Raw genomic sequence first — 72089 nt, 5'->3', positions numbered from 1 at the left:
TTTTGGGACAAGAGTCAACACTGTAGAGTTAAGCTCCTTTAGCAGTTGTCCAGTGTGCACGAAGGAAGTAATAGCCTCATATATATCTTTTCCAATCATTTCCCAATTATCCCAAAAAAATCCTTTAGCCAATGCAAGTTACTTTTCTGCTACAAAAAAAAATGGTAATTGTCTAGTGCAGCAGCATAAGCAATCCTTGGTGTCAGTTCTTGTTGCTGCATATCAAAGTTTAAAGGATCCTTTCTGAGATTATCTTGACAACAATCCAAGAAATCCTTGGCTTTCATTGCTGCCATAGGTATGTCAGCAAAATGCTGCTGGTTTAGAGCCTTGAAAACCTGCTTTAGGTTCCTTAGCTTCGAAACAAACTGGTACATATTTGTACCATTGACCTGCTGAGACCACACTTCAGCAACAGCTTCTGCATATTTAGGATGAGTTACCCACATCCTAAAATATCTAAATGGCTTTTTGCTCCCCTAGTTCAAATTATCTACTATTAAATTAGCAGGGGAATGATCAAAGATACCTTCATTTTGGAAATGAACTTCTGCAGTAGGAAAATTGTCAAACCAACATTGATTTGCTAAAACTCTATCAATCTTGGAGTATATCCTATCTTCTCCTTGCTTGTTACTCCATGTAAAGAAGTTACACGTGAACTTAACATCTTCAAGCTGACAAGTTTCTACACAATCTTTGAAGTTTGAGGAAACCTTGAATCGAACCCGGTTGCCAATTCTCTCATCCTTATTGAGGATGTCATTAAAATTCCTAAGAACAAGCCATGAATCCTTGACAGCCAGCTCCCTTGAGTCCCTCCAAAGAGTCCTTCTTCCATCCTCAGTGTTAAATCCATAGATGAAGGTGACAAAAAATTTTGCTTTCTTATCTATGGTTTCAACAAAAAGGTGAATCAATTGACTTGAACACTTTAAAATATTGACAGAAAAACTATTAGGGTTCCAACTATTATCTACCTCCCTTATACCACACACAATTGGAAGTGAAGCACCACCCCGAAAATATTTGAACATATAAGGCTCCAAGATTTCGAGCCTTGACTCTCATCTCGAGGAGACCGACCAGCCCAATCTTTTGATTTCTAATCAATTGCTTGGCTAAATTTTGTTTCTATTGGTTGTCTATTCCTCGGACGTTTCAACTCATTATTTTATCCATTTGCAAGAGAGGGATCTCCCCCCCCCCCCCCTCCCGTGTTAACAACTTCATCCCCTTGTTCTTGCTTCTTTTCAGCTTGCTCAGTCTTCTCATTCCCATATTCATTTAGTTGCAGCACCTGAAATGAACTACTTGTGTTTGCTTCCATTTCAATCTCTTTATCCTTTGGCTTCCATCCTTTGACCACAGCCTGAAAACTATCAGCATCTACCTTGTTCTTCTTAGCTTCAATTTTCTTTTTTCAGGGTACCTTCACAACCCATTCCTATTTTCGTTCAACTTTCTTCCTACAAGCAGCAGCAAGGTGCCCCATTTCAGAACAATGGCTGCACACTATAGGCTTCTATTCGTAGGATACTGCCACAGTCGTGTTGTACCCCTTCTCATCTTCAAATTCAATTAAATCAGGGTACTCTTTCTGCAATGACACTTCTATAAGAACCCTAGGGAATCCAAGTTTGTCTCTTTTTTTGGTAGCTTCATCAACCATGATAGGTTTCCCTACTTGGCCAATAATCTTGATCAAGGATTTTTCCCCCCAATACTTCAATTCTAAGTCATCCAAATGTACCCGAATCGGGACAACCCGAATGTCTTTCTTCTTGAAATTAATCTCAGGATCCCACGATTTTATCACAACTGGTCTTTTGTTAAAGAAGATATATCCCCATTTTAGCACTTTATCTCTATCCTCTATAGAATTGAACCTAATCAGAAAAAATCCATATGACACCATTCCTACTCTTTCATCTTTGTCTTTCCACATCCTTCTAGAAAATCCTTCTAAAATTGACAAAGGAGGGTTTGCCCCCAACACATAGCACACAATAGATGATTTCCAAAATTCAATTTCCTCATGTGTGTCATCTACTGTAATCTTAACTTTGCTCGAAGAATTGGAATGAGAAAATGAATTCTCAAGACTCCTTTTCACATTGCCAGATCGTAGTATAGGGGGATTAGTAATGTTTCCATGAGAGATGTTTACAGAGCATCGTTCATTGGCTTCTAGGAATTGAACAAAATCTTTTCATATATTCTCCTACTGCCTTATCGATTGGAAGATGACCTAGGCGACAATGGATTAGGAAAGAAATCTTGAACATTTGGAAGTTAAATGCCCTGACGAACATCGCACTCCCCTAATTCCCCAATTTATTCTCCATCTGAAATGATTTAGTTTTCCTAACATCAGAGCTTGAATTAGGGCCTTTCTTCTTCTTCTTATTCGCAGAATTAAGCTTCCCCTGCCCCCTGGACCTTGTTTTTGCCATGGCTCCAGCTCGTGAGCTGCAAGGTTTTGAGAGATAGATAAATCTCAATCAGTAGACCAGGTATTGTGTATTCTATCAATAAATTAAGTTAATTTCTTCAAGCCCCTACTCAAAAGCATTAGAGCGCTTGTAAGAAAATACTTTGGTATCTTGCATGCTCAATTGGTGATGGAATCTCATTTACTCGTGCCTCTCAGTTAACTATCGAAGGCTTTAGCGACTCAGATTGGGCAAGCTCCCTTGATGATAAGAAATCTATAACAGGCTACTACATTTATTTTGGAAATAACTTGGTAAGCTGGAGCTCTCAAAAACAAAAATCAGTGGCTCGTTCTAGCATTGAAGCTGAATATAGAGCTCTAGCTCAGACATGTACAGAAGTAGTGTGGCTGCAATCTCTACTTTCTGAACTTGGAATTGAACACAAAGGACCACCTATGATATGGTGTGACAACTCAGATGCTCAGCAACTTACTTCTAATCCAATTTTTCATTCACAAACAAAGCACATGGAAATTGATGTTCACTTCATAAAAGATAGGGTTCTGAGTAAAGAAGTTGACGTTAGACACATACCAATAGAAGAGTAGAATGCTAACATCCTTACAAAGTCTCTTAGCATTTCACAATTTCTCTATCTCAAGAACAAGTTGCCAATTTTGTATTCTCCACAGTCCAGCTTAAGGGGCCTGTTGAAAATAAAGATGATTTACAGTTAGAAATTGTTGAGACGCACGATCAGCAATATAAAAGCTAGCAGTACAACGACTAGCAAATGATTTGCAATGATTTGCTCCCATAAAATTTGGTTATAATTTTTGCTGAATTATAGGGATTTTATATTAGGGGTGTTCGCGATGCGAGTGGTGTAGTTTTTGACTATTTTTTTAAATCAAACCCGCACATGCGGTTTTTCCAATTTCCCAAACCGCACTCGCACGGCAAAACTAAAAAACTGCGAAAATCGCACTGCAAAAAATGGTGCGGTGCAGTGCGATTTTTGTGGTTTGGACTATCACCAATAATTAAACTATTACAAATACAACAAAGCTTGAGTAACACTTGTCAAAAATACCATAAGGCTTAAAAATACATATGAAAAAAAAATGAAAATTACATGAAATATGAGATTTCATAAAAAAGTTAGAAAAATATGGCATTTATAGGTTTGCCACTCTTCTATGGTATTTTTTCACATTTAAGATTTTTTATGGTATTTGATATGCCATATTTTTATAAACTTATTATCCAATATCATATTTTATGTTTTTGTTTTTAGCTTAATTAGTTTTATTTTTTTTTTAATTTTATTTTACATTTACATTTTAGGGTTTCTTTCTATTTGGAAAATTTACACCAAATGCTACATTTTTTTTCCAAACATTACATTTTTAATTTGACAAGAACATTTTACTTTTATACTTTTCTTAATTTTTTTTTTCTTTTTTAGTGTTTTTTACTTATTGAAGCTTCAAAAAGTTTTCTTTTTGTCTTTTTTTATATATTTTTTAGTCAATTTTGGCTCTCTTTTTTCTTTTCAATTTTTAAGTCAGTTGCTACTTTTTTTTTTCTTTCTTTCTCTTATCTCTCTCTATTTTTTTTTTCTAATTTCTCTTTGTGTCTCTCTTTTTTTTTTTCTCAAACTAATTTTTTTCTCTTAATATATATAATAAGTGTACATTTTTATATTTTATTTTTTCTTTACAAAAATTAAACTTGTTTTTTATTTAAACTGCTATTTATTTTTTTTTTTTTGTTATAAACTAATTATTCCATTAAAAACAGCATAAAAAAAAACAATTTCATCAACATCATCCTGAACAAAAAAACAATATAAAAAATCATAATCTAAAAAGAATTCAAACTTTAAAAACTAGTTTCATCAACAAGATAATATAAAAAATTACAATCTAAAAACGATACTAACTTTAAAAACCAGTTTCATCAATATTAAAATAAACGAATTATTTTATTAAAAGAGGCAAAAAATATAATTTCATCAATAACATAATAAAAAATACAAAATGCCTAATAACTAAACTTTTACAAACGATACTAAATTTAAAAACCAGTTTTGAACATATAATTTTTATATCAATACCTAATAATCAAACTTTTAACTTCATTCTTTATTTTAGCATTTAATTTTTTATTTGCTTGCTCAAAAATTAGAGTTAATTTAAACATACTATGCAGCAAATATAACAAAGAGAATCATAAATTAAAATCAAAGAGAAAAAAAGAAACAAAGAAAATTAAAGAGACAAAAATGCAATAAAAACCATAAAAGATTAACAAAAAAAAATAGTGGAATGTGAGAAACTAGTTAGTAAAACAACCAAAATAAAAATCAGTTTCTTGAAATAAATTAATAAAAAATTGAATAAAACTCAATTATGAACAACAATAAAAAAAAAATCAGTTATAAAAACTAGTTACTTAAAAAAAACAGTTATGAAAATAATAAAATAATATGTGTGTCAGAAACTTATTAATTAAAATAAAATAAAAATTGTTGTTCAAATATCATACAATAATAAAACTGGTTTTATATATCATAAAAATGGAGCAACCCCATTACAGAACAGTTAAAACCTGTAAAATTTCGACATGTGAAATCAGTTTTGACGTTATAAAAAATTATAACAAAATACAAATGTTAATAATAAAGTTAATTGAAACCAATTTCATCAAACAATCAAATAAAAACACACACACACACACAAAATACTAATCACAAATATAATCAAAACAACACATAATGCATACTAATAATTTAATAACAAAATATAAGTATAAGTTTCGAACCTAAAAACAAAATAATAAAAAAGTAACTTGAAAAAACATTCTAATAACATAATGAAACTATTTTTTTTATTCTTTTAATGAAATTATTAGTTTCTTTCAATGTTGATCATGAAACTGATTTTTAAAGTTTATATTATTTTTAGATTATAATTTTTTATATTTTTTTTTTTTAGGATGATGTTGATGAAACTGGTTTTTTTTTCTATTGCTTTTAATGAAATAATTAGTTTTTAACAAAAAAAAACAAAAAAAAAATAGTAGTTTAAATAAAAAAAAAAAACAAGTTTAATTTCTGCAAAAAAAAATAATATCTATAGTTGAAATCATTTTTTATTTATTTTAGTATTTTATTTTTTTAAAAAAGAAAAAATAAATAAAAAGAAACACAACTTTAAAGTTTTTTATGGCATTCCTCATGACTTTTTCCCATATTTGTAAGTTTTTTTAAAAAATGTCATATTTAGTGTAATTAAGTTTTTATGTCATATATATCAAAACTTATCTTTATTTTCTCATATTTTTGTAAATAGCCCTAAATTAAGTTTCAATAATACAATAATTAGTGGGCTTTGGGTTGGACATTCACATATTGGACCTAATTAAATATAAAAATTTGTATTTTTATAATGTGCGGTTTGAACGCATATTAATTAACAATTTAAAATCTCAAACCGCACCGCACAATGCGGTTTAAGAAAAATTTAAACCGCGACCGCACCGCAAAAAATTTTAAACTGTATTTTTTTCTTTTTTGTAACGCAGTATAGTGTGAGCATTTTGAGCGGCTTGAATGGTTTGATGAAAAATATTATCTTTTTAATTTTTTTTTGCCCAACTCTTTCCTTGTATAAATAGTAGTGATATCAGCCTTATTTTTGTAATTATTGCAGAGCATTTAATACAATTAGTAAATACAGAGCATTTAAGTCCATCTTTTCTTCTTATTCTTCAAGTCTATTTTCCCCTTTTTATCTGGGTATTAGCTAGGGCAATTGTAAGTGTTTGGGCTTTCTTTTCTCATTAATTAGTGACTATAGAAGAATAGATCTTATCTTGGTACCATAAAACTCCCAAACAATCTTTTGTAAGATTCTTAATGGATATTTTCAAATCTTAGTGGGAGAGCATCCCTTATATATATATATTATACATCACTATATGTAAGTTTCCTCTCTTCACTTATTAGTTTGGAATCTCTTAAAGAATATTTTTAATTTATTTTTCACCAAAAACATTGAGGATAGCTGCAGTTCCACATTGTGTTGTTTTTTCTTAATGTCTGCCATATTGTGAAATCATTATAACAACATAGGAGGCAATAGTTAGTGGAAATGAAAGATCATTCTCTTCTTAATTTAGGGATAACACTTTTATAACTCTATATATCATCAATTAAGTAAAACCAGACAGGTCCTGACTATATATAATATAAATTTTGGTGCCCTTAATAAATAAATAAATATATTTAATTAAAAACAAATTAAATTTTTTTATATGCTACATATATAAAGACATAAAGGGAAAAAAATATATAGATAAATTTAAAATAATTTCAAAGTATTTTGATGGGATATTCCTTAATTAAATTTATATAATCAAGTCATCATAATTTTTTTAATAATAAATAACATAGCTAAATTATTAACAATCTTTATTGTGACATATATATTGATCGAATTAGATAAGATTTGATGGGCAAGTTTTGAAAAGCTTTGTTCAACTCATTCTATATATTACGTTATATTAATGATTTGTTGATAATTGAGGCTATCATTAAATAAATTCTCAGCCTTATTTTTTAGAGTGTTTATTGTTCTTAGTATTTAGTAGTCGTTTAAATTTTTTTTCTCAAAAAAAAATATTAATTAGAATTGTTAGGGAAATTTTATAAACAATCCATGCATTAGGGTTTCAGTCATTTCTTTTATATAATTCAGCACATCAATAACTCTTTAGTATGAGGTAGCATGTGTAAATCATGATATAAATTATTTGTTAAGATCTGAAAATCTGTCATAATTTATTAAATTTTGTAAGAATGGAGCAAAAATTTTCTTTAAATATCTATGTATCTCTATTTGTTGATTATTGAATTTCAAAATGCATACCTGGATTAATAATTTTTCCCTACAATATTGAACATGTGATTGTGGTTAGAGCTTGAAAAAGATTAATAAAGAGAGAAAAAATGATAAGAGAAGCATAGGAGGAGAGCTCGAGCGTTGTTTGAATAGACAAGAAGAAATTACAAAAAAAAAAATAATAATAAGTAGAATAAAAGAGAAGATGAAATGTTGCTAAATAAAAATTATATATATAATATATATTTTTTTTGAAGGCACTAATAAAAATTATATTAAATATTAAATAATATTTAGAATAATTAGTATTTTTGATCTCTGAACTTTCGATATTATTTGATCTTGCTCTCTAAAATATATCTCTTGTTAAAAATTCCTCCTAAAATATAACAGTTACATAATTATGTCCCTTCTATTAAGTTTTTTTTCTTTTACCGTTAAAAATTAACGTTTTTAGTCTTTGAATTTTGATCAATACAAAATTTATCCCTTTTATTGAAAAAAAAAATAAAAATTATAATACTCTATTAATTCTGAAATAATTAATAAAAAAATTTTAAAACTTAATAAAAATAGTAAATTAATTAAAAATATTAAGTTTATTTAAAAAAATCTAAATTATTCCTAAAAAAATATTTTCAAACTTTCTTAAATTTATAAACACATATCTTAAAAAATCAAACTAACAAAGTACAATGCATAATTTAAACTAACTAAAAAATTTTTGAAGAAAAAATCAAATTTAATTATATTTATAAATTCATATGTTAAAAAATGAAGAAAAATAATTAAAAAATGAAGAAAATAATTTACATAAATTATTATTTTTAATAATTTTTTTTACATGTTTATCAAAATAATAAGAAAATTAGATGTAAATAATAGTAAAACAACATTCAAATAATATTAAAATAACATAAAAAAAATAATGTACAAATAACAAAAAATCAACAATAAAATAACAAGATTGCAACATCAAAAGACGATTTTTAAAATATATATATAAATGACCATATTTTATGTAAATAAAATTTTAAAAATTGTAAAAATATTTAAAATTATGTACAACCGTATTTTTTAAATTTTTTTTGTTATTTTTGTATTTTTTAAAATAATTCTTATAAGAAAAATTATAGCAAATGACTCCAAATCCTAGGATTATGATAGTTAATGTCCTTATTTCAAAACTTGGAGAATGACTCTTTTAGACTATTTTTATTATTTATATTATTTTTTTCCACATGAAAAAAAAAATCAATAATTTTTTTTTCATATTTGTTTTAGAATTAGAAACAAATTACTTAAAGATTAAGGTATATTTATATTAGTTTTGCGAAAATCTTTTTTATTTGAAAGTTTTGTCGATTTTTTTAATTTTTTATGAGTTGTTGTGGTTTGTTGGTATTAATAGTGGTATATATAATTTTGTTAGCATGGTATACATATATTGAGTATTAATTTAGTATTGTTATAATTTTTTTGTGGTATATAATTTTATTATTACAGTATATTAACTTTCAGTGATACGATATATCAATACTATTGTATATATTTAATAATGGGATAATTACACAAGACATAATTTTTTGTAAAAAAATTATATTTTTATGTTTAAAGAATTTCTTTTTATATTTTTACGATTTTTCATAAGAATAACACAAAATCAACAAAAAAAACTACATAAAAGTAACAGAAAAATAACATCAAAACAACAACAAAAATTAACATACAGATAACAAAAAATCAACAATAAATTAACAACAGTATACTATATAAAGACCGTATTTTCTGTAAATAAAATCATAAAAATCGTAAAAATCTTTAAAATTCTGTACAACCATATTTTTGTAATTTTTGTTATTGTTTTATTGTATTTTTGAAATAAACTCTTTAATAATCTAATATATTTATTTATTTTTGTTAAAATATAATAATATGCAATACTAAAAAAATTATATAACTTAATTTAATTATTATATATTATTTTAAAAAAAATAATATGTAATAAATATATTTTTATAATTTTATTGGCTAATTTATTATATTTGGTAATTTTTTAAAAAAAAATGAATATTTATTAACTTAGATACCGTTTGGTAACACTTTTGTTTTTTAATCTTTTAGTCACAAAATAAAAGTAAAAAATTTGCTTTTAAAAATTTTGTTTTTGAAAAATAAAAATGCGTTTTGTAATCACTTTTATTTTTCAATTTAAACAGAAAACAAAATTGTGTTCTGTAAAGTTTATTTTTATTTATTTATTTATTTATATTTTATTTAAGTCGAGTTTACGTTCGGGGTCAAATTCAAGTTCGGGTCAGAAGCTAGATTCAGCAACAAGGCCATTGGGGAAATTTGGGTCCGGGACAGATCGGAGTTCAAAATATTGTTTCAAAATATTAAATGTGATTTTTTTTATTTTTAAAATTTTGATTCTCAATTTAAAAATTTAAAAGTGATAACAATTTTATAGAACATGTTTTTGAAAAATATTTTCAAAAAAGTTGATTAAAAAAATGTTACCAAAAACTTCCTTAATTTTTAAATTTAGTGTCATTTTCATCTACCTTCGTCTAAAATTTCAAATAAAAAAGAGTAAGCTTGCTACAAAACAGTGATTGGGCCAAATCAAAGGAAAAATTACATTCTGCCCCATCTTTTACAATTGTTTTTGCATTTTATAACAAAATAATTAATTACAAATATACATACTTATATTTTTTTTAAAAAAAAAAATGTTTCCAAAACATGTAAAAGATTTTTACAAACATATAAAAGTTGTTTACAAACAATTAATCTGTATTTTTATAAATAAAATTTGTACTTTTGTAGTATACCGTATTTTTTATTTTCTTAAAAAAGAAAAGTTTGGTATTATTGAAAACTATCCAATTTTAAAGGATCATTTACAAAAATATTGAAATTCGGGTTAACTTTTACAAAAATACTATCACACGAAAAAAAAAATCAAAAATACTGTGTTTTTATAAAACACCAGTAGAACACAAAACAAATTAACTCAAAACAACAGTAGAACAACTAAAAAAATACCAGTAGAACACCAGTAAAAACTTAACACAGTATACTGCAGCATGAAACTTATAAAAAAAACATAGTAAAAAAGTAAAAAAAAAATACCGCCTGACAATATTTTCATAAAAAAATGACAAAAGTTAGTATACTATATAAATTTCTCATTATAAATAGTATTTGAACTGGGGTAAGTTGAAAAATACCACTTTTATTAATCAATTAATTAAATTTAACTCTAATTTTATATTTAATTGAAACATACCTCTTTTTATATGTATTGTACCCAAAATACCCTGACATAAGAGTGTCACATTTAGAGTATCTTGAAGTGACAGGAGTAAAATTGGTACAATGTTTAAAAAAATAGGCAAAAATGATAGACTTTGAAAAAGATGGAAAAAATAAAAAAGACAATATAAAAAAGGTATAGAGTGTAATTTTGTCATTTGTGAACTTGTAGTGATAATGGCCCAAATTCAACTCAGGTCCAATAAGCTTAATATATAAGAAAAGCCCAATGCTGGTAGCTAACACGCCTCGTAGTGGATTCATAGTGGTGGGCTAGACGTATTGGGCCTAAAAGGTAAGGAGGCCCAAATACTTCAAATAGTGAAAATGAAACGGAAGGAAAAATATAAGCAGTAAACCAAAAACGTTGGCAAAATCTTCCCCCCAATATCTTATCCACTCTACAGCTCAGAGCTCCAGCCATGGCGTCGCTCTTACTGGGAGCTCTTCCAATCCCCTCTCAATCACTCCCCCTCATCAACTCTCGGATTTCATTCTCTCAATCAGAATCCCTAGCCACCTCGTTTCCTTCTTCCAAAGCTCCGATTTCACTCTCCGCCATTACCACTACTCCTCCACCAGTCCCAACAGGTACATGAAAATCGCTTAACTAATTCTACTTCTTCAACTTTCTTTTGTTCTGCCCTAATTTTACTCTTCTCCTTCAGTGTATTGTGGCAGAGGAGATAAGAAAACTGAAAGAGGAAAGCGTTTCAATCACTCTTTTGGCAATGTGAGTGTTCTTCTTTCTTCTTAATTCTCCAAATTACGAGTTTCAGTTTCATTCACTTATCAATTTTTTTTTTTTTAAAAAAAATATATATAGGCGAGGCCTCGGAACAAGAACAAAGGCAGAGGACCACCGAGGGCACCGGTTCCTCAAGCTCCACCAAAGCCAGATAAGTTTGATAATGATGAGAAAATCAAGATTGAAATTGATGAGTCTTTTAATGGCTAATTAATTTCACAGAAAAAAAAAACCTTTTTCAATTCACTTTTCTCTTGTAATATTTTGACTATTGAGTTTTTAGTTGCTCCTTTCTTTTTGTAATACTCTCAATTTTATGTTTGTAATTTCTTTCTTTCTTTTATGAGTTAAGTTTCGGAAAGTGAGATTTAGTACACCAAAAAATGAAGTGTAGTTAATAATTCTTGAAGCTCATTATAATATTCAGTCAATATACACTTGTGGCTATAGTTATCTTATGCATTGTTTATGCTTTCATTAAATGATTAGATAACCTAAGTTTTGGAGCATAATTAAGGTGTTTCATTAACAAAAACAAAATGTTCTTTTATGGCCGGCTTTGATTAAACTCTTTTATTAGTTTATTCTTTAAAGTTTAAACTACCCTCTTATTGTTTGCCCTAGAGATTTTCTTTGGTATTCTTGTGCTTTACTTTAGAGTCTCTGTCAAGTAGGGTTATGAAGGTTAAAGAGATAACAGAGGAGAAAGATGAAGAAGAGAGCTTCTATGTTGATACAGAGTGTAAAAAAGAAAGGATTAGGAAAATAATAGAGTATCAAAAATCTCTATACTCAGCTTCATCTTTAGCATCTTCCTCTTCTTCTTCTTCTTCTTCCTCAGTTGCGTCGTCATCGTCCTTGTCTTCATCTCATCGAACTAACAGTCTGATAAATTTGATGAAAACTGGAAGCACATCATTAAGAAGACTATTTGAATTGGAGCATACTAGTTTGGCCACCTATTTTGAACATTACAGTGGTTCACCTGTGATTAAGCCTATACTTCTATGGGGCAGTGATTCAGATAATGAAGGCTATGATCCATGGAAATCTATCAAGCAATTTAGACCCTCCAATGATTCTGTGATTGATGGATTAGTTGGGATTAGTTCAAATCTTAGTTTTGAAGATAAAGAGCTTGACTCTAAGAATAGAAGAGCAAAGAAGCCCAAGTTAACTAGAAAAAGGTCATTTAGGAGATTGCCAAGATTTGGGTTTTGGAGATGCAAAGGGTTTAGATTGAGAAAGCTTAGGATTGTATTTCACAAGAAGAGAATTATATAAAAATTGTGATTGATTATCTCTTGAACAATTCATAAAAGAACAAATGAAACTCTATTTACAAGGGAAACATGTGAACTTACAAACAAATTTGAATAAAAAAAAGTCTTATCAACAAATGAGACTGTATAACATTCTCAAAATTTGCGTATTTGTACATGTACATGATGAAGAGGCTGAGGCTGAAATTTCATGAGTTTTTATGAAAGTAAAAGTTTCTTTCTATAAGTATAAACATTTATACAAAAGATACAATGGTCTGAGATTAACTTCCCAATAATGCTACCTTCTTCAATCAACAATTTGTTGCTCTGTTTATTCCACAAGTGAACTCCATAAGCCTCTCCACTAAGCTGACGCAACTTGGCTTTCACCCATTTGGATTGGGCCTCATTTTTGGGCTTCTGAAAAAGCCCACCAATCTTAGTCCAGTCTACTGGATAAAAGGCCATAGGAGATAGGATTGTAAAGTTGAGTTGTTCAGGACTTGTCTGCACTCTACGGACCACCCTAGAGACCAAGTAAGGTCCATTATAACCCCACTTATTCCCATCAAAAGTTGAAGCAAATTCCTCTAAAAACTTCAACAGAAGTGGATGATTCATATCAAAGATCAAAACAGCATTGTTTAATCTCGACCAGTTTTTGGACCCCACATCAATACTCTGTGCTCCAATAGAGTTTCTCAACCCATTTAAAGGCTTCAAAACGACAAAATCTGTATCTAAATAAACGCCGCCGTATTTGTACAAAACAGCAAGTCTCATAAGATTAGACAAGTTCTGAGCCAAAGGAATCTCACCCGGATCTCTATTCCCATTTTTAATGTCGTTTAACCAAGCCTCCGCGGGAGTGTCGTTTAACAAAAACGACAACTCAGGTGTAACGGGTTGAACCTTGAAACGACGATCGATTAGTGGTTTAAGGATTCTGTAACCTGTAACGGAGTCAAGAGTTCTCGAAAGAATAATCAAACACCCTTTTGGATGGGCCTTGAAGAGACTCTCAACACACAATAATTCACGGTTACCAAACGACGTCGCTGGAGAAATCCACGTCATGAAGACCCGAACTTCGCAACTCGGGTCAAAAAATTGTAAAACCCGACTGTGGAATTTCTTGCTTGCTTTATCCGATTTGAAAATATGGAGCTCCGGCAATTTCTTCTGAAACCAAGCTATTCTTTCACTCTCTGTAGAATTAAAGGGTGGAACAAAAGGATTGATTACGGTCTTCGTCGTTTTGGTATTTTCATCGTCGTTTTGATTGTCGTCTTGTACGGAATAAAGACGAAAACTACTCTGTTTGATAATAGCAGATTTAATTATTAGAACCTTAGAAGAAGAAGTAATGATATCTCTGTCTCTGTTTTTATTCAAAGAATTAGTAGTGAAGATCATAAAACCATCTGAGAAAACAACGAAGAGTAATCCTACGACAACTAAAAGAGCTGATAATATTCTGAGCTTGGTGATGGTTCGGCTATGGAGCCGAGAAGAAGACTCTTGTAGTTGCATAATTCTACCCATTATGTAATTTGTTAGAGAACAGTAGTACTGGAGATTTTATGGGTTTGAAAATGAAAGCTCTGAAGATGAACTCTCATCATCATATATGGCTATATATTCTTCTATATACGAAAGTTCCTAAATTGAAATATTCAATATGTGAGTTTTTTGAAGAGTCAAAATTGAAGGGTTTGGAGAGCCGCCATAGACACGCCAATTGGAATTTTAAGATATAATTAAATAAATAAAAGGAAGTAGAAAGTCTCCATTGCTGGGGTTCTAATCAAAAAGTTGTTGATTAAGAATATATTAAGCATAATTATTTATATTTTAAAGGACATGAGATCTAATTTTACTATAAATACATGTATATGAAAAAATGTTGTAACACGCGTAACTGTAAAAAAGTATAAGAAAATTTTGCACGTTGTGTTGTGCTTCGCTGGTTATGGAATATTCAGATTCACTATTGAGATTTGTAATGCTTAATTAACCAAAATATTATTAATATTTTATATTTAATGGGAATCCAAAGTATAGTGTTGTACATATATATATAATTCTTTTTTGTTTAATTAGGATATATAGAATATATTTTTTTGTAATTTTTTTTGTCCTTTCTTCTCTGCACCATATCATACAGTTTATTATATAGATTTTTTTGTCTTTATTTATTTTCTTTTTTTTTTCTTCCCTAATTTCCAATTTCTCATTGAGATTTTTTTCTCCTACCTACCACCATATTCAACATTTTTTTTTCTCTACATATTTTGCCTTTTATTTTATATTACTCTTTCTTCTGCACTAACCTTCCATGACATTATGTTGTTTTGTAAAATAAAATGTTATATATTTTTGTATTACTAACAAAATGAAGATGTAAATTCTTATTTTGTTTTGTTAATTATTATTTTTTTTCCATTAAATAATTAGTAATTGTGATTTTTAAGCTAGATTTTAATAAATTAATATATAAATTTGGCACAAAATTTGGTGTCAAAAAATTTTTCACTCTAGCTAACCACAACACTAAAAATTACACTAAAAAATATTTTTACTATTATATTAATTTTTCTGTTTGATCTATTGTGTAATATTGAGTATGCCTATGCTATTGATTAATAAGAATATTTAGTGTGTTTAATTTTAATTTTGGTGTGTTTAAATTTGTAATGTTTATATTGTTTGTAAATTTTAAAAAAAAAAATATACAAAAAATTTAATAATCTTTTACTTAAATTGTAAATAAAAAAATAATTTATGCACACAATATATTATAGATAGAAATAATATATATAAATTAAATAATAATGAAAAGGAAAAAAAAAACGATGTCCTAGCTACAGTTTCATATCATATATGTCATGCACTGTAGCTACAACATCGTGGAGAGAATATATAATGCACTAAACTCAAATTCTAGAGCAACGTTAGAGTTGCTCTTATATACTTTATTAATTTATATAGCCATTTACGCCTATATGATTTTAATACTCATTAAGGTTAAAAATGTTTATAAAAAATCTATACTAATTTGAAAAAAACACTCTCAAATTTGTTTATTTCAACAAATTGAAGTGTTTTTTTTTTCTTTTCACAACAAATATTGAAGTTATTATTATCTCAAAAAAAAAAAAAATATTTAAGTTATTATTTAATAAGAAAGAAAAATGTTTTTAATATATTTTTCAAAATTAATTACTCTCTATGTACTATATAATGCATGCATGGCGTTTTACTCTACGTTCGGCACTTTTAAGTCATTTCTTTATTTTTAAGAAACTTTTAATTAATATTTTAATTATAATAATAATAAGATCTAAACCGAGGTCTCACGGCATCGCGCGAATAATTATTAATTGTCGGTTGTAGATGACATAATTATAAATGTTGTTTCTTTCATTTTTTTTTTATTACAATTAATATTAAAAATATAAGAGAAGAATAAGTAAATTACTTCTTATTATTTCTCTAATTTCAAACTTACCAGCTCATTCTTTATTTCTCTCACACCTGGGGCATGCATATTAATATATTTATATATTAAAAAATTTATTAATTAATTTACGGTATTTGACTATTATTTGAGAAATTACCGAAACTTATGAGATCATTTGCATGAAATTAATAAATAAATATAGATTTTATGAAGGGACTTGTTTTCAACATTTGCTGCTATTTTCACATTAATTTGGTTAAACTTTTACGTTCTATTTTTTATTTTAATTTTTTTATCCAAGTTCTCTCAATATGTTTTTGTATCGGTTGAATTCCTAACCCGTTATTATTACTTTTAGGTTATATTTAAGAATCTTCTACATAAATGGTCTCCAATAGCTACCAAAACAAGATTGAAAATATTGAGGTTGAAAAAACCTCATAAACTAATTCATCCATTATTATTATTATGTTTAATTTGACTACTTTTGTGACTTAATTTTTCTAGAACAAAGAAAAAATGGTTTCTGAGAATCGGATTATTGTTGAAATATGCATTATGTTTTATCTTTAAATTAATTTTAATAGATTATGTATTTTATGTATGATATATTTAATTTTCCACTACTACAAAAACCCCCTTTAGAGGCGGTTTTTAAGCCCTTTCAGCGTCGGTTTTCGCGAAATTCGCTACCGACGCTGATCAGGGCGACGCTAAAGGGTTTATAAAAACCGACGCCATATTTTTTTTACATTTATTAAAAATCTAAATTTATTTTTGTATTATTAATTAAATTAAATTAAAGCATAAATAAAATTTAATTAAAAAGTTAAATAAATACAAATTTACATTGCTCTATATGTTTGTATATTAGGTATTTTTTTATTAATATTTTATATTTTATAATTAATATGTGTTTGTATTCTAGTATTTTAGTATCATTTTTATAATTTTTTAAGTTATGTTTTATATAATAATTAGTATATTGAATATTAAAATAATGTGTAATATTTTAATTTTTATGTAATTTAATATTTTTATACATTTAAATTTTATAATATGGGTTTGTATTTTTCTAGTATATTATTATTATTTTTATAATTTTTTAAGTTATGTTTTGTATAATAATTAGTTTATTGAATAATAAAATAATGTGTAATATTTTAATTTTTATGTAATTTAATATTTTTATACATTTAAATTTTATAATAGGGGGTTGTATTTTTCTAGTATATTATTATTATTTTTATAATTTTTTAAGTTATGTTTTGTATAATAATTAGTTTATTGAATAATAAAATAATGTGTAATATTTTAATTTTTATGTAATTTAATATTTCTATACATTTAAATTTTATAATATGGGTTTGTATTTTTCTAGTATATTATTATTATTTTTATAATTTTTTAAGTTATGTTTTGTATAATAATTAGTATATTATCCCAATATTTTTGTTTGTTTTTTTAGCTTACTATATCCATCATTAACACTCAACAATATCTATCCTATGTATTAATATTATTCGAAAATTACTCTAAGTATTTAAGGATTATCTAAATATATATAAAAAATATTCTTACAAAAGTAAGTTAAAGAAAACATACCTTATACCAAAAATTATGTACTTGACTTCCGATAAAGTCACTTCCGATAAAATCCTAACAACCAAGTTTAAGAGAAACGAAAATCAAATATTATCCTAATTCTACCAAAATTTCGTCAGCATAACGGCTATAATTGAACGTTTCCAAAAAATTTAAATCTATTAATAACATTTTCCTAATACCATTAATAAACAAAATTTGAGAACCTTTCAAATATGAACTTTGACATTGATAATCATGGTACTAACACGAACATGTTATGAGTCAAATATAAAGACCTACTAAGTATAATAAATGCATAGACACATCAATTAGATTATACAAGACAAGTGCCTAAAGTAACAAACAAAACAAATGTCACCTAATTTCACGAACATGTTTTGAGTCAAAGATAAAGACCTACTAACACGAACATGTTTTGAGTCAAATATGAATGTGTTATGTCACCTAATTTCTTACAACTAGCGAGTAATAACCTAGTTATTTATGTTATGTACTTTTCCTTTAACATTTATGTTTTTTATAATAAAATTTGATCCAAACTCTACTGAAATTTTGGCAGCATAACTACCGTAATTGGACGTTCCCAAAAATTTTAAAAGTGCCTAAAGTAACAAACAAAACAAATATAACAATACAGAACAAAGAAACTAACATAAACAATACAAAATTTATCCACCCATCCGACCGCAGTACATGTATTCGCAGAACCTACTTCACTACGGATGAATATTTAAGATATTCAAACTCAACTAAGCATGCATTGATAATTATTTATACTAACAAAAGGTTAGTGGATGGATATACCTATTGCAAATTCGATCAACACCGAAATATGTCGACCCTCAAATATTAGCACACAACCAATAACATAATGCAATATACAACCAATTTAAAATTTTAATTATTAAATTACTTACTAGTTATTAAACAAAGTAGCAAGTTACTAGCTAGTTACTAATTTCAATAGTTAATTTTTTAAAAAATAACATATAAATATATATACATATATAATCAATTATATATTCACACTACCATTATTTTAAAAACTTTATCTCTAAACTAATTAAATTCCTACTACCTCTCATTCTCATTCACAACAAATATATATACAATACAAATACACAAAATACACAAATAGTATATACACACAAGATATATATAAACACATATTCAATAATAAAACACAAAATATATACATATATATTATATATCAAGTTAATAAATATTTACCTTATAAACGCAATCCGGCGATAAAATGCTACAAAAATCCGACCACCTCTAGAATACACACAATATAATATTAATAAAATAAAAAAATTCTAAAAAAATTTACAAAAACGAAATAATACCAATGTACATAAATAAAATGAATAGAAAGCATATTTATACCTTAATGGACGTTGAGACTCAACGTTTTCTCCGCTAAAATCGGTGGCCGGAGTTATACCCACCACCTTTCTTTGTAATAGGTTCGGTTTGGTATATAGAGGGGAAAAAAACTAAACTTTTTTACAGTATAGGTTTAGGTATAGAAAATAGAAGATTTTAGACAAAAATGGGGTAAAATAGTTAAGAAATGAGGGAGAATGAGGTTGTTTTAGTGGTGGTTGGCGAGGGTTTTTTCGTGGGTTTGGGGCTGCTGTGGGTGGCTGTTCTTCGTGCTCAATAAGGTGTGAAATGAGGAAGTGAGGAAGACGAAGCAGACAGACTCTGATATATAACCCTATGGCGTCGGTTATTAGGTATTAACCGACGCCATAGGTGCCACGTGTCGAATAAAGGTGGCACCTATGGCGTCGGTTAATACCTAATAACCGACGCCATAGGGTTATATAAAAAAACCCTGATTTTTCCCAACCCCCAACCGACGGCATAGATATATATACACTCTATACCTACGGTTTTTACCAAAAAACTGCCTCTAAATGTCAATGCAGATATTTTCACCCCCTTTAGCTTCCCTTTTTATAAATTAGATTGAAAAAAGGGAAGCTAAAGGCTTAGATTGTAGTAGTGTTCACACGAGTTTGCACTGAAAATTTCATTTTACCCCGTGGCTCACTTGATTATTTTAGTTTAAAACCCTAACTAGTTCCATTAAAAGTGTCTAATTCATAATATTAAATAAATTAACATTATTACTCATTTTTTTCTCTTACAAAATACTAGGCTGGGTTTCTAAAACATGTAACTACTTACTTTAGTACCTCTCCAATATATGCCAAATTAATACATAATTTATTTATATATATATTTCTATATTCTATATTATATTACATGAGAGATTGAGAATAATGACCAACAATTAAGAATTAATTTAACTTGAACTATTAGGTTGTGTTTGGTTGAAAGGATTGAAAACACATATAATTAGAAATAGAGTGAAAATTAAATATAAAAAAAAAATTGATAAAAATATATATTCTATTAGAATATATTTTTCTTTTATTTTAAAATAGTCATTTCTATTAAGGTAGTAGTGAAGGAAATCAATATTGAAATAAAATTGATTTCTATTCTAATTCTATTCTATTGATCATTACCTCAACCAAATGTCACCTTAATGCATATAGTTTATAGATGAGACTGCACATATATATATATAATATATATATAACAATGAGCTCTATAATTTGGCTACATACATGCATATATACATGACATGTATGTAATATTAATAATAAAATCAATTTAAATAACACGTTCTTGACATGCCCTATCCCTTTCCTCATACTATTTAAATTAATTCTATCTAACTACGTAACAACAATTATATATATAATATAATGTATTTTATATATACATAACATACGCAATCGCACCACTTATTCTCCTTCATTTTTTTTTTTATATATAATTACTAACAATTTTTGTCCTGTACCAAAATTTGCACTATTCACCCACGCCCTTGTACAATATAACACTCCTAGAATTGTATTTGTTTATTTATATATATATATATATATGAACAAAATATATTTCATATATATATATAGACCCATTATTGTTTATTTAAATTTGACTTATAAAATTCAAGTTTCGATCATCAAAATTAAAATTTCAAACCAAATAACACTTAATCATTGTGCTTGTTTTCTTTAAAGAAGTGCATAGCATATCCCATTCATTAATTGTGAGACCATTTTAATTAATTAATATATAGTTATTTTTTATTTATAAATTAAATATAAATACACTATATATATATATACCTGTTCTCTGTTTAATTATGTCTTCTCGTTGGGGCTCTTAAGTTGAAAGAGTGGGACATGTGTCATTAATGTATATTGTGACTTGAAAAAAATATATAATTTATTTTACCTAAATATCTTCACTAATTTTTTTTGTTTGTTTGTTTGAAATGGATGGCTAGCTACTTGCTTGGAAATTATTTATATTTTGAACGAAATATTTAAATGTGTTACGAATGATTACATCATATACAGTATATTATTGTCAATAATGCTTATTGTTAATAGACTATAGTACTTCTAATAAAATAATTTATTAGCTATAAATACAAGTGGTACACTCTATATAGATATATAGAGGTACAATTTAAAGACAAAGTAAAATAAGAGTTCTTATCCCTACAATATTATATTAAGGAAATTACATTTTATATTTATTTTTTATTTTTAATTTATACCAAGTTTATAGGTTATATCCTCATTATGTGTGCTAAGAACTTTAATCTTGATGAATTATGTATATTAAGTATTTTTATTATAAAAAAAGTATTTATCAATTCAATTATTTTAGATTTATATTAAATTAATGTGTAATAAAAAAAAAAGTAATTTTCAACCTATCCTTGTCATATTTCATATTTGTCTAAATTTTATTGATACATATATTATTCTGTCTCATTGAACTGATCACAAATATATATTTCTATTATCCATTTATTTAAAAAAGAAAATTGCACCATAGATATTTATTTTGTTGATTTTATTGTTACTAAATACTTAAGACACAAAAGTAGTAGCAACAATACTCAAAACTTTGCTTTCTATTATTTTTTATGCTATCTTTTTAATTCCTCTAAAATACTCAATCCTTAATGGTCTAATTCAAAAGCTTGATTAAAAATTATTCAGATATATTTAAAATAATAAACTAATAAAATATAATTTTTATAAAAATAAAACCAACATTGAATGATCGGTTTTTTTTTTCGGTTTAATAAAGTAACAATGGTTTTAGTTCTATTATTTTTCTTGGTGTGGTTTTAGTTTGCATCATATAGGATAGGAGTGTCTCTCTCTAGTTTTCATATAAAAGGGCTCCCAATTGTATTTATACATCAACACTCTTATACGAGTATGGAGGCTTTATTAGAATATTTCTAATTAAGGAAATAAAATAATATTATTGATTCTGATAAATGAATATTTTATATTCATTGAATTTGGACAGAATCAATTACGTAATATTCTATATATGGTCAGATTTCTATATTCATTACCTGATTTGATTTCCTGAATTAATTGTCAAAATATTCTGACAATTAATGTGGCACGAATGCGATGGAGTATCTCACCTATAAATATAGGGTCTCGGTCCCCGAGCTCCTCACTCATTCTGTTCATAACAGCAAATTCCATCTAAAGAGAGTTGAGAGAGCGAGGAAGCCCGATTACCCATGGTAGTCAATTTCCTTTGCAGATCAAAGCTTATGTGGGTTTGAAGCTCAAGATTCAATGGCTGGAGGTATTTCGATCCTTATTCATAGTGTATATATGTTTGATTAATTCCGCACTTAATACTTAAACATATACATTTCAGTTTATATATATAAATGCCTAACAGTTGGTATCAGAGCGGTTTTTATCTCTGCCTTGATTTTAGTTTGAGTTTCATATATATATATATATATACTCGTATATACAGTGTTTATATATATATATTTAATTCAGTGTTGATATATATATTTATTTTCGTTTGTGTATATATTTATATATTCATATTCATTCAATCCTAATTATATATATACATATATATTTTCATACATATATACTTGTTTATTCATTCAGTTCATATATATATATTCATATACATATATATATATTTTTTCTTCATTTCATTACGTATATATGTTGTGTATATATATATTATTTATATATCTAAATGCTATATACAAATATATACATATATACATTTCATGTTTATATATATACATACAGTATTTTTATTTTTCTGTATATATATGTATATATATTTATATATATATTGTATATGTATTAATACATTCATATATTAATATAGATTGTTCTAAGCATGAAAATCCACTTTGAAAAAACAAAGAAATCTCAAAATTATTTTTCAGAAAATTTTGGTGATTTTTAAAGTCTTTGTTTTATGTATTTTCGATGCATAAAATCTATATGAATGTCTTAATTTTTGCATTTAGATTCATTTGGAATTGATTTCATGATTTTTGGAAGTTTAAGGAAATTTTATCATGTCGTTTATAGCAGTGTATTTTTCAAAAAAAAAAAAAAAAAGGGAAAAAATTTCGATTTTTTTTTTCTTATATATTTTTTATTTATTTGGAAATATAAATTATTCTCCTATTGTTAATTTAGTCAATAAATTACATTCATTACATTTTTAATTTAATACATATATTTAGAATTAATATGTTATTTAGTATAAACTGAAAATGAAAATTTGTTTTAATATGGTAATTAATTACATGATTTATTTAGGCATGTAATAATTGTGCAATTTGTATAATTGTGCATTTAATTATTTATTACCAAATTTATGTAATTTATTGTTTAAATTAATAAAATTTGAAAAATCTGCCATTAAGTATAGTCTTTAATTTTGCATTTAATTCATTCCATATAATTAATTGTACTAATTTGTATAATTACCTTATTTATACAAATTAATTATTAGTATAAATATTTAAGATATTATATGGTCATAAATGCATAATTAATTATATATTATGGAATTAAGCATTTAATTTATTATCATACAATAATTGTATTAATTTGTATTTATTTGGCAAATTTATGTTTAATGCAATTAATTTAGATTTGTATGATTTAAATGCTATACATAAATTCCTTTTATAGTGCTAGATATATTTAGAAATATTCAAACATTAAGATAGGTTGAATATTTTATATAGCACATTAAGTTTCATAAACTTCATAAAATATTCATAAAACTTCCTAAAATGAATAAAATATGAATAAAATGTAAGTAATTCTGTGGTTTGACATAAGAAAACATGAATTTGGGACAAATGCTCATATCTAGAACGGTTTTTAATGATCTTCGGACGACCACACTAGGAGCATTAATCTCAGTGATTGTCTACTATGTTAATAACGAAATTACTTTTAGGTAGAGCCCAATACCTAATGTCAAAGTGAAAATATAATTTTATATAATTAGGGAGTAGCCACAGCATCCTTATTTGTATAAAATTATATATTAATTAAAATTCACCTTAATGGACATAACTTGTAATTAATTATATAGGTATAATAATTTTACCCCACAGGAATTTTATTATATTTGTATAATTAATTAGGATAATATGTTAAATTAAATTCTCTTAATTTACCCCACAGGGAGTTATGAGGATTTAATTTAATAGTGTTATCACAAATTTAATTAAAGATAGATAATAAACCTTCATTTTCCAAAACTAATTGTTTAATTAAATCTATCATAAAGTTCATCTAATTTTATTAAATTTAAAATTTAGCCCACAGGCAATTTTGGATTTAGTAAAATTTTAATCTTCAGTTTATACTTTGGTGTCTAGTGAACCACATAATTTTAAATAATTAGGGAGTAGCCACAGCATCCTTAATTATATAAAGTTATATATATTAAGTGGATTAAGATCACATAATGGACATGAATTATGTGAACATAATAATCTTACCCTACAGGGATTTTATTATATTCACATGATTAATATGTTAAATTAAATTCTCTTAATTTATCCCACAGGAAATTATGTAGATTTAATTTAATAATTTTATCATAAAGTATAAAATTTTGAAACATTTATAAATAATTAAGTGTTTCATACCTTTCATTAAGATAGAAATATTAAACTTTAAATTTTTCATAAATTGTGTAAATCTATCATAATCTACATCTAAATCTAATCTTATTAAATTAAAAATTTAGCCCACAGGCAATTTTTGTTTAATAAGATTTCATATTTAAGCATGTTTATTCATTGGTAAAAACATGATTCATTTAAACCTCAAAACTATATATGTAATTTTATTACATCACTATTCATAAATTTCTTCCATACTAGTAGAAAATTTCTTCCATAACAAGAGAAATTTTCAAAATTTATTACGATAATTTCATCTAGCATATACGCTTTTACCGTATAATTAAGAAAAATAAATCACACTTTATTATCACCAATAAATTTTAATTTATTGTGTATGAATTCATTCTAATATAGTTAATGTGATTATTAACACATAGTGGATTATTTTAGATTGTTATTCCACATTCATAATTTCTTGCAAGGTTTACAAAAACCTAAGAAAGTCAGTAACTGTGAGCAAATCTTATCCACAGACAAGATAACTTCTCACATTTAGAAGTTTAAGGAACAAGCAATATAGTAGTGGCTTTGTTTTAAAATTGGCAAAGATCTTTATGTTCCAAGATTCTATTGAAACTTGATTTAGACACATTTAGAGGTCTTTACTACAAATAATGTCACTCATAAAGATATGCAAGTTCAATCTGACAATAAGAAATGTGTTATTAATAAGAATTCTTCTACATTATAGCACCAAAAATTATGGAACATATCTCCATAAATAGAATAAATGTTAGTAAATGGTGGGGATCTTCATTACACTTGATTTTACTAACTTTATTTAGAACTTGTGTGAATTTCATTAAGAATATGTATTCCAACAAGTCAAAATCGGTGCATACTAGAATTCTATCATATTAGAAATCATACAAGTCAATTAATTTTGAAGACATGGACTCAAATTTTGCATCTCCTTTTTAACGATTACTCACATAAATAATTTTTCTACAAAAGTATGGATTTATATGTTTCAAAGACATTTAAATCTTAAGTAGAGAAATGGTGCATTTTGCATATTAAGATAGTGAGATCAAATATAAAATGGAGAATACTACATCAAAATTCGTGAGTATGGATAAACTCCCAGTGTATTTGTAAAGTTTCTTTAAAAGCATGGGTTCATTGCCCGATACATATGCTTGGTACACCCAAATTATAGTGTGTAACAGATTTAAGAAACTAAGCATTTTTTGGACATGGGGTGGAGCCTACATAGCAAACTCCAATCTTTTCTAAATCTTTGTCTATTGATACTCAACAATGGGGTGTACATATCGAATCGTGTTCTAACCAAAGTTGTTTCTCAAACATATTTTGAGTTGTGATAAGGTTGAAAACCGACTTGATGACATGTACACATTTTATAAATACCCATATATAGTTAGAGTACAATTGTCAAAGAAAAGATCTGGGCCCTAAACCATAAATGAGCATATTTCATTTGAAAAGCTATAAGGTTTAAGGGTTACATATTTTATTATCCATCTCATTGTGGAATTAAGAATTGACTTGATCAGTGGGAGTGATCAATCTAGGAACCTAGTTTCCGAGAAAGATCATTCATATTTTCTCAAACTTCCACCTCAAGTGTTAGATTAATTATGATTCACAACATCCCTTAAGATTAATGGTTATTGAGAATTCATAACTAATCATTAATAATATACAAGTCATTGGTAAAATTCTAATAAGTTATGTTATTTAGTAATTGCTTACAATTTCTAAAATAACATGTTATTGAACCATTTGTTCTTTTAAGAGTTTGTTGGTCCATCCTTAAGATGACTTATTAGAACAGTAAGATCAATGTTTTCTAGTGATTACATTTTGTACAATAAGAGTTCAACTACAATATTAATTTGAGACACAAATTAAATTATAGAATGATAAAGAATTGAAGTTGTAGTACAATATGCCATGAATGAAGAAATGAATATCTTAAATAGCAATAAAGTTTATCTTTAGTAAAGTTGTCTAATGGGGTGGAGAACATTAATTAAGCATAGGTTTTTTCACCAATAATATTCATTAGGCAACATTGAGAAACATAAAGATATAAAAGAATATTCATTGCTAAGAAGTTCATTTTGAACTAAGAATCAATAACAAATGAGATTTACATTCTCACTTGTTTTTATAAAAGATTCTATTATAGACCTTGGCATTTGTTGCTTGTTTCAATTCATTAATCAATTCCAAACAGTGAACTAGAGAAGAAGGTATACAGCTGCCATAAAGATTTTTCTCTAATAGTGGTGAACATATGCAAAGATGTCTACCTATAGATTAAAACAAACATCTCACAAATTGGTATTATATCATCTTTTCCTTTAGGTTTGAAAAGAGAATTATGGAAATAATTATATACCAGAAGGTTAGTGGGAGTAATATTTGTTTTATACGTAGACAATATGTTACTTGCAAATGATGATAAAAGTTTTCTATATAAGTTGAAATAATTCATATCTCAAATTATTATTTTGAGATAAGGAATATAAATAATATATATAATTTTAATTAATTAGAGAGTAGCCACAGCATCTCTGATTAAATAAAATTATGTATTATTCATCAGATATAACTTTTATCTTTAAGTGTGATAAATTTAACTCGAACCAGCATCTGAAAAATGATCTGGAGTGAGAATAAATTAAGAACATTCATTTGTTTCTATTTTAGAAGCCTAATGTATGCCTAAGAGTCTGAATAAGACTTTGCATTACATTTGTTTCAGGATCGTTAAGTAGTATCAGAATAACTAAAGTTAAGACCACTTTATACAAAGTGATGAGGTATCTTTAAGATACTAAAAATTATATTCATACATATTTTAAGATGAATTGACCATCTGGAAATATAGTTAACCAATTAGATTCTAACATACTTCACTGGTTGTATTGATTCACGTAAATCAATATTTTATTACGTCCTTAAGATTACCAGTAAGTTATATTGTAGAGAATCTTGATTGTTATTTCCACTATAGAAGTCAGATTCATTTATTGTTTTGAGGATACATCTCGTATGATGTATTATAGAGTTTCATAGTAGGCCTAGAGTTCAGAATTACAGTTTCATTAGGCCATTAAGAAAATTTTGCGATAAATTCAGCTACAATATTTATGGCTAATAACTCTAAGAGTACTGGTCGAAGCTAGCATATCGGCATTAAGTATTTAGCCATAAAAAGGCGTGATAAGTGGTCATTAATCACGCAAACTGAATTGGGTGATCGCATAGATCCTTGACTAAAGGCATGCCGCAACACAAATTCAAGGATCATAAAGTAAATGTGGGATTCAGTTAACCCATATGCAGTTTTTTTTTTATTTGTACAACCAAAAATTATTTAATGAAACTCTAATTTCGATATTTTTTCATATTTATGTGCACCTTAATTTCATCTGAGAACATTATCGTAAGAGGACCTGAATAAACATAAGGGTTAGGGTTTATTCACTTAAGTACATTGCCACATAAAGTACATTGTTATATAATAAATATATCGTAATACATGGAAGATAATACTCGACTTATAATGAGGACATGTCGCTATGATTCGTATGTTTATTATATAATGAGGAACGTTTGGGTTTGAATGTTTTAGTTTAAATGCTGACCAAGTGGGAGAATATTAGAATATTTCTAATTAAGGAAATAAAATAATATTATTGATTCTGATAAATGAATATTTTATATTCATTGAATTTGGACAGAATCAATTACGTAATATTCTATATATGGTCAGATTTCTATATTCATTACCTGATTTGATTTCCTGAATTAATTGTCAAAATATTCTGACAATTAATGTGGCACGTATACCGATGGAGTATCTCACCTATAAATATAGGGTCTCGGCCCCGAGCTCCTCACTCATTCCGTTCATAACAAATTCCATCTAAAGAGAGTTGAGAGAGCGAGGAAGCCCGATTACCCATGGTAGTCAATTTCCTTTGCAGATCAAAGCTTATGTGGGTTTGAAGCTCAAGATTCAATGGCTGGAGGTATTTCGATCCTTATTCATAGTGTATATATGTTTGATTAATTCCGCACTTAATACTTAAACATATACATTTCAGTTTATATATATAAATGTCTAACAGGCTTAGATTTAAATCTAGGGAAGGTCAATGGATCATACTTCTAATGGGATTGGCGTATTGTGAGGTATGGAGACTGTTCTACTTTATCTGTCTTTTTTTTTTTTTTTCCTTTTTTCAGCTTGATTATTTTTGTTATAATGTTTGACCCATGAATTAGTTTGAACCATTTTATTATGAATGTGGTAGTTATATGATCATATGCAATGATTGCAGTAATATTTTATCTTATAAATAGAGTAGAATTTCTATTCAAGAATATACTTGGGACCAAGTAAATTATATTCTAATTGAGAGGTTATAACTAAATAGAGTTACACTAAAAAAAAAAATTAAAAAAAGAATATCAACGTAATAATAATAACAATAAATAATTATTAATACTATATCATAATAGAAATATTTTAGAGTAAATATAATATTCATACATGTATTATAATTTAAAATAAAATTATTAATTTTACATAAATAAATTTACAAAATACATGTATATATTTTATTAAGATGTAATTATTCTTATATAGAGGTATACTTTGGTAATACGATACTTAAAAAATCTAATTACAATTTAGAGGTTATTCTTATTTATAACTGGCCCAAATTGAGACTTGATTTTTTTTATAACAAATTAGAGGTTATTCTTGAATAGAATATTCTTAAATAGAGATTCTACTATATATGAACTCTTGACATTACTTTTTTATGTTTAAATATGCTCACTTCTATTGTTTTTATTTTCCCAATTCTATTATTTTATTTTTAGTGATCAACATTAATATTTGTCATTACTTTACTCATTACTAAGTATTACAAGTCCATATAACATGTGCAAAGTACCTTAAATAGTTTTTTAGTTACTATATTATACTGCATTAACTTTTTTTTTTTGAATGTCGATGATACTACATTAACTAGTATTGCCATAACTTATAATCGACTTCACATAGCTCAACCATCCACAGATTAAACATCTTACTGTAAAATCTCGATTGCGAGCAATCCAATCAAATTTCTATTAAAGAAATTGACAGCAAATAAGAAAATTCTTATTTTTATAGATTCAAAAAAAAAAACAAAGTTCTGTTTTAGGCGGTTTGAACCGACTAAATCGTGATTTACGTCGGTCTGTTCTAAGGAAATTTTTGGATTGGTCAGTCAATTTTCAGATTGCACCAACCTAAACCGAAAATTGAAATGTAGTTTTTTATACAGAATACCAACCAAGTCGACCGATGCTCAGTCCTACTAAAAGTTTGACTATATTAGAATATTTTTATTTATGGAAATTATTTTCTAATTAAGGAAATGATTTTCTATTTAAGGAAATAAATAAATAATTGATTTTCTGATAAATGAATATTTTATATTCATTGAATCTGAACAAAATCAATTATGTAATATTCTATATATGGTCAGATTTCTATATTCATTACCTGATTTGATTTCCTGAATTAATTGTCAAAATATTCTGACAATTAATGTGGCACAGATACTGATGGAGTATCTCACCTATAAATATAGGGTCTCGGTCCCCGAGCTCCTAACTCATTCTGAATCCATTCAGCAAATTCCATCTAAAGAGAGTTGAGAGAGCGAGGAAGCCCGAACTCCAATACTGAAGCTATCGCAGGGATTGAAGCTCAAAGATCAATGGCTGGAGGTACATCGATCCTTTCATTGCATATATTATTGATATGATTAAAGTTTATTTTCCGCATTTCATATCATTTGTATATGCTATATTACATACACTATATATATAGTCTAACAGTTGGTATCAGAGCGGATTTATCTCTGCCTTGATTTCATTTGAGTTTCATATATATATATATACATACATATACTGTTCATATGTATACATATTTGTTTTCGGTTCTGTATATATATATATATTTATATTCATACCATTTATATTATATATACATTTTAATCAGTATATACATATATATATCTTTTATTGTTCATATATACATATATATTATATACTCATACATTCATACTCGTACGTGTATATATATATATATTTTATATGTATATATGTTTATATATATATTGTATATTATATATATATTTTGTCACATAATAATAATCATCATATTCATTTTTATTATGTGATATATACATGCATATATATATACATGCGTATATATAATCACGATCGGTCCATGGTTTTGTTTTTTCCTTTTTTCTTTTTTCGGTGTTTATTTCGAATTCTATATACATTACTATATTCGTGGAGTATTATAGATCGATCTAAGCATTGAAAATCCATTGAAAAACTTAAAGATGGAAAAAAATTTCAGTTAAAACTTTTTCGGACCCGATTAGTTTCGTGATATTAAAGTATACATTTTTTCGTGTTTTCGTGCATAAAATCTATGTGGATCTCTTTATTATTTGATTTAGAACATTTTAGATTTGAAAACACGCAATTTGGTCGTCGGAAACGCCATTTCCGATCGGGTTTGGGTCGGGTTCGACGGACCCGCGTGCAGAAAAACGGGTCAAAATCGACCCGGTTCGCTGAAGAAGACGACGCAAAACGACATGTCGTTTGGAGAAAACGACGTGTCGTTTGGCGTAAAAACGACGTGTCGTTTGTCAAAAACGACGTGTCGTTTGAAACATGTTACAAATGTCGTTGTGGAAAAAACGACATGTCGTTTTTCACATTGTGGAAAACGACATGTCGTTTTCCGTCTTCTGAGGCAGCCTTTGCATTTATTAAACGACATGTCGTTTTTACCTTAGGGAAAACGACGTGTCGTTTTTAATGTTTTCAGCACACTTCAGAAAATAAAAACGACGTGTCGTTTTTGCCTTTTGCAAAAACGACATGTCGTTTGGCAGTATGGATTTTTCAAAAAAAAAAAAAGGGAAAAATTCCGAATTTTTTTTATAAATTTTTATTTATTTGGAATATTAATTATTTTCCCATTTCAGTGTTAATTTAGTCAATAAATTGCATTTAGTTAATTTTCCATTTTTGTTTAATACATATATATAGTATAAATTGAAAATGGAAATTTGTTTAAATTTGGTAATTTATTACATGATTTATTTAGGCATGTAAAAATTGTGCTAATTTGTGCATTTAATTATATATTACCAAATTTCTGCAATTTATTGTCTAAATTAATTTTGAAAAATCTGCCATTAATTTCATATTAAGGAATTTGCATTTAATTAATGATCATACATTAATTGTATTATTTTGTATTTATTTGACAAATTTATGTTTAATGCAATTAATTTGGATTTGTATGATTTAAATGCTATACATGAATTCCTTGTATAGTGCTAGATATATTTAGAAATATTCAAACATTAAGATAGGTTGAATATTTTATTTAGCAATTAAGTTTCATAAAACTTCATAAAATATTCATAAAACTTTATAAAATGAATAAAATATGAATAAAACGTAAGTAGTTTTGTGGTTTGACATAAGAAAACATGAACCTGGGACAAATGCTCATATCTAGAACGGTTTTTAATGATCTTCGGACGACCACACTAGGAGCACTAATCTCAGTGATTGTCTATTATGTTAATAACGAAATTACTTTTAGGTAGAGCCCAATACCTAATGTCTAAAGTGAAAATATAATTTTTTTATAATTAGGGAGTAGCCACAGCATCTTTAATTATATAAAATTATATATTAATTAAAATTCACCTTAATAGACAAAACTTGTAATTAATTATTTGGATATAATAATTTTACCCCACAGGGATTTTATTATATTTTTATAATTAATTAGGATAATATATTAAGTTAAATTCTCTTAATTTACCCCACAGGGAGTTATGAGGATTTGAATTAATAGTGTTATCACAAATTTTAATTAAAGATAGATTTCATTCCTCCATTATTTCTAAATTAAATACTTCATTAAATCTATCATAAAGTTCATACAATTTTATTAGATTTAAAATTTAGCCCACAGGCAATTTTAGATTTAATAAAATTTTCATCTTCATCATGTTTCTACATTGGTAAAACATGAATTCATTAAAGCCTCAATTCTTTTAACATCTAAATTTTTTGTAATCCTATTCTTGCAGCTATTTCATCCACCTCTAAATATGCTGAAATCACTAGTGAAATCCCTGAGCTTAGGAGTGACAACTTCAAAATCTGGAAGGAACGAGTTCTTCTCCACCTAGCTTGCACTGACATGGATTATGCAATAAGGAAAGATGAACCAGCTGCTATCACTGATACTAGCACTGCTGCTGAGATTGCACTACGTGAAAAGTGGGAGCAATCTAATCGTCTTTGCATCATGTTCATTATGTCCAGAATTCCTATGGGAATGCGTGGATCGGTGGAGCCACCTGAGAAGGTGAAAGACTTTATCAAAGTTATGGATGAGCAGTTTGACACTTCAGATAAATCTTTGTTCATCAACCTCATCCAAGAGTTCTCGTCCACAAAACTCACCGGTGTTAAAGGAGTTCGAGAACATATTTCTAAAATGAGGGACATCACTGCTCATTTGAAGAAACTCGACGTTATCATACCTGATACCTTCCTGGTTCATTACATCCTTCATAATCTTCCTCCACAGTATGGGCCTTTCAAAATTTCCTACAACACACATAAAGAAAAATGGACTATCAATGAATTGATGACCATGTGTGTTCAAGAGGAAGCCAGGCTCCTACAAGAGCAAGGAGAAAGTGTTCACCTGACCACTCAACCTAAGAAACGCAAGCCATTCAAGAAGAACAAAGGGAAAAAGCCCATGGCTCCCAAGGCTGCCATAAAGAAAGATTCCATCAAATGTTTCTTTTGTAAACAAAAGGGACATGCTAAAAGTGGAGTGCAAAATGGCTTCAAGAAATGGATGGATGACAAAGGTAATCCAATTTCCTTAGTATGTTATGAATCTAATATGGCTAATGTTAATCTTAACACATGGTGGATTGATTAGGTTCAACAATTCACATAACAAATTCCTTGCAGGGATATTCAAAATCTAAGGAAGCCAGTGGCAAGTGAGCAAAGCATCTTATCTGGAAACAAGATGGGCTCACATGTGGAAGCTATTGGAACATGCAATTTAGTTTTAAGTAATGGTTTTGTTTTAAAGTTAGAAAAGACCTTTTATGTACCAAGTTTCTCTAGAAACTTGATTTCAGTTTCAAGACTTATACCCTTTGGTTTTTCCTTTACATTTTCAGACAAATATTTCAATTTATATTATAAATCTGAATGTGTTGGAAATGGTATTTTGTCTGATGGTCTTTACTGCCTTAATTTACAAAATAATACCACTAATAATGTTATGCATGTTCACGCTGGCACTAAAAGATGTGTTATGAAAGAGGATTCCTGTACATTGTGGCACCGGAGATTGGGACATATCTCCATTGATAGAATTAAAAGGTTGGTAAAAGATGGGGTACTCAATACCTTAGATTTTATCGACTTTGATACTTGTGTGGATTGCATTAAGGGAAAGCAAACCTCCAAGTCCGTCAAAACCGGTGTCCATAGGAGTTACCGAAATATTAGAAATCATACATACTGATATATGTAGTCCAGATATGGAGTCACATGGTCAGAAATACTTCATCTCATTCATAGATGATTACTCACGCTACATGTATATCTACTTACTTCATAATAAAAGTGAAGCATTAGATGTCTTTAAGATATTTAAAGCTGAAGTAGAGAAACAATGCAACAAGCAAATTAAGATAGTGAGATCAGATAGAGGAGGTGAGTATTATGGTAGATACACAGAAGATGGACAAGCACCTGGTGCATTTGCGAAGTTTCTTGAAGAAAATGGGATTGTTGCCCATTACACCTTGCCCGTACACCCGAGCAAAATGGTGTTGCGTAAAGAAGAAACCGAACATTAATGGACATGGTGCGGAGTATGCTTAGTAGCAACTCTAATCTTCCTAAATCCTTGTGGATCGAAGCATTAAAGACATCCGTGTACATATTAAACCGAGTTCCAACAAAGGCAGCCTCAAAAACTCCTTTTGAATTATGGAAAGGTTGGAAACCAAGTTTGAATCATGTACGCATTTGGGGATGTCCATCCGAAGTCGAATATATAATCCACAAGAGAAGAAATTGGACCCAAGGACCATAAGCGGATTCTTTATAGGGTACGCCGAAAAGTCTAAAGGTTACAAGTTTTATTGTCCATCTCATAGCACAAGAATTGTGGAATCAAGGAATGAAAAATTTCTTGAGAATGCCTTGATCGATGGGAGTGATCAATCAAAGGACTTAGGTCCCGAGAAAGATCCTTCAGAACCTTCCACTTCAAAGGCAAGATTGATAATGGTTAACACTCCTGTCGTTCAAACGAATGTTGAACAACCATTACCAATCACTGAAGATCCACAAGTTGGTAATGATAATCTAGTAGATCAAAATGTTCAAGAGTTGCCTGCAACTGTTGAACAACCCGCCGAACCCGCCGTCGCTCCCCAAGAGCTCGTTGGTGAAGTCTTAAGAAGATCTACTAGATCTATCAAACCAAAGATTTACAAAGACTATGTTGTGTATTTATTAGAATCCGATATTGGAATTGGAAATGATCCGTAAACGTTTTTACAAGCTATGAACGGTAGAGAATCAAAATTGTGGTACAATGCTATGGATGATGAAATGAATTCTATGAGGTGCAACGAGTCCGGGAACTTGTAAAGTTGCCTAATGGGGCGAGAGCCATTGGTCCGTAAATGGGTCTATAAAACTAAGAAAGACTCATTAGGCAACACCGAGAGGTACAAAGCGAGACTTGTTGCTAAAGGATTCACTCAAGAGGAAGGAATTGACTATACGGAGACTTTTTCTCCCGTATCAAAGAAAGATTCCCTCGCAGTCATCTTGGCATTAGTTGCTCATTTTGATTTAGAGCCGGAGCGAGATGGATGTAAAAGCGCTTTTCCGAATGGTGATCTAGAGGAGGAGGTATACATGAAACAACCAGAAGGATTCTCTTCTAGTGAAGGTCAGGATTTGGTATGCAAGCTCAAGAAGTCCATCTATGGATTAAAACAAGCATCCCGCCAATGGTATTTAAAATTTCATGATGTCATCTCTTCCTTTGGATTTGAAGAGAATGTCATGGACCAATGCATATACCTGAAGGAAAGTGGGAGTAAAATCTGTTTTCTTGTTTTATATGTGGACGATATTCTTCTTGCATCCAATGATAAAGGGTTGCTACGTGAAGTGAAACAATTTCTTTCAAAGAACTTTGAGATGAAAGACATGGGTGAAGCATCCTATGTCATAGGCATTAAGATTCATAGAGATAGATACCGAGGTATCTTAGGTTTATCTCAAGAAGCCTACATCAACGTAGTTTTAGAAAGATTTCATATGAAAGATTGTTCACCGAGCGTTGCTCCAATTATGAAGGGTGATAAATTAAATTTGAGCCGTGCCCAAAGAATGATTTTGAAAGAGAACAAATGAAGAACATTCCTTATGCTTCGCCGTCTAAGCCTAATGTATGCTCAGTGTGCACAAGACCCGACATTGCTTATTCCGTCGGAATGTTAGGAAGATTTCGGAGTAACCCGGGATAGACCACCGGAAAGCCGCAAAGAAAGTAATGAGGTATCTTCGTGGTACTAAGGATTACAAACCGATGTTCAAACGAACCGACAATCTAGAAGTAGTTGGCTACTCGGACTCGCATTTCGCCGGTTGCACCGATTCACGTAAATCTACATCTCGGTTACGTGTTTATGTTTGCCGGTGGAGCCGTGTCCTGGAGGAGTAACAAACAAACTTTGACTCGCTACTTCTACTATGGAGGCCGAGTTCGTTTCTTGTTTTGAGGCTACATCACATGGTGTATGGCTAAAGAGTTTCATTTCGAGCCTTAGAGTGGTTGATTCCATTGCAAGACCGCTAAAGATGTTCTCGTGACAATTCAAATGCCGTTTTCATGGCTAAGAACAACAAAAGTGGAAGTCGAAGCAAGCACATCGACATTAAGTACTTAGCTATTAGAGAACGTGTTAAGGAAAATAAAGTGGTCATTCAACACATTAGCACTGAATTGATGATTGCCGATCCTATGACAAAAGGCTTGCCACCTCATAAATTCAAGGATCATGTAGAGAACATGGGACTTGGTTCCCTTATGTAATTTGTACAAATAAAGTTATTATTAATGAAACTCTTATTTTGATTTTTCTCATATTTATGCGCATCTTAATTTTACATTTGAGAAAAATTTCAGAGGACCTGAATAAACATAAGGTTTAGGGTTTATTCACTTAAGTACATTGCCACATAAAGTACATTGTTATATAATAAATGTATTGTAATACATGGAAGATAATACTCGATTCATAATGAGGACATGTCGCTATGATTCGTATGTTTATTATATAATGAGGAACGTTGGGTTTGAATATTTTAGTTTAAATGCTGACCAAGTGGGAGAATATTAGAATATTTTTATTTATGGAAATTATTTTCTAATTAAGGAAATGATTTTCTATTTAAGGAAATAAATAAATAATTGATTTTCTGATAAATGAATATTTTATATTCATTGAATCTGAACAAAATCAATTATGTAATATTCTATATATGGTCAGATTTCTATATTCATTACCTGATTTGATTTCCTGAATTAATTGTCAAAATATTCTGACAATTAATGTGGCACAGATACTGATGGAGTATCTCACCTATAAATATAGGGTCTCGGTCCCCGAGCTCCTAACTCATTCTGAATCCATTCAGCAAATTCCATCTAAAGAGAGTTGAGAGAGCGAGGAAGCCCGAACTCCAATACTGAAGCTATCGCAGGGATTGAAGCTCAAAGATCAATGGCTGGAGGTACATCGATCCTTTCATTGCATATATTATTGATATGATTAAAGTTTATTTTCCGCATTTCATATCATTTGTATATGCTATATTACATACACTATATATATAGTCTAACAGACTAGACATATTAATTTCGATTAAGGGGACACTATTTTATTCAAGGAGTTTTAAAAGATAATTTTTTCTTGCTAATTTTTATTTCTTGTCAAAAAGAAAAATAGTTGGACATTTTTATTAACATCTTGTTTGTAAAGTGGGCTAATCAACTTTATACTTTATCTATTTATTTGATAGGTTTGTTTAAATTATTCATTTAGACTTTGTGCCTTTTGGGAATGGTATCAAGTGGTTTTGTCTAAATTTTTAGATAATTTAGTCTTATATAAGTCACTTTGTTTTGCTACAATTCATATTCTGATTTTATATACCTTTTGGCTAAAAAATCGACTTATTGGTTGGATGTCCTTCTACGTCGACCTTTGCATTTTTGTAATTCAAATCACTTTATAAAAATTTTATATATATATTTAGGATTTTTTTAAGGTAGAGAATTTAAAAAATACTCTATTTATAGGGCATTTAATAGTTTGTTCTAATTAGGGAATTGCATTATAATACCATAGTCTTGAATGCAACATATTTAAACTAGAATTGATTAAAAATATTTCTCTTATTCAAAAAAATAATTCAATGAGTAGCTCTAAGAAAACTTTATTTTACACTCTCTTTATTTTTACGGTAACTGTAAGTGTCAATTATTAAACAATGTTCATTTTTACTTAATATTTAGTTATAATATTATCATTTTATTACACTTATGCCATTAACCAAATCACTTCACTAATTTATAAATAACTTTATTTTCATTTTTAAATATCACATTTATTTTGTTTACAGTTTTAAAAAATTACTACCGCATAATACATAGATTATTATAAATTCTCTTACAAAAGTTTAATAGAATACACACATCAAATATGGTCAATATACTATAAATATATATACAATTGTAATAAATTTATACATATAAATGTATATATATATATATGAATATTATAATATAGAAGTTTTACACCACATACTGAGGTTTTTAACTTTTTTACTGTATATGGCGAATTTTTTTTCAAAAATATTGTGTATTGTGTTAAGTTTTCACTATTGTTCCACATTTTATTTTTTAGTTGTTCCACTGTTGTTTTAATTGTTATATTTTGTTATTTTACGGTTGTTTTATAAAAAGATAATATTTTTGTAGAAAATTCTATATGATAGTAAAATTGTAAACTTTTACCCAAAATCGAGTATTTTTGTAAAAACTCCTATATTATACCTACTCATCACGGATAATAGAACCAAATAAAAGTCATACTACTAATTAATTCTCTTTGATGATTCGCCTACCAAACCAAATGTTAAAAATAAATAATCTAATGCTTTAAAAAATAAAACAAAACTAATCTCACTTTAAACATTATATTTAGATATATGATTATCTAAATTATAATTAAATATTATTATATTGATAAAGTAATATAATTAAATATTAATATTTAAAAATAATGATCAAAATATTTAATATTTAGTTTTAAATATTTATGTTGTAATTAAATTAAAAATATGTACTATTTTAAAAACAAAAAAAAAATTATAATTTTTATTAATTTAATATAATTAAAAAATTGATTAAAAAAATATAATTATAAAAAAAGTTTAAAACTATAATGTGACTTAAAAAAAATGAAATGTGACATTCTTAAAATAAATATATAATTATTTATGACTAATTTAGTTTTGGCAACTAAAAAATAGTAAAGTGATTAGTTAAAATGACATAAGTATAATAAAATATTATAAGAGTTTTTTTGAAAATAAAGGAAGCTTTATTAATAAACTTCTTTCATGATTACATCACGAACATCAGGAGTAAAATCATTACTCCTAAAAACACGACCAGTGACATAAGATGAAGCTCGAGCAACAGCATGAGCAACACCATTAGCAGATCGTTTAACAAATAAAATAGACACATCACTAACACCTTCCAACAACGTCTTACAATCGAAAATTACACCCCCAAAATATGAAAACATAGGAAGTGGGCTACGCAAAGCTTGAATCACCGTAAGACAATCGGATTCAATGGTAACCCGATTCCAACCTTTTTTTTTAATTGATTTTTAAAAGAAAAATGAGTGTTTTAATTTATTATGTAATTTGTAAAGTCTTTTTTTGGCAAGTTAGTTGACAAAATAATTTTTCCATTTATGGTAAGATTGGTGTGCATTCATATTCGATTTCTTACCTTATAAATTCGGATTGTAGTTGCCCTTTTCCTTGTTTGGAAAGTTGCACTTTCAGCTGAACTTTCTTTTGTTGAAAACTTCTCAAAAGAGAAGGAATTCTCTTTTGGAAAGTTGTCTTTTTTAGGGAAACTTTGTTTATTGCCTTTTCCTTATTGATTTCAATTGTATCTTGATACAATCAGAATATCTAATCTGTTTTTGGCAGGAATCAAGCATTGAAAGAAGATCGGACCCGATTTTAGTAAGTTTCCCATTCGCTGCGTCAGCATCCGAATCTGATGTAGCAGATCGTGTTTCTTTTGGAAAGTTTTTGTACAGCTGCTAATTCGAACTTGTGGTTGCCTCTTTGGTTTCTATGATCTATAAATAGAGCCTAGAGAGCAACCATTCGAATTACCTCTTCCATTATTTATTTTCTACATTTATCTTTTGAGAGAAGAGAGTCTTTCTTTGTTTTGTGAGAGCCTAGTTGTTCATCTAGGTTTTAGTTGTTCTATTTCTGTTCTTACTCTATCCTAGAGGTTGTGAAGAACTACTTGACTGAACAAGAGATTGGTCTTCGGGAGAAGACTTGATAAAGCCTTACTTCGGGAGGAAGTAAGCAATTGGTCTTCGGGAGAAGACTTGATAAAGCCTTACTTCGGGAGGAAGTAAGCACTTGGTCTTCGGGAGAAGACTTGTTGAAGCCTTACTTCGGGAGGAAGTAAGCACTCACACTTCAAAGACGAAGGGAGTTCGGGCTTGAAGGTGTTTCAAGAAGTCAGATTCATAAAGTGGATTACAAAGGATTGCGGCAATTCTTTAGAGGGAGTCTAAACTTGTTTAAGTCAATTGTCTTTGTAATTTTGATACTTTATTAATTGATTTCATTCTCTGGGCGTGGCCCCGTGGACTAGGAGTGTTCGGGAGAACACTGATACCACGTATAAATCTCTTGTGTCAAGTTATTTATTTTTCTGCAAATATTTTATATTCTCGCTCGTTCGCCTTTGCACCGAATTACTTTCGCCGTCGCAAACGCTTACAGTTTTTATATTTTCTTATATACAACTGACATTTGCAAAAACACGGTTTTTCAAATGGTATCAGAGCAGGACACTAAACTCTTAGTGTGGTCCTATAACGTTTTTGTTAGAATGTCATTTTTTGCAGAAGGAAGTTCTATTTCTAGACCACCATTGCTTAATGACTCTAACTATCCTTATTGGAAAGTTAGAATGAGGGCCTTCATCAAATCTCAAGATGAGAAGGCGTGGAGAATGGTCCTATCAGGTTGGTCTCCTCCAGTTGAGACAGATTCTTCAGGTAATACTACTATAAAATCTGAACTGGAATGGTCTATTGAAGATGATAAACTATCTGCCTACAATAGCAAAGCCTTGCATGCTATCTTTAATGGTGTAGGTGAGGGTTACATTAAACTTATATCATCTTGTGTTTCTGCTAAGGAGGCTTGGGAGATTCTTCAAACTCAGTTTGAAGGAACTTCTGATGTGAAAAGATCTAGATTTATCATGCTTCAAACTAAATTTGATGAGCTTAGAATGTCTGATAATGAAACTTTAACTGAATTCTATGAAAAATTATCTGACATTGCTAATGAATATTTTGCTCTTGGAGAAAAGCTTGATGATTCTGTTCTTGTGAGAAAAATTGTTAGAGTTCTTCCAGAAAGGTTTGATACTAAACTTCTGGCAATGGAGGAAGCTAAAGATTTTAGCACTATGAAAGTGGAAGAATTGATGGGTTCCTTACGTACTTTTGAATTAAATCAACAGATTAAACAAAAGGACAAACCCAAATCCATTGCTGATAAAGGTAAAAGTATTGCTTTGAAAGTTGCTGATAATGAAAATTCTGATAGTGAATGTGATGATGAGATTGCTTTATTAACTAAGAATTTTCATAAATATATGAAAAAGATAGGAAATAAAAAGAATATTTTGAAAGGTTCAAAAGGTAATACTTTTATTAAACCATCTGTCTCTAACAAAAAGGGAATTCGGTGCAAGGTGGAATGTGAAGGTTTTGGGCATATTCAAGCTGAGTGTGCAAACACTTTGAAAAAGAATAAGAAAAGTTTCAATGTCACTTGGAGTGATGATGAAACCGAAAGTGATGAAGATATTGCTGAAAATGTTGCCCTAACCTCTGTTATGACTAATGTGTTGTGTGATTCACAGGTGAAAGCTAAATTGGTATGTCTGAATAATACCACCAAACAAGAGGAATCAGATTCAGATGAGTCTGAAATCTGTGAAGAATCTCTTACTGAATCATACAAAGTCATGTATGAAAAATGGATTCAGGTTGCTTCTGAAAATAGAGAGTTGAATAAATTGAATAAAAAATTGTCTCATCAGATTGAAATGTGTAATTTGAAAATAAAAGAATATGAGACAAGTTTTTGTGATAAAGATGAAAAAATCTCTCTATTAAAGAAGGAACTTGAAAACTTTAAGAAAAATGTTCAAATGCATAATCCTGGATCTTCTATTTTTGAAAAAGCTCAGAATGCAGGTCAGAGAGGTTTCGCAGGCCTTGGTTCTAATGGAATGGAAAGTTCTGGAGTCACAAAGTTTGTAAAATCTAGTGTTCCAACGAATCACCTTGAGGCTACAAACTCTGCCGTAACAGTTTCACTGTTGCGAAGAACGGCTTCGATGCTGCAAAATCTCCAGGATTTTCGAAAAGGGTAAGATCTCAGGTAAAAAGATTTGTTCCCATTTGTCATTTTTGTGGTAGAAAAGGACATATCAGACCTAAATGTTTCACGTTGAACAATCTGTTTAAAACAAATTATTTTGATAATTTGAAGAAACATAAAGGTTTGAAACAAATATGGGTGAAAAAGAAGTGTCTAGCTGGTTTCTCTGATAAAACTGCTGCATCTCAAATGTGGTATTTTGACAGTGGTTGCTCTAGACATATGACAGGTGACAAAGATTTTTTGACTAACATTCGGCCTATGCAATGTGGAGAAGTCACTTTTGGTAATGGCCTATCTGGAAAAGTTGTTGGTATGGGAACTCTAAATTTTGAAGGGTTACCTAGACTAAAAAATGTGATGTTAGTTGAAGGACTGAGGGCTAATTTACTTAGCATCAGTCAAATCTGTGATCAAGGGTTTACTGTTTCTTTTGATAGTGTCATTGTTATGTTCTGAATGATGTCAATGAATGTATCTTGCAAGGATTTCGATCCAATGATAACTGTTACACTCTAACCCCTATGTTTACTTGTCATTCAGCTATCAACAACACCACAGATCTGTGGCATGCCAAGCTTGGGCATATTAATTTTAAAAACCTGAAAAAATTGTCAAATGCAGGTATTGTTCGAGGTCTTCCCAAGCTTGGTAAGGAAAGTGAAGGTAAGTGTGAACCGTGTCAACTTGGGAAGCAATTAAAAATCACTCACAAGCCTGTGTCTGATATAAATACCTCAAAGGTATTGGAATTGCTTCACATGGATCTTATGGGTCCAATCCAAGTTGAAAGTTTGAATGGTAAACGATATATCTTTGTGTGTGTTGATGATTTCTCTCGTTTTACTTGGGTAGATTTCTTAAGAGAAAAATCTGACACTTTTGAGGCCTTTAAAACTCTTTGTCTGAGATTAAGAGTTGAGAAAGGTTGTAATATTGGTAAAATTGTTCGAATTCGAAGTGATCATGGTAAGGAGTTTGAAAATTCTGTGTATGATGATTTTTGCAAGTCTACAGGTATAACTCATGAATTTTCAGCTCCCAAAACTCCTCAACAAAATGGAGTGGTTGAGAGGAAGAATCGAACATTGCAGGAAATGGCAAGAGTGATGTTAAATAGCAAGAAGTTGACAAAGCGCTTATGGGCTGAAGCTATTAACACAGCTTGCTACATAATAAACAGAGTGTTTATTCGTCCAGGTACCTCAAAAACATCTTATGAAATCTGAAAAGGTAAGCGCCCCAATGTAAGTCATTTTCATGTTTTTGGATGTGTGTGTTATGTCTATAGAGATCGTGAGCATATTGGCAAATTTGATGCTAAAAGTGATGTTGGAGTGTTTATTGGATATTCCTTAAACAGTAGAGCTTATCGTGTTTATAACATGAGAACTCAAACTGTTTTGGAATCAGCTAATGTGGTTGTTGATGATTTTAGAGATTTTTCAGAGTTTTCCACAGAAGCCAAGATAGATAGTCTCATGGATACTCCTCCAGAAGTTGAAACAGCAGATCCTGATGCAGCAGAACCCATTGTTGATGCTGCAAATGACGAATCTGCTGCTGCAACTGAAACTGGAGAACCAGAACCGTCTATCTTGACTCAACCAAACATCATCACTAACTCTATTCAGAAAGAACCAAACACCAGAGTCAAACTGAATCATCCAAAAGATCTCATCCTTGGAAATCCTGAAGAAAGCATGGTAACTCGCAGAAGGTATATTAATTTAATCAGCTTTCTTTGCTCTGTTTCTCAATATGAACCGAAAAATGTGAGGGAAGCCATGACCTTTGAGGAATGGCTCAATGCAATGCAAGAGGAACTCAACCAATTTGTTCGCAACAAGGTATGGATTTTGGTCCGAAGACCAAAAGGTATAAATGTTATTGGAACAAAGTGGTTGTTTAAAAATAAAAGTGATGAGTTCGGTACAATTGTGAGAAACAAGGCTCGTTTGGTGGCTCAAGGGTACACATAGGTAGAAGGTATTGATTTTGATGAAACTTTTGCTCCTGTTGCAAGATTAGAATCAATTCGTTTACTTTTGTGTATTGCTTGTATTCTGAATATTAAATTGTTTCAAATGGATGTGAAATCTGCCTTCCTAAATGGTATTTTGAATGAAGAAGTTTATGTTGAGCAACCAAAAGGATTCGAAGATCCTCAATTTCCAGACCATGTATACAAACTTGAAAAAGCTTTGTATGGTCTGAAACAAGCTCCTCGAGCTTGGTATGAAAGGTTGACTCAATTTTTACTTTCTCATAGCTATCGCAGAGGTAGTGTGGATAAAACTCTTTTCATCAAACATATAAAATCTGATTTTATCATAGCTCAAATTTATGTTGATGATATAGTTTTTGGTTCTACATCTAACCATGAAGTGCATGTATTTGTTGATCAAATGAAAAGTGAATTTGAAATGAGCATGGTTGGTGAGCTTAATTTCTTTCTGGGTCTTCAAGTGAGACAAATGGAAGGAGGTACATTTGTATCTCAAAGCAAGTATGCTAAGAACCTTGTCAAGAAATTTGGCCTTGAATCGGCTAAGCAGGTAAGTACTCCTATGAGCACCACACTGAAATTAACAAAAGATGAGAATGGAGTAAAGGTAGACACTACACTCTATCGTAGCATGATTGGAAGTCTTTTGTATTTAACTGCTAGTCGTCCTGATATCTGTTACAGTGTGGGAGTGTGTGCTAGATATCAAAGTAATCCTATGGAATCTCATGTATCAGCTGTAAAAAGGATTATTAGATATGTTAATAGCACTCTTGATTATGGAATTTGGTACTCGAAAGATACCAATTCAAATCTTGCTTGTTTTAGTGATGCAGATTGGGCAGGAAATGCTGATGATCGAAAGAGCACAAGTGGAGGGTGTTTCTTTCTTGGGAATAATCTAGTATCTTGGCATAGCAAGAAACAGAATTCCATCTCCTTGTCCACTGCCGAAGCTGAGTACATAGCTGCTGGCAGTTGTTGTACTCAACTATTGTGGTTGAAACAAATGTTGATTGATTATGGGTTTGAATTAGGTGTTTTGACTATTTTTTGTGATAATACTAGCGCCATAAATATTTCCAAAAATCATGTTCAACATTCTAGAACAAAGCACATTGATATAAGACATCACTTTATCAGGGAACTTGTTGAAAATAAATCATTGCAATTAGAATATGTTGATACTGAAAAACAATTAGCTGATATTTTCACAAAGGCCCTAGATGCAAGTCGCTTTGACTCCCTCAGAAAGTCTTTGGGAGTTTGCATTGTTTAATTTTATCATGTTCATAATTTTTGTACAATAATGTTATGTGATTCATCTCTAGCTCTTAATCTTCTATCATTGTATTTTGACAAATCATGTTTATGTTTTTGGATTATAATTAGTTAGGATCTCAGTCTGATCATACTTTGTGATGTTGTGTTAAAAGGTTCATGTTACTCTTTATGTGTGTCCAGGATTAAATAATGTTCTTATACAGAGTTGAGCAATTTTTGTTTCAGTCTTGTCAGGCCCCTTGCTGGAATAGAGCTACCCATACTGAGGTGTGAAAGCCATCTGATGAGTAAGCTGGAACATTGTAATTAGCAACTATGATGAGGATGCACTACCATAGAAAAGGGCTACCTTCAGTATGGTGTGAAAGCATCCAGTTGCGGGATCAAATTGAAAAAGGCGAAAATGAAAAATCTTGCCAAGGACAATGATCCTATTTTCACTGCACACACTTATGTCTGACAAGTGTGTTCAAATCTGTAAGTCTCCTCTATTAAAATTAAATTGATAATCCTGGTTCACAATTTTCAGTAACATGCATATCTTTTTCCTCATCATCAATTAAGTATGATTATTTCATGAGATACTAATTAGTTATTTTCCTTAAAAGCATAACATGTATTTTATTTTGTCAATTGTCAATGATATTTGATTTCTTTGCTTGATTCGAATCACATATATTTATTGTGCACATTGTATTTTATTTTCGGTTTTATTTATAAAAAAAAAAAAAAACGGGAGGCGTGTGACTTGCTTCATGGGTTAAGAAAATCTTGTGCATAAATGGTAAGTATCAACATTCATTCTTCTTTGATTTATTTGTGATATGTTTCCATTTAAAGATTGATCTTTTATATGGTAATGTGTCTTTAATCTTGAAAGATTGACTTATTTTTGGAAATATTGTTGGTAATTCTAGTTTCCTTTTATTTTATTTTTTTAAAAAAAAAGGGGAAAGAAGTTGCAAGGAGTGGGAAGTTTCCTTTTGTAATCGTGGGCTGGTGGTTTCTCAAATATGTTGAAATTGGTTTCCTTTTTGCTAAACTCTCCCATGTTTATTTCAATCAATTTTTGTCATTCACTCTCACCACCTACCCGATTCTATTTCTTTGTCTCTCTTGCTTGTTTGCTGTTCATTGTCTCTTTCACATCAAAATGGTGAGAACAAAGAACCTAGGGCATCCCAAAAAGGAAAATGGTGGAATCTAAACAAGCCCCCTCAAATGCTCTTCTTGCTGCTCCAATCGTCTTGCTGCCATGGAGGCGATTCAACAAGAGATGTCCAAGCAGTTGTCCTCATTGATCAAGCTTTATGGGACATAAGTTTTCTTTCTTTTTGTTTTTGTTGGACATATTTCTATATTTTCATTTCTTTTTATCTTTGGCCCTTATAGATAAACAAAAAGGGGGAGTAATTGTATACTCAACTGTCTAGGGGGAGTTGAGGTTTGTGTTTGTGTTTGTGTTTGTGTTCATCTTTGGTCAAAGTTAGCTGTTTATTTTGGTTTAATGTTGTGCTTCTCAGGGGGAGTTTTTATGTTTATTTTGCTAACTTTATTTTGTAGGTGTTTGTTAATTAATAATATTTTGATTATCTAAAGTGCCAAAGGGGGAGATTGTTAGGTCCTTTTTTGGCAATTTAGTTGTCAAAATATTTCTTAATTAATGTGCATTTTATTGAGCATTCAATTTGTTTTTATCAACTCTAGACCCTTTTTCTAGGGGGAGTTGTGTTTGGTACCTGTGAACTATTTGGTTTAAAAGTTAGCATGTTTCTTTAGTTATTGTTGGTTTTCGATTGTGTTTCTCAGGGTGAGTAGTTATTTGTTATGGCTAACTTTATCTTGCAGGTACTTTGTGTTAAAAATTATTTTGTTCATCTAAAGTGCCAAAGGGGGAGATTGTTAAGTCTTTTTTTGGCAAGTTAGTTGACAAAATAATTTTTCCATTTATGGTAAGATTGGTATGCATTCATATTCGATTTCTTACCTTATAAATTCGGATTGTAGTTGCCCTTTTCCTTGTTTGGAAAGTTGCACTTTCAGCTGAACTTTCTTTTGTTGAAAACTTCTCAAAAGAGAAGGAATTCTCTTTTGGAAAGTTGTCTTTTTTAGGGAAACTTTGTTTATTGCTTTTTCTTTATTGATTTCGATTGTATCAAGGAATCAAGCATTGAAAGAAGATCGGACCCGATTTTAGTAAGTTTCCCGTTTCTGGGCAGATCTGCTTCGTCAGCATCCGAATCTGATGTAGCAGATCGTGTTTCTTTTGGAAAGTTTTTGTACAGCTGCTAATTCGAACTTGTGGTTGCCTCTTTGGTTTCCATGATCTATAAATAGAGCCTAGAGAGCAACCATTCGAATTACCTCTTCCATTATTCATTTTCTACATTTATCTTTTGAGAGAAGAGAGTCTTTCTTTGTTTTGTGAGAGCCTAGTTGTTCATCTAGGTTCTAGTTGTTCTATTTCTGTTCTTACTCTATCCTAGAGGTTGTGAAGAACTACTTGACTGAACAAGAGATTGGTCTTCGGGAGAAGACTTGATAAAACCTTACTTCGGGAGGAAGTAAGCAATTGGTCTTCGAGAGAAGACTTGATAAAGCCTTACTTCAGGAGGAAGTAAGCACTTGGTCTTCGGGAGAAGACTTGTTGAAGCCTTACTTCGGGAGGAAGTAAGCACTCACACTTCAAAGACGAAGGGAGTTCGGGCTTGAAGGTGTTTCAAGAAGTCAGATTCATAAAGTGGATTACAAAGGATTGCGACAATTCTTTAGAGGGAGTCTAAACTTGTTTAAGTCAATTGTCTTTGTAATTTTGATACTTTATTAATTGATTTCATTCTCTGGGCGTGGCCCCGTGGACTAGGAGTGTTCGGGAGAACACTGATACCACGTATAAATCTCTTGTGTCAAGTTATTTATTTTTCTGCAAATATTTTATATTCTCGCCCGTTCGTTCGGTTTGTTGTAGCACTACTTTCGCCGTCGCAAACGCTTACAGTTTTTATATTTTCTTATATACAACTGACATTTGCAAAAACACGGTTTTTCATAATTTTTTTTTTTTTAAAAATAAAAAGAAAAACTAGTATTTTTTTACATCATTTAAACATAATATTAAATAAGTGAGACCCATGTCAAAAGTCAATTCCAATCTCTTACAATACATCAAATTTTAATAGTCATAAACCCTCATTTTATATGTAATAGGACTCATTTTATTTTTACTTCCTTACAAAAGATATTTTTTATAGAAGAGTTACATATTTATAGATGGGAGGAATAATTTTCATACTGGAAACACATTTAAGCATGTAAAATTACCTGTAATAAGTTATAAACATTAGCCCTCTAATTATTTTCCACTACAAAATCAACTTTTTTATTATTATTGGTATTTGAATTTGTTGTCCTATAGGGTCCTATATGTGTTAACCAACCAAGCATGTCATGCATTATAACAGACCTTCATCATATATATAAAGTACAGAAGAATAATTCTTTTGATAATAAAAAACTAAAACATCAAATAATTGAATGCTACTTTGCAATTAAATAAATAAATAGATTTTAAAATGAAAATTGTAGCAAAATAATTAAAGTAAGAGGAAATTAATTGGAAGGCACCTTCAACTTGTCCAATGCACTCATAATATATAATTATACTTACATATAAAACTATATTTGTGCGCATTTATATGAAGTGGAGCAAGAATGTTACATATAAAGGAATATATAAGTTTTTTTAAATGAAAAAAAACATAAATAAAGATTAAATTGTATATGGTGTGGAGCATGTGGATCAACTTATAATGAACTATTATTTATATATAGGTCAACAATGGCATACATATGTAATATTACCAGGGCACTTGGTGATGCACCTAACGCCCAGGTTGACATGTTGTATTCTCGTGAGCAATAAAAATTTGAAGTAAACGTAATTCTATTATCGTCGTGACACAAGAAGTGAACTACTATAAATCTCTTGTGTCTCTTTATTTATTTTACTTAACTTATATTTCATCTCGCTAATCTAGCGAGTAGGGGTGTTCGCGTGCGGGTGGTGCAGGTTTAAGTTATTTTTTCAAACCAAACTGAATATGCAATTTTTGTAATTTTTCAAACTGCAACCGCACCACAAGACCTTAAAAACTGCAAAAACCCACTACAAAAATACAGTGTGATGCGTTTAAGTAGTTTACATTATCATTATCAAATATTAAAATAAAAATTAAAAGATTAGTCTAATAAAGTGTCGACAATTATAAAAGGAAATTATTATCTTATTAAACTTTTAACGACATAACATATATACTAATCAAGTTATTGCATTAAATTGTCTCTAAAAAAATTATATAATATACATATATATTACATTATATATATCAAGAATAATATGTTAACAATAAGAGGTTAGAAAAAATAAAAAATAAGAATAATTTATATGAATATTTCTTAAATTTAATTGTATGGCTTGGACTTTATAAAGATATGAACTGCTCATGAAAAGAGAAATCATAATGTAAAAATTAGTATTTTTGTAGTATATAATGCAGTGTAGCTTGAACTGCGATTATTAAATTTAAATCTGTAAACTGCACCGCACCGCACGATTTATAGAAAACACAAGCTGCAACCGTACCGCAAAAGATTTCAAACCATATTTTTTGTGCGATGTGATGTGGTGCGGGCAGTTTTAACACCTCTACTAGCGAGCGAGCGTTGGCTAATTTTTTGTGTCAATATTTTGGTACTTTCATTGAGAGCCACAACTTGAGATTCCCAACAAGATGGTTGCAACAAGATCAACATGTGTTGAAAGAAGCACCACCACTTGGGGCACGCCAGCTGCTAGAGCCAGTGCTGGGACAACATCTGCATCGCAGATGACCGGTGAAGGCCTTAGAACCAATTCATGAGCCCGTCCTCCAAGACCACTGACAACTGCTAGTATTGATGTTGGTAGGTAAGTTTCACCTGATGAGCCTCACGTGGAGCTAGAAGACTCTGAGGAAGTCAACACTCAAGTTGAAAAACTTAGCCAATCAGTTGCTAACTTAAAATAGCAGCTTCGTGAATCTCTCGACAAGCAACGAGAACAGTTCTAAATCTAGTTCACATAATACTATAGAAGCGTTGAAGCTCAATGTCCAGAGCAAAAGTAGCGAAGAACTAACCATGCTTAGTGAATTCGAGAAGCTTATCGCTCCAAAAATGTAACAGCTCCCCTAAAGCTACTTCCACTCAAGCTAGAGAACAACCACATCTACCAACTGGCCACGTGGGTTTCACACAAGGGGAAACCCTTCACGTGCGGAATGCTTCTACCGTACTCGGTAGCCGTGCCACTACTCAGCATGCAACAGGTGCTGAGGCTCCCCAAAGGGCAACTAATTACAAGCGAGTGTCCAAAAAGACTTAGACTCAGGAACGCCAACTGATGGGACCTCCGCCTGATGTGGAGCAGTCGCCTGTTAGGGAAACAATCTATAGACAAGAGACAATATGAGTTTGTGAATCGATGTATATTATGGTTGTTATGATTTGTATATGTTGTATGTTGTATGCTAATGTCTCAAGTACAAATGAGGGGCCATGGTTGGGTATGAAATACGAGGTAAGGTCATTAAATGTAGAGATACCCTACCCTGTATTTGTCTGTTTCGTGTATGACATTGTTATGGTGAGGTTTGACACAATGAAGTTGCTGTTAAATGTAGAGATACCTTATTCCATAACAATGGTAGAGCTAAGTGTGCCCAAATTATTATAGGGTCAGTTTAGGCCCAGGTTACGTATGTAATCACCATGATATGATAATTGGCATGGTATGGTTATGATATAGTTATTTCATAGATTGTGGTTATTCTATGAGTATGATATAAGAGTTATGATGTCTACATATGATGTTATAATTTTTTGTTAGCATGGACGTATTTGATATAATTTTCCATGTATAGAATTATTTACTTATTGTTATTAGTTAAAGTATAATGTTAAAATACTTAATACATTAAGAATATGATGGTATTGTATATAGTTGTATCGTTGTGAATTTAAGACATGTATGGTGAATGTTAATATGTGCTAAAAGTATTTCGTTATCGGGCTTTTAGCTCACTCCCTTACTTTCCTCCTACAAGCAATATATAGGGACATTGCAAATAAGTTTGATGAGCTGGGTTAGTTCTAGTATATATGTTGCGAGGGACTATGGAGGAACAAACGGTCTAGAACACTAGTGAAGCCTTGATTTTGTTATTAGATAGTAAAGTAATTTGAGCTCAGTAGGATGTTGTATATTTATTTTAAAAATACACTCAACTACTTATTATTTTTTTTTTAAAATATGAATCATCATTCACATTTTGCATATTTATTATAAAATCTTTTGTGTATTTTCAAACAATTTTGAGTCTTTTCAATTAATGCATCAAAAATAGTATTTTGTAAAATGGTAAATACCATTTTGGACCCTTCATTTTGCAAAAGTTACCGATTGAACCCTGTGTTTTGTTAAATGACAAATAGACCCTGTATTTTCCAAAATAGTAAAAAAGGGACCCTGAGCTTAATTTTTGACAACTTTTTTTTATTAATATAATCAACTTGAAAACAATTCCTAATACGAACAGATACAGAAAATGTAAATAATTTTATCATAACACTTTTAGATCTGATTATAATTAAATTTTATTTTGACAAAAAATCAATTAAGGGTCCTATTTGTACTATTTAGAAAATACATGGTCTATTTTGTCATTTAACAAAACAGAGGGTCCAATTAATAACTTTTGCAAAACACAAGGTCCAAAATAGTATTTACCCTTTGTAAAATAAAACAAAATATTAAGACGTTACAAAGAGATAAAAAAAAAGATAAATTAATTTGTATTTTTTTTTTAAAAAAAATATTTTTGATTAGTTATTTTTGTTTTTTTAGATTTTAATATGGTTTTTTTAAATTATTTAAATAAGTTAAATAAGGTGAAGCAATGAAAATCTGACACGTGTGTACACTTGTATACACAATAGCGTGGACCAAAATAGACGAAACAAACCAAAATAGAACTAAAGTGTGTAGCTCCCACAATTTCAGTTCAGAGGGATGATCGTACCAAATTAGTTTAGTTGCAAAATACCCTATATGTAACGTCCCCGTTAGAGATGGAAATTTATACCGCGGGGATGGGTAACCGCGGGGACCCGCCCCTAATGGGGTGGGGATTCCCCATCTTGGTGGTTAATGGGGCGGTGGTGGGGGACAATTTCAATACCCGAAGCGGGGATGGGGCGGGGGCGGGGATAATACTATCCGCACCATATCCGACCCCGATATAGATATATATAATTTTTTTTGTTTTTTTTTTCAAACTTTGAGACATATTTAGTTTTTATTTTCTATTATGTTATGCTTTTTTTAAGTAGTTTTATCTTTTATCTTCTATGAATTATGAATGTATAATAAATATTAGTGAGAATATTGGTTTAATTTATTTTTTTCAATTATTTTAAATTAATGTTTTTTTTTTTTTTCATTTTACCTTAATGGATACCCGATGGGTTCCCCATAACCGATGGGTATTCCCCTACCCCGAATCCGTTGGTTATTAGACGGGGATGGGGCGGGGATGGGGGTATAAATAGGTAGCGGGGATGGGGGCGGGGATTACATTCCCCGTACATTAACCGACCAATTTCCATCTCTAGTCCCCGTTTCAATCCTCTATTGGGCCTTTTCCCACGAATTTATAGCTCTTACATGGGTACGTCACTCTTGGCTGTTTCATGGAGTGACGACTGACCCTACAAATCAATACGAGTATTTCTAGCGTGTTTTATTCTCACTCGCATGCTCCCTGAGAAAATTTCTAGAAAACAAGATACACCTTGTTTATATAAGTAGTACCTATTAATCCATTTACGTTATCTTCAACGGTGTATTCTCATACATACACAATCTTAGAATCATCTTTGACTTTTCCTAAGCGGTGTGGAATTGCACAGCTTACCTAACATTTCCCTTTACGGATCACTGGACTACTAACTGTCACAATTACCTCTTTACGGGTTTGACGTACTCGTTGACCACACTTTTAGCTGGTCAAGATTTTGATACAATTTGTAATGCTCCGCTTTAAGCCTCTATTCTGACACTACAAATTAACACGAGTGTGCACGCTTAACTGTGAAATTCTTTCGTCATAAATTAGTAAAAAATTAAAATGTGTGTAAAATTAGACTAATTTACTCAATATTTCTCTTTACTGATCACACCATCAAATTTAGGATTAGTTGTGAAACTTTAGAGGGTGTGACCGCAATCAGCCGTCTTTCTCACTCTCCCAGTCACTCACTGTCTCTCGCTCCCCTCTCCTTCCGGCACAATAAAACGAAACCCCAGTCCAGCGCCGGCGCCGGCCGCCGGAGCTTCCTCCTTCTCGCTCTCGTTCCCTCTCTGCCTCTCCTTCCTGTCGCTCACGGCTCGCTCTGTCTCTCCTCTCTCTCTCGCACGCTACTACCACACCAGACCAGTCACCGGCGTATCCCCCTCCCCCGACGGCAGCAAGCAAAGCAGGTGTTTTTTTCCATTTTATTTAATATTTATTATTTAAATTATATAATAAGTTATATATTATAAATTTATATAGCTATATATTGATTTAATTTTTATTTATTACATATTTGTAATGTTTGTCATTTTTTAATTTTTGATGTATTATCTAAGATTAAGACTAATTGGGTGCTGATTTTTATATTTGAGATAGGATTTTAACTGTTGATTTTGTTATTTTACATATTAGAGAGTGAGAATTTGAGAGGAAGGTTACCTAAAGCTTAAAGATTCATCCTTCAAGTAAGAACTTGAGATTTTTGTTCATTTATGCTCTATTTGTTTATGTACTGAGAACTTGAGATTTTTGTTTATGTTTGATAGGGTAAGGTTTGTATTTGTATTGTATTACTATTTGATAGGTTCAGGTTGTGATGGTGGATTTGAAAGATAATACAGCTAATTTATGTGCAGTAGTACGTAGCTATTATTAGTTGTCAAACCAGAGCAAATGTTTTCATAGAACCATATTCATTTTAACTAGTAGAATCTTTTGGAACAACAAAGATTACTCTATGCTAGATTAGAGCCGGTAAGTTAGAATAATGTGCTGCATCTTTATTAGAGCCTATCCTTACATGTACATTAAAACAAGTTAGAAAAACACCACTGGACCCTTTATAGTTCTGGCACTGATAGTATTATCTTTAAATGGCTTTATTTCATTCCAATGGAAGTCATTTATTCATGCCCGGGACTGGGAGGTGTTCGTAGAAATGTTTCTATGAAGTTGGAGACTCCATGCAAAGGTGTCACAGAAGCATGTGTGTGTGTGTATGTGTTTTATGTGTTTTTTCTTTAACAAACGAAACCATGTGTTGTTTACTGGGTTTTGAGTAATTTTTGTATTAAGGATGAACATTTGAGTCGTTCGTTTCCAGTGTCTATTCTTTTGTTGCAATCAAGGAGTGGTTTCTTTAATGATTACAATAGAATGTTTTGGTGCTGATAATTTCTTATAATTTTGTGAATTATTGCTTATTGTGAATGGACTTTGCATATCTGCAGTTTAAATTGTCAGTTGATTGCCTTTTATCATGGGCTAAGAAGTCTCTATAATGGATTTACTAGTTTATTCATTTGAGGAACAATGTGGAACTTCTGCTGCCGTCTGCACAACTTCAAGGTTATAATGTTATTGCTTATTCATAATAAGACTGTTGATAAACAAGAGTACTTGCGCCAAGGTGCACATGCATGGTTATGTTTTGTTTAATAGCAATGCTTTCCTTCCTTGAACCCCTTCTCCTCAGTTAAAGTATATTGCTTTATAACTCTATACAAAGAAAGTCCTTGTCCTATTAAAGTAATGGAGGTCTCCTACTTAATTATTGGATTAGTTTGGCAACTTGCTAAGAAAATCTTTATATTTTCTATTAGCTGATTTTGGATCATACTTAGGAAGCCCACAAACTATATACTATACTTTTACCCAAAATATGCAGAATAATAAAATGAAATGAAATGCAACTCGTTAAGATAACAATTTTATGAAATGCATGAAATTAACAAAATATGAAAGCTTTTTCTAGCATCAGACTGTAGAAGTTGACTGGGAAGAAAAGAAGAATACGATATTGTTGATTTGACTTTGTAGCTTAATTGTTCATTTTCTTTTTTATTTTATTTTTTATTGTCATGCTCTAGCTGTTTCCTTCTTGCTTATGTAGTGTCAAAAAGAGAAAAGTTGTCTAAGATTAGTTTTTTGCGCAGATTTCTTGTTTTCCACGGAGTTCTTTGAAAGTTCTGCTTTATCCGGCTGCATGTGTTCATAGTCATGTGAATTATTCCTCTAAATTCATTCACTCTTTTCGTCAATTCAAACAAAATAGATTCACTGGAAGAGACCAGCGAAGAAACACTAAGAAAAATCTTAAACTGTTTCAGAAGGAAGATGTAGACACAAAGACTTACATGCGAGATACTATTGGAAAAATTTATAATATCTTGAAATATTCGACATGGGACTCTGCTCGAGATCAGCTTCAGGGCCTCCCTATAAGATGGGATTCATACACAGTTAATCAAGTTTTGAAAAGCCATCCTCCAATGGAGAAAGCTTGGTTATTTTTTAACTGGGCAGTTGAACTAAAAGGGTTCAAGCATGATCAGTTCACTTACACGACAATGCTTGATATTTTTGGAGAAGCTGGGAGGATTTCCTCTATGAAATATGTTTTCAAGCAAATGCAAGAGAGGGAATTAAATATTGATACTGTTACTTATACTTCATTAATGCACTGGATGTCCCATTCTGGAGATGTTGATGGGGCAATGAAAGTGTGGGAGGAGATGAAAGCAAATGGCTGCAGTCCGACTGTTGTTTCATACACAGCCTATATGAAAATTCTATTCAATGATAATAAAGTAAAGGAAGCCACTGATGCTTACAAGGAAATGCTTCAATCAGGGCTTTCTCCTAATCGCTATACTTACACCGTTTTAATGGAATACCTTATTGGCTCAGGTAAGTGCAAGCTAATATCATTTTTCTGGTATGACATTTGATAACATCTTATAATAAATTGTTGGTCTATGGCTGTGTTATTTTTTTCCTTAGACTGATGCTAACTTTGATGATTTTTTTGTATATATGTATATAATCTTTAAATCATTATTGATGTATGCTAAAGCCAATATGCACCAAGTAAATAAAATATTACGGAATAGTAGACAAAATAGATGATAGACTCTTGACCTGTAAAATGTATAGAAGGCTTTTGACACCCAGCACAATGACTAACTTTGTTCTCGAGGTGAAATCAACAACCTACCCAGTGCCTTAAAATCTTCTCAAGTACTACCTTGAGCCTGGAGATTCTTCCATTGTATAAGAATCTACACTGCTTTTGGACAGATCTCTTGAATCCTCTCGGACTCCAACTTACCCGGATGTCTGGTAAATCTCAATTTTGTCCATATATTGCATCCACTATAGGAGCATAATATTTACAAGCTGACTTATTATTTGAGAAAATTAAAGGTTCAAACATTTTTGGAGGCAAAGAACTTTTAAATAGGTCTAGTATCTCTGCTCTAGTAGAACAAATTGATTCAGAAGCAACTGTAGACATTTAAACAACCAAGTCATTGATAGGAATTTCCTATCAAATCAAAGAACACAGTAGCAGAAATAGAGGAAATTATACTGGTATTGATATCAGGGACTTCGAGAACCCTGTTCTCTCTCCCAAACAGTTACAAACTAATCCAAATCCTTCACACCTTGCACTCTGCTCCCCCTCCCTTTTATTACTAACAGCCCCAACACTAATTCACACCCTCTCTCCTCTGAGTCATCAATTCCTATTAATTTATTACTTCCTGTCCTAACAGACATCTCTTTGCAATGTGGAAAGACATCATTGTGCTAGTAACCATTCATTCTCCACCAATCTAGGATGTCAAATCCTTCATCAACTTTTCTTTTCTATCAGCAAGATAATCATCTCAATCATCACTAGTTACTCCATTGGAGGCAAACCATTGCTTAATAAGAGAAGGTGTGAATCCACTTGATTGTTGCTTCTTAGAAGATTAGAAGGAGGTATCGTATTCTTATAGAATTTATATATAAGTTTGTCATCACATTCTCAATTAATTATTATTTTCAGCTGAAATTTGGATTATAGAGCTAACTAAAACCTTATGAATAAATCCAATTTGAATCTTAGATCCAAGATAAAAGCAATATGCTGCTACAATTTAATATTCCCAATTCTTGTCAAACATGAGGGGCATGATTTCTGTTATTTTATTCAATAAAGTATCTATCATTAAACTCAACTTAAACTTCAAAAGTCTCTTCAAAGAAAAAAAATTCGAGGCCACATTTAAAAAAAGCGTAATAAAACTGTTTTCATTTTACATATTTTAAAATAAGAAAAAAAGAAATAAAAATCAATTCTAACTGTCAATTATTGATGAATTCCTTTCTCAAATTTTTTCTTTTCATCCAAGAATGAAATATCTCGAGCAACCATAATTCTTGAATGAAATTTGAATTTTGGAAAGAAATTAGTAATAAAAAATTGTAGACCTCTCCCTTGAATACAGCAAGGGATGTTGATCACCTCCCAAAAGAACATGGTTGGGAATTAAAGTGTTCATAAATGCTCAGTTGATTTATCACAGCCAAAAGTATCAAAACCATTGGTGTGTAGCAATTCCTTTTATGAAATTCATTGGTATATTGTCCATACTTTGGAATAGGCTGAGTGAAGATCAAGTTGAGGATTGTAATCTGCTAGCAAGTATGCTTTTTGTAGAAAAATGAGAAAAATGAGAGAAATGATTTTTATTTTCTGATGATCTCTTTTAGTGTATACAAAGGGTATATATAATACAATGTGAACACCTAGTAATACTAGAGTAAATGGAAAATACATTAAATGTAAATTTACAACTAATTGCTAGCTTGATTTCCTACACTCCCCTCAAGCTAGATATATACTAAACATTCCTAATTTTGAACTTAGTTCCCTAAAATTAGGACGATGGAGAGCTTTGGTTAAGATATCAGCAGCTTGTTGTCTCGAGGGAATATGCTTCAAGGTGATGATCTTGTTTTCAATCTTTTCACTGATGAAGTGACGATCAATTTCAACATGTTTGGTCCTATCATGATGAACTGGATTCTTTGCTATTGCTATGGCTGATTGATTGTCACAGAGAACATCTATTGGGCCTTCAAGTTTGATTCTGAGTTCATCAAGAAGACGTTTCAGCCACATTCCTTCACAAATTCCATGTGCTAAGGCACGAAATTCTGCTTCTGCACTGCTGCGAGCTACCACTTGTTGCTTCTTGCTTCGCCAAGATACGAGATTTCCCCAAACGTAGGAGCAGTACCCAGAAGTGGATCTTCGATCAGTGAGAGAACCAGCCCAATCTGCATCTGTGTATATTTGAAGATCTTTGTTGAGAGTTTTCCTGAACATTAACCCTTTTCCTGGTGTTCCCTTGAGGTACCTAAGAATCCGGTAGACAGCATCCATGTGTTCCTCAAAGGGATTATTGAGAAATTGGCTAACAACACTCACAGCAAAGCTTATGTCAGGCCGAGTGTGAGTTAAGTATATTAGCCTTCCCACAAGACGTTGATACCTTCCTCGGTCAACTTTTGTTCCGTCTGTCTGTGCTTCAAGTTTGGTATTAGGGTCCATCGGAGTTTCACTTGGCTTGCATCCGATCATCCCTGTTTCCTGTAAGAGATCAATGACATATTTCCGCTGAGTTACTGAGATACCTTGGCTGGATCTTGCAACTTCCATCCCCAGAAAGTATCTTAATTGGCCTAGATCTTTAATTTCAAATTCGCTGGAGAGAAGCTGCTTGAGATGAGAAATTTCTTCCACGAAATTACCTGTAACCACAATATCGTCGACATAAACATTCAATGCTGTTAATTTTCCTCCAACTGAGTGTTTTATAAACAAAGTATGATCTGATTGGCATTGGGTGTAACCATCTCCTTTCAACACTTTTGTAAACCTGTCAAACCAGGCTCGAGGGGATTGCTTGAGGCCGTAGAGAGATTTTTTCAGTTTGCACACTTTTCCTTTTGAGAATCGGTCCTCAAATCCTGGAGGAATGTCCATGTATACTTCTTCCACAAGGTCGCCGTTAAGAAACGCATTTTTTACGTCAAGTTGGAATAAAGGCCATTCATTGTTGACAGCAATAGATAAGAGAACTCGGATGGTGTTCAACTTAGCAACAGGAGCAAATGTCTCTTGGTAATCAATGCCATACGATTGGGTGAATCCTTTAGCCACTAATCGGGCTTTAAATCTTTCAATGCTCCCATCAGCCTTATACTTGACCAAGAATATCCATTTACAACCAACTGTGCGTTTGCCATTTGGCAAATCTGTGATAATCCATGTTTTATTCTTTTCAAGTGCTTTTATTTCCTCCATTGTGGCAGCATTCCAATTGGGATCCTGTAGAGCTTCCTGAACTGAATTTGGAATCTGAACTTGATCCAGGGTAGTGATAAAAGCTCTATAGGTAGGAGATAAGCTTGAGTAACTCAAATAGTTGCGAATGGGATGTTGAGTGCAAGAACGAACACCTTTCCTGAGAGCAATGGGAATGCTTAGATCGTCAGACACATCTTCTTCCACAACAGGTTCAACTCGAACATCTTCCTGTGTTTGTTCAAGAATAAATGGAATCGGATTATATTCATGACTTTGCTGAGTTTGAGTGGTAGCTTGTTCAATGCTGGCAAGATTTTTCTTTTTCCTTGAGTAAACTCGGATTTCTTTGTTTGGGATGTGGACAGGAGTTTTTGGCTCATGTGAATTGGCTGAATGGTTGAGTCGGTCCTCGTTGATAGGAACAAGGCTTAAGGAAGGAATTGGATGAGGATTTCTTGGCTCATGTGATTTGACTGAATAGTTTGGAGTATGAGTAACAGACGGATGACAAGTGTTTGAAGCAATGGTGTTGTCAGAAGAAGAATGAGGATCAGTGAGTGAAACAGGGGGATGAGTAGTTTTTGGAGCAATGGTGTTGTCAGAAGAAGAATGAGGATCAATGAGTGAAACAAAGTCCCAATTTTCCCAATTTTGTAGTTCTTGATTATGATTCTCCCCCTGAACTGCAAATTTGGGATAATAAGACTGTTCCTCAAAGAAAGTAACATCCATGGAGTTGAACACTTTTTGTGAAACAGGACAGTAGCATTTGTATCCTTTTTTATTAGATGAATAGCCAAGAAGGATACATTTCGTGGCTCAAGCATCAAGTTTGCTACGATGTGAGGAGTGAACATGGACAAATGCAACACAACCAAAGACACGTAAGGGAATTTGAGACACAAGATGTGAGTGGGGATATGTTTCTAGGAAGATTTGCAGCGGAGTTTTGAATTTTAATACACGTGATGGCATTCTATTTATGAGATAGGTAGCTGTGAGAACTGCTTCACCCCAAAATCTTTTTGGAACATGGGATGAAAAAAGTAAAGATCGGGCTACCTCTAGTAAATGACGATTTTTGCGTTCAGCCACACCATTTTGTTGTGGTGTGTCTACGCACGAACTTTGATGAACTATCCCATTGGATTGCAAATATGATCCAAGTACAGAATTGAAGAAGTCACGAGCATTGTCGGTTTTTAACACTTGGATGTTTGTTTGGAATTGAGTTTGGATCATTTTGTGGAAATTTTGAAAAATATGACTTGTTTCAGATTTTTCTTTCATGAGGAATGTCCAACTTAGGCGGCTGTGATCATCAACTAGTAATAAAAACCAATGTGCTCCACTGATATTTTGAATTTTGGATGATCCCCATATATCACCATGAATGAGTGAGAATGGGTGAGAGGGTTGATAAGGTCTTGGAATGAAAGAGTGGCGAGAGTGCTTAGAAAATTGACAAATATCACACTTGAGAGACTGAGGATTTATATTGACAAATAGGGATGGGAATAAGTGTTTAAGATATACAAAATTTGGATGACCTAGACGGTAATGCCATAACATGATAGTACTGATTTTATTAGACTGATTTACTGAGGAAAGAGATTGACCTTGGGAGAAACAACAACGATTTCCATGGTTAAACATGGGGTTGTCGATTTTTAGCAGATACAAGCCCTTACTGAACTCAGCATAGCCAATCATCTTCCCCGATTCCACATCCTGAAAAACACAAAACTTAGCAGCAAACTTAACTTCACAATTAAGATCACTACTCAATTTGCTTACAGAAAGTAAATTGCAATCAAGCTTTGGAACGTAAAGGACAGAATTTAAGACAAGACTTGGTGAGATTTTTATAGTTCCAATTCCATCAATTCTAGAAGACGAACCATCAGCTATGCGAACAGTCTTTTCATGAGAGCACTTACTTAGAAAAGAAAATAGTGATCTATCACCTGTCATATGATCAGAAGCACCAGAATCCACAATCCAAGGGTCATGAGGGATTTGCATAACCTGAAGTGCATGAGTATTGCACTGTCTTGCAACTAAAGAGATGATTTGTTCTGCCATGGAGAAAGACAACAAGACAAAACAAACAAGTATAGAAACAAAGAGAGACAACGCTGGAAAAACGTCGCTGGAGTTGGAGAAGAGCCAGAGATGGAGAAACCTGAGAGAGGCGATGCTGGAAAAACGCCGTTGGAGGCTGCCACGCGCGCCCACGCGCTGGCGCGTGGAGATAGTCGCCGCGGATGGAGGTGGCGCGTGGGGCCCACGCGCAGCTCGGATGATCGCCGGATTTTTGGGTTTGGCCGATCGGAGGTGGGAGAAACTTCTTGGGTCGAAGGTGAGAATAGAAAACTCCTTTTAATTAGTTTTCTAAGATAGAGCCTCCAAACCCTAATTTTAAGAACCCTAATTTTAAGAAGGGAAGGAATGAAAAAAATTCTTTTGAGGAGCTTTTACATGCTCTGATACCATGTAGAAAAATGAGAAAAATGAGAGAAATGATTTTTATTTTCTGATGATCTCTTTTAGTGTATACAAAGGGTATATATAATACAATGTGAACACCTAGTAATACTAGAGTAAATAGAAAATACATTAAATGTAAATTTACAACTAATTGCTAGCTTGATTTCCTACACTTTTCTGAAACCTAATCTAATGTAGATCAACTACCACCGATCGATGTCTTAAGGACTCTAGAATGTCCAACTGCAGTACCTGTATGGTACTTCTAGAGCAATGATGGCAAATAAACCGAGTCATAGACAAGGACTAATCATTACTTGTACAGTAATCCCTGGTCCAAGGTACTTTCAACATGGTTATTGTACCCCCTTGCAAGTCATAATGTACGGTTACCAAAAGCGAATTATGTTCCACTCATTGCTACCCATCAACAACTTGAGGATAATAAGCTTGTTATTTGTATAATTGTTGAAGTTTAAACTTGCATGTGTTTCCCTATTTTTAATGAGCACTGAAATAGTATACTAAACAATTTGCTTTTGTGTTGCAAACTTATGAATAACCAGTGTACACCTAGTGTCTAAGGTCATTATCTTCATTTTTTTCTTTTTCATTTTGAATTATTGTTAATTTTTGTGCACTTGTGATGATCAACAGGTAATTGCAAAGAAGCCCTTGAGATTTTTAGTAAAATGCAAGAAGCTGGGGAACAACCTGACAAAGCTGCATGCAATATTCTGGTTGAGAAATTAAGCAAATCAGGGGAAACGTGGGTCATGTCCCAAATCCTCCAATACATGAAAGAAAATCGTATTGTTCTTCGTTATCCTGTTTTCAGTGAAGCATTACAAGCTTTAAAAGTTGCCGGCGAGAGTGACCTCCTACTTAGGCAAGTGAATCCTCATTGTTCCATTGAACGAGTAAGTAAAGATTTTGGTAGAACAAGAGCTGCTGAAATCAATTCTACGATAGACGAGTGGCTCATATTTACTCTATTGGAAAAGGAAAATCTTATTGCTGTTGATAGCTTACTTGGTCAAATTGATGATAAAAGCACACAATTGGATTCTGAAATCATCTCAACCATCATTGAGGTAAACTCCAGTCGTTGTAGGCCTAACGGCGCTTTGTTGGCCTTTGAGTACAGTGTTAAAAGAGGTATAAATATTACAAGAAACTCATATCTAGCTTTGATAGGAGGTTTGATAAGATCAGAAATGTCACCCAAGGTGGTAAAAGTTGTTCAGGAAATGATCAAAGCTGGATATTCTATTGGAATATACCTTGCTTCGGTAATTATATATAAGCTTGGGAGTGGTGGTAAGCCCAAATGTGCTGCTAAACTTTTTAGTTTATTGCCCATTGATCACAAGTGCACTGCAACTTACACTGCTCTTATAGGAGTCTATTTCTCTGTTGGTAATTTTGATAAAGGACTTGAAGTTTATAAAAGCATGCAGAGAAATGGGATTATTCCTTCTTTAGGAACATACAATGTAATATTAGCTGGTCTTTCAAGAAGTGAAAGTAGAGTTAGTGAACTTGAATATTTTAGAAAGGAAAAGAAGAGACTACAGCTTCAGGTCCAGTCTCAGGACACCATTCCCATTGAGAAAGGGATTTGTGATCTGATATTTCTTGGGGATGCAGTCACTTGATGTTGTATGTCTTGACACTATTCTTTTGTTCTTCATAAAGTAAATTAAAAAAAGAAAAATTTTAAATTTTCTTAAACCATTTATTAAGATTGAAATAGAAGGCAAACTGACATATTAACTGTGTTAGATTTACAACACTCTACTGTCCTTGACGGTAGACTGGTAGAGTGCTTGACACTGCTTCGAGGGTAGAGAAGAAAAAAAAAACGAAAACGGTGTTAGACTTGGTGGGAAGAGAAATGTCAAATTCAATCCATATTGTGGAGAGCTTTTAGACTTAGGTTGTCATATACAAATATATAACTATATATTCATAATAAGAAAAGAAAAAACAGGAAAGGCCTTCTTGGCTAAGGGGGCTTTAGGCAACTGCCCTAGTCGCCCACCCCTTAAGTCGAGTCTAGCCCCACTCGCTCACTTATCAAGCCTTTTGGCTCATCTGCTATGACTGGTTGAGGTTCTTGCTTAGTGAGAAATGCCATTGATGGGCTTGACTTTTGGTGTTCACCAAAGAGCCTCACCTAAGAACGGCTCACTCCCTTGATATAAAACCACTTAGAAATATTTTCAAGTGGCTAGAGAGCATGCCAATGCAAATTATGCAATGGCCAAGGACACCCTCTGGGTACAAGACTCAAAGGACGAGTAAGATTGACAGAGTCTATTTTAGACATAGGTTAGGTTTGTGTTTATGGTTTACATTTTTTGGAAGCCCAAATAAAAATTGAAAGGTCTCATTAGATTTTTTATTTAAGTAAAAATAAGTGTATTGTAAATAATAAATATTCGTAAAAGTAATAAAAATTATTAAAAAATTGGATAAAAATATTAATTTTACTTAAAAAAATATTTTCAAACTTTATTTTATTTATCAACACGTATCTTGAAAAATCAAAACAAAATTATTGAGATTCTAATAAATAATTTAAATGAACTAAGATTTTTTAAAGAAAAAATTAAATTTCTTTATATTTATAAAATCATACCTTAACAAATAAAGAAAATAATTAAAAATTCAATAAAAATATAATTTTTTTTTGAAAAATTTATAAATTAAACTAAAAAAATATTATGTTTAATTAAATAAATCTAATTTTTTTGATAAAAATAAAATATATTCAAGTTTGTTCCTTTAAAATTTAGTTTTTACAAATTAAATTTTTAATATATTATTTTAATATGTAAATGAATTTTCTAATAAAAAATAAATAATCTTTTATATCGCGTAATTGGTTTTAAAATTATAATTTATTCAAAATGATTTTTTTTAAGATTTAAATTAAATTTGTAAAAAAATGTTGAATCTTTCTTATTTTTATTTTGAGGGGATACGATTTGATAGTTGTCAAAATTTAGAGGGCAAAGTTGCTAATTGACAAATACATGTCATCATTTGAATAAAATAATTGAATAGAACCTAACAGAAGGACTAAATTTATGTAAATGTAATAGTTCATGGGGAATTCTTAACAAGCCGTATATTTTAGGGGCCAAAATCAGTATTGTCGAAAGTTCAGGGAGAAAAATTACTAATTATTCTAACAAAAATGTTAATAAGAGACACATTAAGGTGTCAAGCACCACAAAAAGTAGCATACTATTATTAGTGTATTTTAATATCATCTCCCACAAATTTTAATTTGATAAATATTTTAGAAAACTGCTAACAAATCATTGGATACCACATCGATATGGTATTGAGCACATTAATAACGAAAATGTTAAGGAGCACACATAAAGGTGTCAAGCACCACAAATGGTAGCATACTGTTATTGGTGCATTTCAATATCAGTTCCCATAAATTTGAATTTAATAAAAGGTTTAAAAAACTGCTAACCAAATATTATGTATCACATCGGTATGGTATTAAATATCTTAATGTACATAGCAATAATAATACCAAAAATCAATTAATAAAAAATATAGTACAAAAACAATAAAAACAAATCATTTTTCATTCTTATTATATAGTAGAGATATGTATAGGTGGAGCTAGTGGATGGATCATCATACTTGAGGCAACCACTAGACTATTTCTAGCACATAAATTTAACTCTTATCTTTCTTTCAAAAAAAAAATTTAACTCTTATCTCTTTGTTTCATGAAACGGCTTGTTGTGTGACCTCCTAATCTAATCAGTGGCCCGTTTGGAAGGTCATTATGTAATTTAGAGTAGTTATAAAATTTGACGTATTTATTTAATCAAGTAATTATACGATTATTATATAACTTGAGGTAATTGAGATGTCTCAGTTACACTATGCACTCTAGATATTGGGTGCAATTATAAAATATCACCATTTTCAGATAATAAATATTATTAAATTATATAATTGCTGACTTATTTACTAAATATAAAAAGGAAAAATAGCGGCATAACCCAATCTTTTTTTTTAATGGTAAAAATGTACAATGTTCACTTCTGTTAGTATTTATTAGCACCCAATTCAATTCTGTCAGTTTTGTACACGTGTACAACTCATATTAATTCACCCATTTACTAATATGACTTTTGTTTTTATCTCATCATTTTACATCTTAATAAATAAGTGAATTAATCTAAGTTGTACGCGTGTACACAAATTGACAAAATTGAATTGGGTACTAATAAATACTAACAGAAGTGAACATTGTGCACTTTTGCCACTAAAAAAAAAGTTTGGGTACTTAAGTCATATAAATATGAAACTTTGGGTACTTATGCCGCTATTTTCCCATATAAAAATAATAATTTATATTTAATTATTATTTCATTCGAAAATATATTATATTTTAAAATAATGTATAATTACTCTAATATTAATAATTAAAACTAACAGAGTGAACTACCTAAAAGAGGAACAATATCTTCATAGCAACTATATATATTTATATATATATCTTGGTGCTAGGAGCTCTATCTAGTAAAAACAGATTAGTTTCTTGAGAACCTTCCAATAATTTTTCTGACCAACTTCAATTCCTTGATGACATCAGTAAAGTTCATTCTTTCTCTTGGTGTTTCCACAGAACATGCAACTCCAACTCTTAGGATTGCAGTTAAACACTCCTCTCTTTGTTCTTTCTTGCTGTAACCCACTTCATTATTATTAGAAATATCTATGTTAATTGGTGCCTCTTCTTCTCTTTCTCCTCCAACCACAAATATTGGATCTAAAACATCTGAGATTTGTCTTCTTAGTAATGCCCTCTTAACATAATCATGAAGACTCAACCCATCTTTAAACATTTCATCAGTTGGTCTCTTTCCTGTAAAAATCTCTAGCAAGAGTATTCCATAGCTGTACACATCACCATGTGTTGAAACCTTACTTCCCATTCCATATTCTGCAAGGTTTTATTATAACCAAAAAAAGAAAACAATTGTTGTGAGTGACTATGCTAACATGTTCTTAACTTCCATTGGTTAAAAGGGTTGTTTTCATTTTTAACAAATTTAGACTTTATTAGATAAAAAAAATATGTTAATTTTACCTGGTGCAGCATACCCAATAGTTCCTTTCAATACAAATGAACTTGTTTGTTGAGTTGTGGCTTCTTGAATGAACCTTGCTAACCCAAAATCACCAACATGAGCAATCATATCATTGTCAAGAAGAATGTTACTTGGTTTTAAATCACAATGAACAATTGGTTGTTGACAATGGTGATGGAGGTAATCCATAGCAGATGCCACATCAATGGCTATGTTTAATCTTTGAACAAGACTTAATATCTTCAATTCTCCATCTTCTCTCGAAAACGAATGCAACCAACTCTCTAAGCTTCCATTAGGCATAAACTCATAGACTAAAGCTTTGAATTCATTGCCTTGAAAATCAGAACTTGAGCAAACTGTCAACAATTTCACAAGATTTCGGTGTCTGATGTTTCTCAAGGCTTCACATTCAGCCAAGAAGCTTTTCGAGGCTCCTCGTTCGTGTAGTTGAAGTACCTTTACTGCAACAACCAATTCATTTGGATGAAGAGTTGCTTTATAAACCGAACCAAAGCTACCACTGCCTAACAAATTGGCAGAAGAAAACTCATCAGTTGCTTTGAGAAGACTTGCATAGGAGACATGTAACAAAAGATCTATAGTTGATGAATTCGGTGCAGATGAAGGCTCCCTTTTCAGCTTCTTTAACCTCAAGACAATTAGAGTTGACATGATCAAAACAGATCCCAGTAGTCCACAAAACAATGGTATAATCCACTTAAGTCTTTGAGATATATTCTCATTCTTAGACTTATTAGCAATGCAAGCTGGAAAATGCAATTCTGGTATACCTCCACATAGCTTTTCATTTCCTACTAAGGAAATACCACTTGCATTTTTGAAAACCCCTTTAGATGGTACCTGTCCTTGGAATCGGTTGAAAGAAAGATTCAAGTTTTCAAACAACATGTGTTGAAAGTAGTTTGGAATTTCGCCAGACAAGTTGTTGCGCGAAAGATCCAAGTCTTGAAGTCCTCTCAATGAGCTAAAAGATGAAGGAATACTTCCTTCAAATAAATTACTCTCCATGTGAAGATGTTCTAATTTCAAACAACTTCCTAGCTCACTAGGAATTTTGCCAGAGAGTTTATTTTCAGATACATCAAAGTACCCAAGATTTTGTAACTTTCCCACTTCAGAAGGGAGAGAACTAGTAAATTGATTTTGAGCTAGATTAAGGGAAATTGTCAAAGAAGAAAGACTCATAACTTCTTTAGGTATGGAGCCATTAAGATAGTTATGAGAAAGGTCTAACTCCTGCAAAGTTGAAAGGCTTCCAAGGCTAGAAGGGATAGGACCTGTTAAAAGATTCTTTTGAAGATGGAGTGAGTATAATTGAGAAATGCTAGCTAGAGATGATGGTATGTGACCAGAAAATGAATTTTCAGACATATGAAGTCTTCTTAGTCTTTTGAGATCACCTATATCTGCAGGAATTTTCCCACTAAAATTATTTTTCTCAATAACTAGCTCAGTCAAGTTAACAAGGCTGCCAATCCCTTTTGGGATGTTACCACTCAATTTATTGCTCCCTAATCTCAATGTAACAAGTGATGGGATTTTGTATATGGAACTAGGAAATATCCCTCCAAATTGATTGTCACTTAGATCAACTACTCCCAACTTTTTGCATTTAGCTAAAGACTCAAAGAAATTCAAGTCATCAGCTTCACCTGTCCCAAGAGAATTAGAGGCAAGAACTAGCCACCAAAGATTAGGGGAGTTGCCAAAATCAATGTTAAGTTTTCCAGTGAATTTACTCCCTTCAGTATCTAATTCAACAAGATTTGAAGCATTAGACAATGATGATGGAAGTTGTCCACTAAACAAGTTGTGACCAACATTAAAGACTATCAAATTAGGAAGAGTGAAGCCTAAGTCTGAAGGCAAACTCCCTTCTAATTGGTTATAAGGCACAGTAAACCTTGTCATGGATGAAAGATTGTAAACAGAGGAAGGTATCATACCGGATATTCGGTTAACCCCAAGTCCAAGAAATTCCAAGTTCTTCAACTTCCCAAAAGATTCTGGTATTTTTCCATCAAAATTGTTGACTGCAAGTGACAAAGATTTTGTAGAAGAAAGGTTACCTAATGAGTCAGGTAATGGTCCACTAAGATTGTTGTAGTGAAGTTGAACTCTTTCAAGTAGTTGAAATGATCCAAGTTCAATTGGGATTCTTCCACTTAAGTTGTTGAATCCCAATCTAAGCCTTAGGAGCTTAGAACAGCCTGAAAGATTAGCTGGGATAGCACCAGAAAATGAGTTGTTGGAAAGGTCCAAATGTTTGAGCCTGAATAAGAGTCCAAGCTGTTGTGGGATTTGATTCTGAAAATGGTTGAAAGTAAGATCAATCGTTGAAAGGAATGTGAGATTTCCTATGGAGGGAGAGAGTGAACCAACCAAGTCATGAGAACTGAGGTTTAAAGTGGTCACTCTTTGATGAAGGTGGCCACAAATGACACCAATCCAATTGCAGAAATGGATTGAATCATTCCATGATTTCATAACACCATAAGGGTCATCTATTATTTGAGCTTTTATGGCTAGTAAGGCTTGTCTATCAGTCTCATTTCCATTGGAGTAAGTTTTGGTGGTTGCAAAGGAAGAGAATGATGATGGTGAATACAATAGTATGGTGAGAAGAAAGGTAGTGAAAAGAAATGAGTTATGGTGAGAATTGAAAGGAGCCATGGCTGAATATTGATTGGTTTAATATGAATTATTGTAAGAGAGATCAAGTATAAATAAGTAACAATTATATAACTATATAATGCAAATATTTATTTTATAACATGATATTGTTGCATGTAAATTACCTAGATATTTTTTTAGTTTAGGTCTCATTTATTCGATTATATTGCAAGTAAATAAAAAGTTATTACCATTTTTAAAATGATAATAATAGGATTATTATTGTTGGTCACACAAAAAATTAATCACAAATTATCAATTTTATAATCAAGCAATAATTTATGATAAGACCTAGTGTAAATTTAAAATTTAAAGTTTGTAAGAGATATAAATAATTTTTTTAACGGCATAAGTATTAATATTAATAAAATTATAATTTTTGCCTAATTTATTTTATTAGTGTCTTAAACAAAATAGCGTATAAAGTCTATATTTTAAATTATTGAGTTTGAACATAAATATGTAAAATCAATTGTTTTCAAATTTTCTTTTTTAAAATTGAACAAAAATTATAATTTTAATAATATTAGATATTTATGTTATTAAAAAAAAAATTATACCGTTACAACTCGAAAGTTAGTATTTATGTTAAAATTAATTCTAAAACTTATATAATAATTAGTGGATATTGATAAATAATTAACTTAAACATATTGACTAGCTACTTATTCTTAAGTACAATCGTAATCAAAGTTGGTCAAATCAATGGATCTAAAAAAGATAAAATAAAATCAAAGTACTTACAATGATAAAGATATTTATGTACTACTAGCTAACATTCTGATCCTTCCCGATTTAGTAAGGCTTGAATTCAAATCTTTACTTTGAGTTTAGATTTTTCTCTTTTATTAATCACTTAGACATTAATTAATAATAAGAACAAGACTATGGTAGACCAAGACTTTGTGGAAAGATGAAAATCATGTTATGATATTAATTTATATATATATTTAGGTCCGCTCTATTTGACTATAAATGGGAAAAAATGATTTCCATATTAGCTCAATTATTATTGGGTTGTTTCTTTTTTAAGAAGTTTTGACTTTGACTTGTTTATATATATACTTTTGATAATAGCCATAAACTCATGCATCGTGTAATTTCAGAGAAAAGAAATACGAAAATGTAGCTTTGATGAT

General features: G+C 30.7%; 5 protein-coding genes across 6 annotated transcripts; 2 read left to right on the top strand and 3 right to left on the bottom strand.

The window, feature by feature from the left end:
- The first annotated feature begins 11015 nt into the window (after window positions 1-11015).
- LOC115697925 (small ribosomal subunit protein bTHXc) lies at window positions 11016-11861 on the top strand. The gene is made up of 3 exons (XM_030625098.2): window positions 11016-11257; window positions 11335-11399; window positions 11493-11861. The coding sequence occupies exons 1-3, from the start codon at window positions 11089-11091 to the stop codon at window positions 11622-11624; spliced, it is 366 nt and encodes a 121-aa protein (XP_030480958.1). The 5' UTR covers window positions 11016-11088; the 3' UTR covers window positions 11625-11861.
- Window positions 11862-12769: 908 nt separating this feature from the next.
- Window positions 12770-14580, bottom strand: LOC115697924 (uncharacterized). The gene has a single exon (XM_030625097.2). The coding sequence runs from the start codon at window positions 14222-14224 to the stop codon at window positions 12896-12898; it is 1329 nt and encodes a 442-aa protein (XP_030480957.1). The 5' UTR covers window positions 14225-14580; the 3' UTR covers window positions 12770-12895.
- Window positions 14581-54368: 39788 nt separating this feature from the next.
- LOC115697529 (pentatricopeptide repeat-containing protein At2g01390) lies at window positions 54369-64853 on the top strand. 2 transcript variants are annotated; one of them, XM_030624574.2, is made up of 5 exons: window positions 54369-54668; window positions 54895-54947; window positions 55713-55830; window positions 56418-57171; window positions 63776-64853. In XM_030624574.2, exons 3-5 carry the CDS (start codon window positions 55795-55797, stop codon window positions 64774-64776), a joined length of 1791 nt encoding a protein of 596 aa, XP_030480434.1. In that variant the 5' UTR covers window positions 54369-54668; window positions 54895-54947; window positions 55713-55794; the 3' UTR covers window positions 64777-64853. The 2 variants fall into 2 exon arrangements, with proteins under 2 accessions (XP_030480434.1, XP_030480436.1); XM_030624576.2 differs by lacking the exon at window positions 54895-54947 and having other exon boundaries at window positions 54372-54668.
- A 2790-nt stretch (window positions 64854-67643) lies between these two features.
- On the bottom strand, window positions 67644-68384 carry LOC115696309 (putative receptor-like protein kinase At3g47110). The gene is made up of 2 exons (XM_030623215.2): window positions 68253-68384; window positions 67644-68105 (listed from the first exon to the last, which is right to left on the bottom strand). The coding sequence occupies exons 1-2, from the start codon at window positions 68359-68361 to the stop codon at window positions 67693-67695; spliced, it is 522 nt and encodes a 173-aa protein (XP_030479075.2). The 5' UTR covers window positions 68362-68384; the 3' UTR covers window positions 67644-67692.
- Window positions 68385-68567: 183 nt separating this feature from the next.
- LOC133039591 (probable LRR receptor-like serine/threonine-protein kinase At3g47570) lies at window positions 68568-70950 on the bottom strand. Its single transcript, XM_061118486.1, has 2 exons — window positions 68713-70950; window positions 68568-68612 (listed from the first exon to the last, which is right to left on the bottom strand). Exons 1-2 carry the CDS (start codon window positions 70948-70950, stop codon window positions 68568-68570), a joined length of 2283 nt encoding a protein of 760 aa, XP_060974469.1.
- Window positions 70951-72089: the final 1139 nt, after the last annotated feature.

The sequence above is a fragment of the Cannabis sativa genome, chromosome 7, assembly GCF_029168945.1.
Source record: "Cannabis sativa cultivar Pink pepper isolate KNU-18-1 chromosome 7, ASM2916894v1, whole genome shotgun sequence".
In the NCBI taxonomy this organism is placed as follows: domain Eukaryota; kingdom Viridiplantae; phylum Streptophyta; class Magnoliopsida; order Rosales; family Cannabaceae; genus Cannabis; species Cannabis sativa.
This window is presented reverse-complemented; position numbering and strand designations above follow the sequence as displayed.

Excerpts from the sequence above, each read along its gene's own strand:
- LOC115697925 (XM_030625098.2), top strand. The coding sequence starts at position 11,089 with ATGGCGTCGCTCTTACTGGGAGCTCTTCCAATCCCCTCTCAATCACTC. Across the intron at positions 11,258-11,334 it reads TCCTCCACCAGTCCCAACAG|TGTATTGTGGCAGAGGAGAT; the intron begins GTACATGAAAAT and ends CTTCTCCTTCAG. Across the intron at positions 11,400-11,492 it reads TCAATCACTCTTTTGGCAAT|GCGAGGCCTCGGAACAAGAA; the intron begins GTGAGTGTTCTT and ends AAATATATATAG.
- LOC115697924 (XM_030625097.2), bottom strand. The coding sequence starts at position 14,224 with ATGGGTAGAATTATGCAACTACAAGAGTCTTCTTCTCGGCTCCATAGC.
- LOC115697529 (XM_030624574.2), top strand. The coding sequence starts at position 55,795 with ATGTGGAACTTCTGCTGCCGTCTGCACAACTTCAAG. Across the intron at positions 55,831-56,417 it reads GCCGTCTGCACAACTTCAAG|ATTTCTTGTTTTCCACGGAG; the intron begins GTTATAATGTTA and ends TTTTTTGCGCAG. Across the intron at positions 57,172-63,775 it reads GGAATACCTTATTGGCTCAG|GTAATTGCAAAGAAGCCCTT; the intron begins GTAAGTGCAAGC and ends GATGATCAACAG.
- LOC115696309 (XM_030623215.2), bottom strand. The coding sequence starts at position 68,361 with ATGATTGCTCATGTTGGTGATTTTGGGTTAGCAAGGTTCATTCAAGAA. Across the intron at positions 68,106-68,252 it reads TATTGGGTATGCTGCACCAG|AATATGGAATGGGAAGTAAG; the intron begins GTAAAATTAACA and ends AAAACCTTGCAG.
- LOC133039591 (XM_061118486.1), bottom strand. The coding sequence starts at position 70,950 with ATGGCTCCTTTCAATTCTCACCATAACTCATTTCTTTTCACTACCTTT. Across the intron at positions 68,613-68,712 it reads AATTGGTTGTTGCAGTAAAG|TTTGCTCAAGTTCTGATTTT; the intron begins GTACTTCAACTA and ends AATTGTTGACAG.